The following is a 72,089-nucleotide window of genomic DNA, read 5'->3' on the forward strand; positions in this document are numbered from 1 at the left end:
AAATGTTTACTGAGTGCCTATTATATGCACAAGAGAAGACCATATTGGATTCTCCATGAATTTACACTCTGAATTATTCTGGGGAAGCCAATGGCAAGACAGGATTAGACTTGTGAGACAACTTAGGGCAAGGAGCATGAAAGGTAAGAAGGACCTTCAGAAAATGATATGGACTTGATACCCATTGAAGGATAAGGGAAAGGAAGGGAAATTGAATAGGAAGAGTTTCAGACTACATCATATTTCTAGGAAAGGTTTGGTAGGGCCAATAGGGCATCCTTGAGCCCAAGTCACCTGTTGAAGCAATCTCATATTTCACAGAAATGGTCAACCTCACTGCCCATAAACAAGCTCAGCCCTGTGCTGCGGGTAGCCTGTACAAAGTGTAGCAGTACCTGGAGCCATTGGTCAATAAGATCCAGGAATCATGTTTCCAAGCTACCACAGTCCATACTTTATGCCACACACATCCATCACATCCATTTCCCCATGATGTTTGGAGGAAACATCTCTGTGGTTCCTGTGGGCCTCTTTTCCAGAGAGGAGTCTTAAAAGTAGAAGATCAATGAGATGACTACAGTCCCTCTCTCTGCAAATGGTCTGAAGGCTAAAACCAGTACTCATCCCTGACCTTCTTCAGTATCAACTCTAAAAATCCCTTACCTGAAAATGTTGGCCAGATGTCACCTGAATGTGCAGGGATTGCACCACAGTAGAGAGCCTCTGAAATTATGAGACTTGGAGCTTATATAGGGTGGCTCACATATTTCTTATTCTTCCTCTCTGGAAGGGAGAGAGGGGAGGAGGTAGGAGGAGAAGAAGAACAGGAAAAAAAAGAGACAAAAGAGAGAGAGTTGAACTTCAAGGTATACACATCTTCTCTCTTTTCAGAATTCTACCCTGAATTGCAATCAAATGGCTCTGGGAGAGGTAAGAAAAGAGTCTCCTGGTTTATACATTCTATTAAAATAGAATGCAAGAAAATGGCTCTGTAGCAATTCACAATCTCTAATTTCCAAGGCATGTTTGTCATTCAAATAGGCTTTACCCAGATTTCTAGTAATCTTTGCTCAGAAAGCTCTGACTTTAAGAAATACGAAAGTATTAATGTAAACTTGTTTCCCACTACCACTTCAAAATTTCTTTGTAGTATGACTCAAACTTTCATTTCTGAGATTCTGAGATTTTGTTAATTATACTTTTCTCAGGTCAGAGCTCCTAAACATATCTGTTCACTACTGCAGTGGGGCTAGGGAGTACGAAGAAGTGCTCAAGGTTATTCCACTGGGTTTCCACATGAATTTGTCCTTGACAAAACCTTGTGAAAATAAACCCAATCCCTTCTACTGATGATTGATTACTCCTACCATGATGGTGTCTCCTCATCACACCTGCTGGTCATCTAAATGTCCTGGCAACATTGGGACCATGAAGTCATATAAAACGTATACTCTGATTTAATGCATACACTGCATCCCAAAAAAATAGTATCCTATCCTTTAAGATTTGCCTTCAAGATGATGTTGTATCCATGCCTTTAGAAGGCCATTTAACCATTCTGTGAAGCCAGATACTTCTGGCTGAGGTACCATATGAGGTGACTAGTGGATTCCATAGTCACAGACCCACTCTTGTGCTTCCTTCAATATAAAGTTAGACTTCTGATCAGATGCTATGTTGCATGGAGTTCTATAACTATACAGGCATTATATACTCCCCCAGAGAGTTTCTCTGAGACCCTGAAAACACAAAAGGCAAAGTCACACTCAGAGTAAGTATCTATACCTGTGGGGATAAATAGCTGGCCCATCTTGAAAATAAGACAGGTCCTCCATAGTCAATAGTGCCAAGCTGGTCTTTTAGAGCAATAGAGCCATGTCAAAGGTTCAGCATTGGTCATCATCTTTTGATACTTTTAAAAGCCTCTCTAGCAATGAATTTGACCAATTTCTAGAGTTTCCTGTCAGGGTGTTATACCCCACTCCCAGAGAATGTTTCTAAGTAAATTAATTCTTACTTACCTAGTCTTAAATTTCAACCCTCTTGATCAAGCAAACACCTTCAAAATCCAATCCCAGGGTTGGTTGCTTTCTTGGCCCCTGCGGTCCATACCAGCTAATTTTTGTGTTTTCTCTAGTATATCATCTCTTTTTTGTTTTCAACCCTTGCATGTTCCCAGTCAAGTTATGCTGGAATTTAATCTTAGTTATTAGCATGAGAGTTAGCAAAGATGCTATTGGAAGTTACTGAGAGGTTACATATCTCCTTGTGAAGGAGAAGCTTCTGCAGCATCTTCCAAAACTGGAAAAGTGCTAGTTCAAATGAGGAAAAAAGTGGATAACCTCTAAAAGTATTGACAGTTGGTTCAGGAGTCTGCATAGCCACATTCTTAGGGACATATTTCCAGAAGCTTTCATCCACAGTTTCCAAATGTCTCTGGAGCTCTGCTCTACTCTAATAGATCTATGTATGCTGCTCAGCCTTTACTATGGAGATAAGGGCCCTTTTTGTAAGCTACCGAATAGGCATTTGGCTGTCATACTTAGCTTTTATCTATTTGTTCATTGCCATTGGTTTGTCATTTATCTACAAGGCGTCAATACAGATTAGCAGGAACCAGCAACTCTACTTTCTTCACAAGTATAGTTCCAGGCATGTTTTACAGTATGCCTGAATTAGCTACAACTTCAGGCATTTCTCTCCAGTAGCATAGTTTTCCAGGTCTTAATCAGGGAACTATTTAGCAAGTGGGTGACCATCTCTTGTCGGGGGTAACTATATCCCAGTTACCACTCAGGATGGGGTACTTTTCATCAGCATTGTGAAGAGTGAACCAATTCAAAATCTGCATCTTACCACCTGTTTTTCTGGACCACTCTATTTATCACTTGTATTAGTTTGGATTCTCCAAGAAGCAGATAACAAGATAGAATTAAAGATGCAAGTGAGATGGAGGAGCAACAGAAGAAAGTAAAGAGAACCTTCAGCCTATGATATAAATATGAGTTCTATGTAAAAAAAAAAAAAAATAAGAGTGTTGTAATGAGGATTGTAGTAGAGGAGTCTCACATTGCAGCACAATTCCAGGAATGCACACAAAACCAGTTGGGTGGTTGTGTGCTCTTGGAATATATCTGTGTCTTGGAGGAGCCATACTTTTCACTGGAATGGATTTGTCTTAGTCCCTCTACTGTGTTCAGTCACTGATCAGGAAAAAGCTATGGAAAACATGGCCTTAGTGCTAATGCAATGGTGAATTCATACAGGCAGCAACAGGGCCCACTGGACAATTACATTCCTCAGAAAGTAATGTCTGAGCAGCATATTTTCATAGCCATCATTTACCCTATTTCTACTTTTAGATCTGAGTAAGCTACTCACGTAGGTTCCTGTTAGTAAAACCAATGAAGGAAATTCAGAATGTGCCAAATAGACAGAATATTGATTTACAGAGAAGCAGAAAAGCAACATGGGAAATAAACTTTACTCTTGCATTGAGAAGTATGCATACCATTCCCATACTTTTGGCAAGACTCCCAAGGCCACACCTACTCAGAGATAAAAAGAGAGAGAATTACACTGGATACATATTGGGTTCAAGGTACTGGTAGAAATCTGAAATACACGGTAAATATTCTAATGAGAATTGGAAAAGTGGAAGGCAAGCTGGAGATATAATTCTGGAGAAGCAAATCCATTCCCTATCATCTAGTGTAGATGCTTTGGCAGAATGCCTAGTAGATGTAAGGATTCAAAAGACTGATGTAAATACTGTGGGTGGGGGGCAGGGGGACAAAATTTGACATAACCAATTTAATGTCATAAATTCTAATAAATAAAAAGTTGACATGCAGAGAATAGCTTGCAAATAAAAAAATAACATGATACTTTGAATAAGATTATTTCTAGTCCCCAAAATTGTTTATGTATGGAATTCTAAAATAAACAATGTTTTGAGACACATTAGAAGCTAGGAAACAGGCTACTTCCTTCGATAAACATATTTTCAAAGAAAATAGATATGGAAGCATCCCTTTTAATTTCTGATTTTGACAAAAACATTTTATTTAACCATAGGTAGAACATACTCAATATTTCTGTTTTAGAAAAACAGATAGAAAAACATGTACCATTGAAGAAGCATTTCATCACATGATAGAAAACATGTACCACTGAAGAATCATTTCGTCACTCCTAAAACCACAAACAAATCTAGATCAACACATTGTAATGCAGAATAAATTACTGTGGCCAAGAAACAAGTTTGGAAAAGTCATTGCAGCACTAGTAACATTAGCAAATTCTCTTTACAAAATATGCAGACAAACACAACACAAATACAAACACACACACACACAACCACATATATTCATATGTAAGTATATATATTAATATATATATATATTCATGAGAATTATTAATAAGATTTTTTATTTGAAACCAGGACATAAGTACATGAAAACCCTACAAAATATATGTAATGCAAAGGTTTTATGATAGAAAAGTCTCAAAAATATTTCAGTCCTGGAAATAGAGCAAATAGGACATTTGAAATTTTCAGGTATGTAAATGAAAATAGACAAGCTTAAAGGGTGAAAAAAGAAAGCCAGTTAAAAGCATCTTCTCAAACACTCTAGGGTGCCCTAGGATGAACCATTTAGAAAGCCAAGATCAGAGCAGATCTGTGAATATAGATCAACTTTTATCAAAGGCAACTGCTTGGTCTGCAAGTGGAACAAAAGGCACAGTTTAACAAATGCAGAAATAATGAGGGTTTCAGATTTCTAACCTAGGCACCAAAAGATACTCTAGTCTAAAATTTCAAAGCATGGGAGTTCACAACTGAAACTGCACCATTGCCACATAGAATTTCTGCATACCATTTGGCAGGATTTGTAAAAGCAAAAATTTCAGTCACTGCCTCCCTACATTTCTATAATGAGAAGAAAATGTATGCTAGATCAAACCTACAAGAAATTTGCAAATTCTAGTCTTTATGTTGCTTGACCAAAGAAGGGTGTTTATTCCGTGGAAAATTAAACTCATCACTTATCTTGGGGATTCTCAAGATTAACTAAAGTTTGAAACGCTGGCACAAGTCACCAATGACCATTTCAAAGTTTCAGATTTGAAGCTGTAATTTGGTTGATGCTAATGCATTACAATGGGATGTAAAAGTTAAATAAGTAAATAAAAGTAAAGCTGTCTTTTTTTTCTTTGTATGATCCCCAAGGTAATTTTACCATCTTCCTTGTTCATACTGGTTAGGAGCATGGGAAATAGAATGAAATCAAGATCTTCGTGGATGGGTATGCTTGATCTTCCCCTTGTTATCTAGAAGACTTAATCCATGTAAATCTGTTTCCACTTGTTACAATTGAGAATACTATTTTTTACCCACAGTGTAGGACTACTATGACATTAACATGTGACCTTTCACCTAAACTACTGTGGCTTACTGTATGCTTTTTAAAAATGGAGTCATCGTGATTGCATTAATACAATTACATTAAGTATATAGCAATTTGAAAGTTCAAATAATCATATAATGACTTCTACATTAAATAATTATGCATTTTCTAGAGTATATCCCTTTTGAAGATGTCTCTTGGCTGCTAAAATGGCTGGACCTTTCAAAACATACAAAGCTATACTTACCCAATATTAATATGAATAAAATCTTGTAAAGATGTGAATTTGGGGTCAATGAATCTAAATGTTAAAGAAGCACTGCAGATATTTTGATATAGACTGCTTTGGGATAACAGTTATAAAAGAGTTTACTGAAAAATTTACCTAAAGTACAATAATTGGTGTTCCATCGCAAACAATAATACATTTGACCAAATAAACCCAAAGTGTTTGTTCTACTTAAAACATGGAAATATAGATGGTAGAACAATTTAAATTATATATTCTAATTTCTGAATGTATTGATTTGATTTTTGTCTCCCTTTTCACTTCTATGTCTTCCATCATGTGTTTTTAACCAACATATCTAATTTGTTCTCAAGAATTTTACTTTCTTTTACTTGAGCTTCCCATCATCACACACAGGGAACAATGTGCTTAAGTCTAGATTGTATATTAGAATTTATGATTGTTATTCAATTTTATTTCAGCCTATATATTAGAAACTGTGAACAAATGCCTGCACAGATATTTTAAAAATACATTTTTAAAAAGAAATTTTGGCAGAAAACACTTGAATTCAAATGGCAAATAAATTCACAATAAATTTAATGGTAAATATTATTAAATGCCTCATTTTCTACTACTTTATAGAACAATATTAAATTTTTGAATTATTTTTCCATCTTATATTTTTGTAAATTTAGTTTGATAATGTTGCTTGAGAAGAAGTTGGCTGGAATACAAACACACATGCACACGCACACATATTTGTGTATATATATATGTGTGTATGTTTGTGTGTATGTGTGTATGTACGCATATACAGAGATAATTCCTGACTTACAATGGTTTGTCTTACAATTTTTCAACTTTACAATGGTACCCTTACAACCATTGTTTTTACTGTCAGTACAGTATTCAATAAATTGCATAAGATTCAATAATACATTATAAAATAGGCTTTTTGTTAGGTGATTTTGCCCAACAATAAACTAATACAAATAGTTTGAGCACATTTAAAGTAGGCTGAATTAAGAAGCTATGTTGTTCAGTAGGCTAGATGTATTAAATGCACTTCTGATTTTTTTTTAGTTTTTTTTTATTTTATTATTATTATACTTTAAGTTTTAGGGTACATGTGCACAATGTGCAGGTTAGTTACATATGTATACATGTGCCATGTTGGTGTGCTGCACCCATTAACTCGTCATTTAGCATTAGGTATATCTCCTAATGCTATCCCTCCCCACTCCCCCGACCCTACAACAGTCCCCAGAGTGTGATGTTCCCCTTCCCGTGTCCATGTGTTCTCATTGTTCAATTCCCACCTATGAGTGAGAACATGCGGTGTTTGGTTTTTTGTCCTTGCGCTAGTTTGCTCAGAATGATGGTTTCCAATTTCATCCATGTCCCTACAAAGGACATGAACTCATCATTTTTTACGGCTGCATAGTATTCCATGGTGCCACATTTTCTTAATCCAGCCTATCATTGTTGGACATTTGGGTTGGTTCCAAGTCTTTGCTATTGTGAATAGTGCTGCAGTAAACATACGTGTGCATGTGTCTTTATAGCAGCATGATTTATAATCCTTTGGGTATATACCCAGTAATAGGATGGCTGGGTCAAATGGTATTTCTAGTTCTAGATCCCTGAGGAATCGCCACACTGACTTCCACAATGGTTGAACTAGTTTACAGTCCCACCAACAGTGTAAAAGTGTTCCTATTTCTCCACATCCTCTCCAGCGCCTGTTGTTTCCTGACTTTTTAATGATTGCCATTCTAACTGGTGTGAGATGGTATCTCATTGTGGTTTTGATTTGCATTTCTCTGACGGCCAGTGATGGTGAGCATTTTTTCGTGTGTTTTTGGCTGCATAAATGTCTTCTTTTGAGAAGTGTCTGTTCATGTCCTTCACCCAAATGCACTTCTGATTTAAAATATTTTCAATTTACGATGGGTTTATCAGGACATAATCCTATCATAAGTCAAAAAGCATCTGTATTCCTTCTCTCCATTGCTCAGAATCCTCCTCCTCCTCCTTCCATCTTCTTCCTCTTTCTCCTTCTTTGCAAACAATGTCTAAAGCTTATAACTCTACTTAGTGGAAGATTTAGAGAGAAATGTGTCTACTCCATATCATCTTTGACTAAAGGACTTTGAAATGAGAAAATGTTCTAAATTGCCAATAAAAATACACAGCACAGTTATAAATGAACATACACTTCTGTCTATCCAGTGATATGTTCATTAACATTGAACAATCAGCAGTCTGGGATTTAACAAAAAAGAAAAGAAATACTACCACAATGACCTATTTTAAAATATCAACTTGATACTATCTCAATAAGACTGAGTCCAGCATAGCACTGGTTCTACCTAGATTTAACTTCCAAACATCAGCAATAGAAACAATATCATTCTTCTATCCAATATAATGAGACTATCCCTCACAAAAATTAAGACATGAAACAATCTCGTACAAAGTTAATTCATTTACAACACTCATTTTTGGCCTACTTTTTTGTAATGCTACAGTCTTTTATTTAATTTTTTCCATGTAAGCTGCAAGTACTAAACTGTGCCCCCAGAGAAGATTCTGTCTTTCAGACATACTCTTCTAATTCCCCTTTGTGGCTACAACACTAGGTTTTGTTTGTTTGTTTGTTTGCTTGTTTGCTTGCTTCCTTGTTTTGAGATGGAGTTTCACTCTTGTTGCCCAGGCTGGAATGCGACAGCGTGATCTCGGCTCACCGCAACCTTCACCTCCCGGGTTCAAGCGATTCTCCTGCCTCAGCCCCCCGAGTAGCTGGGATTACAGGCATGCACCACCACGCCCGCTAATTTTTGTATTTTTAGTAGAAACGGGGTTTCTCCATGTTGGTCAGGCTGATCTCCAACTCCCAACCTCAGGTGATCTGCCTGCCTCCGCCTCCCAAAGTGCTGGGATTACAGGTGTGAGCCACTGTGCCCAGCCCACAACACTATTTTTAATTGCTATTCAGGATCAGTCATCTCAGCCATTGTGGTTGCTCCTTCCTTGCCTATTGATTTAGTGGGATGAGGAGTCCAAATGAGCCAGGTGGCAGTCTCAGGATCCAGTGTATTGAACATATTGCTGTATCTTCTTGATAACTGGCATCTGTAACTGTAAGAGTCCCAAATTCTAGGGAGTGGAATTAAACCTATAGATATGTTCCCTAGATCTATATCCATCTATGGCCACTGTCACTGTAGAATCTCTCCTCACCTCCCACCAAGATTACTGAGACAGGCCCTAATATTCATTTCTTTTTCTGTTTTTCTTATCAAATTAATCTTCCGTAGAGCATCTACTATTAAACACACACACACACACACACACACACACACACACACACACACACTACTCCTCTGAACAAAACCCTTCAATAATTTTCCATGATGTCATGGAAAATTTCCACACTTATTAGAAGCTGTGGCACTTTTGATATACTTATCAGACCAGCATCTTGACCTCCTCTTTTGGGGGGTATCAGCCTTTTCATTCTTTAGAGGAAGCTTCTACTCATCTCCATATGATTCTAGTAAACATCATCAATTCCTTTATGCTCAGAGAGGTTTGCTATATAAGAGAAAAACTGAACCAATCATATCGCTCCCCTGTTTGGCCTCAAAGACATATCCAGATGTTGTCAAATGACCCAAGTAGGGCCAATCAGTGATCCTGCATAAAATGTTACTAACTGAACTCTCTGGGGAACACTGTCCTGCCTCTTGTATTATGCAGATGAAAAAAAGTGAATACCTGTAGTCTTGATTTCATTATCTGATGTAACCATTCTGTTTTTTAAAAACAGTAAATCAAAATTCAAGAAATAATAGAGAAGAAAAAGAATTATGCCCTTGGCTCTATATATACTTATGCCATTGTCTTTCTCATGGTTTGGATGAGAGCAAATGACTCATATGAATCGAGTCAATTCAATTCAGTTTAAGTCAGTTCTGTTGAGTTCACATCATTTCAACAACACATATTGAACATTTACTATGAGGCATACAGTTTGTAGGCACAACAGGAGATAACAAATATAATGAATTATCTATAGACAAATACTAACTTTGGTGAAGCATGTAGGAATAGAGTACACACTTTTGCATCTGCATCTCAAAGTTCAGTTTATATACAAACATGCATATACATATATATGTATATATACATTGTTATATGATTTCTATTCTCATTAAAATCTTTGTGAAAATAAAGAAAACAACTTGAAACCGAGAAGTTTCTTTGTACTTAAGATTGTTTGATTTTAAATTCTTATCATAGTATCAAAAAACCAAAACCAAACAATAAAACCACCTGATTAATACCACAATGCAAAAGAAAGTTAGTGATCTAGATATGCAGTTTCATGTTTACCAAGTTTATGTATCTTTTCCTTCTGTGGGATGTTCTTTCTGTTCCCTTTATCCCCTTATCTGGATCCCATGTGCATTTCTTTTAAGAATGTGCTCAAGTGTCACCTTTCCATAATCTTTCCCCCGCTCTCTCTCCAGGCAGATTTCCTGTGCATATTTCCAACACTATCCTTACCATAATATATTATGATTTATTCCCTTTTATGTATGGACCTCTCATACTTACTTACATATCATCCTTTGCAGATCTTGGAAGGAAAGGGCCATCTCATTTGTTTTTCTATCTTCTAGGAAACTATTTTACACAAAGTAATTGTTTAATATCTGTTTGTTGAATAAATTAATAAATGAAGGAAAGTGAGGTACACCGTGTTTGTAGAAAAATATACTTTTTCATATTTTTCTAAGGCAGTATTTAATTTTTCCATTTATTAGTGGATTTTTAATAAGTAAAATTTTTAGTGTAATTTGTTCACACATTAAATATTAACTTAAAAAAGAAATTAACCATCATGAATATCTGTGGTAGTGTATTAATCCAGGTACCTGACCCACATTTTTTTCACTTTTATTTCTTTCTGCATATTAATATTTGTAAAAAATTATAAATGACTAACAATAAAATATGTTTGCCAATGTGAGGGTCATAGCATAATCAAAGACAAAAAGCTAACTCACAGGGCCAATTGCTTAGAAGCAATTCAATTCTATTCAGTTGTAATCAATTTCATTCTATTTCATGTCATCTCAACAGCATGTTTTGAACATTTACTACAAGGAATATAGTTAGTTAAGCACAATAGGAGATATAATGAATTATCTGTAGACAAATACTAACTTTGGTGAAAAGTAGGGATAGAGATCACACTTTTGGATCTGTGTCTCAAAGTTCAATTTTGAAATACTTGACCTTCCTAGATCAACATATTTCAAATAGATCATTAGTAAGCTCAACCAATAACTGGGTAAGGTTTATAAGATTTGAAATCGTGCAATGCAGTACATTGATGATTTTAATATATGTAAACAAACTATTACAATTGTGACAAAGCAAAATGAGCAATGACTTTTACACTAATATGTACTCATTTGTAGCTGCCTCCAACTGTTTTGGCAAGACTTTCAAATGTTTTCTTGCTCCATCATATTCCAGCAAGAAAGCCAATAACTGTGGCCAAGGCAATATTTTTGGCAGTGGTAGTGCCCAGATGACAACCTCTGGAGTACATCTCCTCGGCAGTAGCAGTGACATCTGGATTACTTTATCCACTTGAGACTATCTTGGCTCACTTCCACATGTACAGCTGTGGAGCCATCTCCAGTGCTGTCTTCAAGTTGGAAAGCAGTATTGTGAGACAAAGATATTTCTTTGATGTCCTCTGATTATGAGACTATTCCCAGTGTGTGTAGGTATATGAATGCATAATTGTGTGTTTGTCCTTTATAGGTAGAGTTTAGACCATAGTTTGTTCAAGGAAATAAAAATATAAATACTTTCAAAATTTTTAATGCATTTATATTATGCCCCTATATACAGATATATGTGTATGTGTTTGTATATATGCATGCATAACTTTTGAGTCAATGATTTAGATAATCATTATTTGAGAGCTTTTGTCTACTATAGGATATAATTATTGTCTTTATGAATTCATTTGGTACATAGGTACAATGTATTCACTGGCAAACTCTAGATACTTTGAGGAACAAATAAACGAAGATGCAGATTACTTAGACATAGTATAACTACTATTGAGATGACAGTCTTGCCACTGGAAAAAGGCATAAGAAATTCAAAAGAACTGGGAAACAAAACCGCACTTCAAAACATCCATTATGTGAAAGCCTTGAGCTACAGCATCTATTTTTAATTACAATTACAGTTCCCATTTATCTATCAAGAATTGTGCTAGTCATTATACATAATTTATCTTATTTAATTCTCACAACAACCCTGTAGAGTAGATATTATTTCCTTTTGTGGATGAGAAAAATGAAGCTCGGAGGTATCAACACAACTCATAATTGGTGAAGTTGAATTCCAAACTCACATCTGTCTGCTTCCCAAGGTCACAACTGTGTTTCCTTACCTACTAATACAGGAGCTTGCCAGTCAATACATTTTCTGAAATATATCCTATTTTAAACATTCAAACCTGTGGAAATACTAAAGCAAGAATTATGGAAGGATTTCCAATCAAAGTAAACTCTTAAAGTGTAATAGAGAAAAATAGGGACAAGAGTTTCCAAGTAAAAACATTTCCCACTAACAAGCAAACACGAAGTTAACAAGGCAGGTTAGAAAGGTGATTGGCTAGTCAGAAACCACAAGGCCCAAACACACATTTTGATACCTGTATTCATTGAATGACACCCTCTGGACTATCCCTTTCTTGTAGTAGTATTCTATTATAAAGTTTTTAATTTCTGGCAACTATTGTTATCAGATCTAGTGTTCCTTTTTTTCCCTCATTTTTGCAACTATTCCCAGTGAAAATGTGAGTACCCTGCTTCACAAGCTCCAATAGAGTCATGTGTGAAGTTGTTTCACTCTCCCTTTTATGCAAGTCACTTTTCATTTGTCCTCAGTTTCTATAATTTATTTCTGATAGAGTTCACTTATAACACTGAGGAAAAATTGGTGATATACATAATTGGATAGTTTTTACTAGCCCAACTAACAAATAATAATCCCTAAAATTACACAAAAACAGTTTTCTGTTTTAAATAAAAATATTAAAAGACCTAGATTTTTAAGATGATATACAATGATATAGCTTTGAGTCAATTTGTGTCAAAATGGAAAGTAATACATAAAATCAATACAAATTAGACTAACAGACCATCTCAGCATTGAATTCAATATTACAGGAAGTTTACAAGCATATGCCTTTATTTTACTGTCTGTGTTCCCAAGGCCTCACATTTAACCATCTATAATTTGCTCATTAAGGCCCTGTCCAGTCTCTCCTGAGTGTCTGTGTAGCCTCGTCTATGCTGTAACCTTCCAGTTTAGGATTCCATCAAGGCTGGCTTTAACTGTCTTATTCTCCAGGTTTCCCTGTTAAATTTCTAGCTGATCTGCTAATCTATTGCTTACCCCAATCATTTGCCTCTGAGATCTCTATTGGTTTTGGCAATACCCCAGGTCATGTCATTTTTAGCATCCTTCTCCGAATAAAGTGAGTCTACTTCTGCTTTCTTGGTACCACTTGTGTCATGGATCTGGATCTGGGGGTTGGGGGTGGTTGAGAGTAGACTCTGACTAAAATGTCACAGACTCCCACTGTTCTTATTGAGGCTCAGTTTTCTTGAAGAAATGCTTCACATTTTGCTATACAACTTTGATCAATTTCAGATTCTTTAAATGGCTATTTTTGATAATTTTAGATGATTTAAATTTCATTTTGAAGAAAGTGAGAGGTGAAGCCAGCTGGACTTCTTGGCCGAGTGGGGACTTGGAGAACTTTTCTGTCTTATAAGAGGATTGTAAAATGTACCAATCAGCACTCTGTAGCTAGTGAGAGGTTTGTAAAATGTGCCAATCATCACTCTGTAAAAATGCAACAATCAGCGCTCTGTGGCTAGCTAGAGGTTTGTAAAATGGATCAATCAGCACCCAGTAAACTGGGCCAATAAGTGCTCTGTAAAATAGACCAATCAGCACTTGGTAAAATGGACCAATCAGCAGGATGTGAGTGGGGACAAATAAGGGAATAAAAGCTGGCCACCCCAGCCAGCAGCGGCAACCCGCTTGGGTCCCCTTCAATGCTGTGGAAGCTTTGTTCTTTTGCTCTTCACAATAAATCTTGCTGCTGCTCACTCTTCAGGTCCATGCCATCTTTAAGAGCTGTAACACTCACCGCGAAGGTCTGGGGCTCCATTCTTGAAGTCAGCAAGACCATGAACCCACCAGAAGGAACCAACTCTGGACATATCTTGGCGACCCAGATGGGACTATCTCCAAGCAGTGAGTACCGCTGGACCCCTTTCACTTGCTATTCTGTCCTATTTTTCCTTAGAATTCGGGGGCTAAACACTGGGAACCCATCGGCCAGTTAAAAGTGACTAGCGCAACCGCCAGACTAAAGACACGGGTGTCAGGCTTTCTAGGAAAGGGCTGTCTAACAACCCCTGACTCTTCAAAGTTGGGAGCATTGGTTTGTCTGGAACCAGCTTCTGCTTTTTCTGTACTTCTGGGCTAAGCCAAGGATTGACAGAGAGGAAAGCCATTCAGCTCCGGGGTCCCAACAAAGAGTCGGTTGACCCTGCAGCCATGAGCGGAACTGTCAAAGTCATGTCACCCAAGTGAGACTTGCCCATCTATCCTATCTATCCTGACCCTTGCCTCCTGGGTCCTAATGTGTGTCAGACAAGCTTCCTCCCACCTCTCTTCTCCGAGGCTAGTCCCGCTTCTAAAAACCACTCCCTGTTTCTGGTGCTTTTCTAGTTTCTCCTATAAGAATGATTTCTAGTATAAATTTCAGGACCCTGTTCATTTCTTTAGGGAGCCAGGCTCACCAATCAGAAAGACATAATTTTTGCCCAAAACCCCAGTTTGGAGGGGACTATCTGGAATTTTAGGATCCCTCCTCAGACTAGCAGGCCTAACAAAGGCTATTTCCAAAGCTAGGATATGGGGAGCCCCAGAAATGATATCCTTCCTATTTGTATGATGAGAAGTGAGGACAAAAGGTATCACTCTTGCAACCCTGGAGATCCCTTCCCTCCCTCAGGGTATGGCCCTCCACTCCATTTTTGAGGCATATCATCTTTATAGGACTGGGTAAAGTCCCAATACTAACAGGAGAAAATGCTTAGGACTCTAACAGGTTTTTGAGAATGTGTCAGTGAGGGCCACTAAATCCGACCTTTCTTGGTCCTCCTTGTTGTCTAGGAGGAAAACTAGTGTTTCTGCTGCTGTGTCAGTGAGTGCAACTATTCCAATCAGCAGGGTCCAGGGACCATTGCGGGTTCTTGGGCAAGGGGGGAACAACAAACAAACCAAAACCATGGGCAGTTTTTTTTCTTTCACATGGGAAACACTCAGGCATCAACAGGCTCACCCTTGAAATGCATCCTAAGCAATTGGGACCAATTTGACCAGCAAACCCTGAAAAATAGGCAGCTCACTTTTTTCTGCACTACAGCCTGGCCCCAATATTCTCTCTGATGGGGAAAAATGGCCACCTGAGGGAAGTATAAATTATAATACTATCCTGCATCTTGACCTTTTCTGTAAGAGGGAAGGCAAATGGAGTGAAATACCCTACGTCGAAGCTTTCTTTTCATTGAAAGAGAATCCACAACTATGCAAAGCTTGCAATTTACATCCCACAAGAGGACCTCTCAGCTCACCTCCATATCCTAGCCTCCCTATAGCTCCCCTTCCTATTAATGATAAGCCTCCTCTAATCTCCCTCACCCAGAAGGAAACAAGCAAAGAAATCTCCAAAGGACCACAAAAACTCCTGGGCTGTCAGTTATGTCCCCTTCAAGCTGTAGGGGGAGGGGAATTTGGCCCAACCCGGCTACATGTCCCCTTCTCCCTCTCTGATTTAAAACAGATCAAGGTAGATCTGGGAAAGTTTTCAGATGATCCTGATAGGTATATAGATGCTCTACAGGGTCTAGGGCAAACCTTCGACCTCACTTGGAGAGATGTCATGCTATTGTTAGATCAAACCCTGGCCTTTAATGAAAAGAATGCAGCTTTAGTTGCAGCCCAAGAGTTTGGAGATACCTGGAAAGGGACAAATTTCCTACCAGTCAGCAAGCCATCCCCATTATGGATCCCCACTGGGACCGCAACACAGATGATGGGAACTGGAGTTGCAAACATCTGTTGACCTGTGTTCTAGAAGGACTAAGGAGAATTAAGAAAAAGCCCATGAATTAGTCAATGATGTCCACCATAATTCAGGGAAAGGAAGAAAATCCTTCTGCCTTCCTCAAGCAGCTATGGGAGGCCTTAAGAAAATATACTCCCATGTAACCCGACTCCCTCAAGGGTCAATTGATCCTCAAAGATAAGTTTATTACCCAATAAGCTGCAGATATCAGGAGAAAGATCCAAAAGTGGTCCTTGGGCACTGAACAAAATCTGGAGGCATTATTAAACCTGGAAACCTCAGTGCTCTATAATAGGGACCAAGCGGAACAGGCCAAAAAGGAAAAGTGAGATCAGAGAAAGGCCACAGCCTTAGTCATGGCCCTCTGACAAACAAACTTTGGTGGTTCAGAGAAGACAGAAAATGGAACAGGCCAATCACCCAGTGGGGCTGGTTATCAATGTGGTTTGCAAGGACACTTTAAAAAAGTTTGTCCAACAAGACATAAGCTGCCCCCTCGCCCATGTCCATTATGCTGAGGCAATTATTGGAAGGCCCACTGCCCCACAGGACAAAGGTTCTCTTGGCCAGAAGCCCCCAACCAGATGATCCAAAAACAGGACTGAGGGTGCCCGGGGCAAGCGCCAGCTCATGTCATCAACCTCACTGAGCCCTGGGTATGTTTAACCATTGAGGGCAAGGAAATTGACTTCCTCCTGGACAGTGGTGCAGCTTTCTCAGTGTTAATCTCCTGCCCTGATGGCTGTCCTCAAAGTACGTTACCATCTGAGGAATCCTGGGACAGCCTGTAACCAGGTATGTCTCCCACCTCCTCAGTTGTAATTGGGAGACTTTGCTCTTTTCACATGCCTTTCCTGTTACGCCTAAAAATCCCACACCCTTATTAGGGAGGGACATATTAGCCAGAGCTGATCTACATGAATATGAGGAAAAAGTTACCCATTTGTTGTCCCCTACTTGAGGAGGGTATCAACCCTGAAGTCTGGGCATTGAAAGGACAACTCAGAAGGGCAAAAAAATGCCTGCCCAGTCCAAATCAGGCTAAAAGATCCCACCACTTTTCCTTATCAAAGGCAATATCCCTTAAGGCCTGAAGATCATAAAGGATTACAGGACATTGTTAGACATTTAAAAGCTCAAGGCTTAGTAAGAAAATGCAGCAGTCCCTGCAACACCCCAATTCTAGGAGTATAAAAACTAAATGGTCAGTGGAGACTAGTGCAAGATCTTAGACCCATCAATGAGGCAGTAATTCCTCTATATCCAGTTGCACCCAACCCCTATACCCTGCTCTGTGAAATACCAGAGAAAGCAGAATGGTTCACTGGTCTGGACCTCAAGAATGCCTTCTTTTGCATTCCCCTGCACTCTGACTCCCAGTTTCTCTTTGCCTTTGAGGAAAATCTCTTTCCCAGTGGAAAATCTGTGATCTGAGCAGTAGTCTTTATTTAAGTTCTGTTCTCAAAGTCTAACCTAGGCTGCATAGGGTCAGCTCAATGGATACACGAATAAAGGGTAAGTAAAGAATTTCAAAAGGGGGTCACTTTTCCAAACTTCTTTCTCTCCACAACCTCTCTGGTATTTTCTGGCACACTGGGATCATCTTTTTGGTTCTCTGGCCAGAAAGGTGGGACTTTACCCTGATCTTCTGCGTACTTTCCTACAACTCTAGGACAAACAATAAGAGGTCAGAAAGAAAGAAAAACAACATGGATATGCACAACACTCTTGGAACCACAGCTCTTCCAATTAGAAAGAAGGCTTCCCTCCTTTAGCGTTACAGGCTCTTGAAAGTCAAAATGATGCCTGTGCCATAATAGTGCTTGGTGGCTATGAAGAAGAGAATAAAGGAAAGACAAACAACAATGGGGAATGTACTTCAGAAGGTTGTCACCATTGATGTTCAAATTCTACTTACTCAACTCTGCCTATGCACATGCACACACACACACACACACACACTCAAAACATACCTAGAAACACATCAACATTGTTTGACAAGGTTTTATATAAGGTCTTCTTTATCCTTTTCCACTAGAGTTTAATCTGAGGACAGCATTGTCAATCCATAGGAAAAAAAAATTGTGAATGTAAGTGATCTCTTTTGGTTATGAGATTGGCAGATAGAAAACTTTCACTCCTTTTTACAGCATGCATGCCTAATTTTTCATGGAATTGGTGCCAATTTACTCATGAAAAGATAACTATACGAATCCTTCCTCCCCATCCCCTGTAGTGGAATGTATTCGCTCTAAATCATGATGTTCCTGCCAAAAAATATATTTTTCTGAGGTACGATTATTTACAAAATGTGTGATTGTAGCCTATAGCTTGAAAACCGTCATGTCACTTTCTTCTGTCTAGGTATTTCACAAATTAATCACTGTGAATAGTTTAACTCAGTGAATAGCCAGAATGCTGAATCTTTTGGGGGTTAGGCAACTCAGAAGGACTTGACATATTTTTTAGGCATGATGATTTCTGTAATAACTGATCCTATTATTTATAAGCTTTACAAGGCAGTGACATATCAATAAACAAATGCCTTAAAAATCAGTTTCCTTTGGATCCAGAATGTTTTTAACAATTTTCTATTAAAGAACATGGCATATACAAAATCTGTTTTATTGGTATTTTCAAATATGACTCCCAAGTTTCAGTATTTGCAGGACATTTGGAAATGTTTATAAGCAAAATTTTTGTGTCTCTAAATGAGCATAATAAAATCTAAAATAAAAACACACTTGTTGGCACAAAAGCTGTCATGTTTCATGTAGCTTTTCCTTTCCTAATTGGAAGAGAAAAATATAGAAATTGCAGGGTAGTTTGCATCCATCTTCATAAAAGGTGTTGAAGGAATAATTTTGGAAAATCAAGTTTATATACAGTTCTCTTTGTATTTAGCCTTTCTTGCACACATACACATGTTCATGATTATGGACTACTATTTGCCAATAGTAGAAAATATTGATTTGATTTACCTCATCTAAGAAAAAGAGAAAGAACTCTGACTGTGAATTATGATTAAAGTTGTGACTTGTTTTATATCCAATATAAAATTTACCTAAAATGTATTTCTTACTTCTTGATATAAAACTTTATGTTGTAAGCTTTATGGTAAATCTTATCAGAGAAACTGGGACACTTGGCAGAGATGGCTAGTGGCTTGTCCACTATCCATTCTTATGTTATTTCTTTTATTATGGATTCCCTATGTTCTTAGAAGATCACAACGAACCTAGCTAAAAATTTTCCATCATTAGGTAAGTCTTTTGTGAAAGCTCCTAAATATGTGTCTGGTAACAAATTCCTTCTTTTTCTCTTGCTAATTTCTCCCTTCATTCAGCATGAATTACACGCATAAATACTGGACCTCCAGCAATCATCTTGAGGGTGTGAAAAGAGCTTGCAGGTGCAAACTACATAATAAGAAAACACAACAGAAAGATGTAAGGAGCCATGGTCAATTAGGTCATCGTGAAACCACATTACAATGCTGGGCTGCCTATCACTGCAATTTTATTATGAAAAGGAGAAAACAATAAATTTTATTGAAGTTGTTTCTTTGTATCTCTGTTACTGTATCAGCCAAATTGATTTTCTAGCAGATACAAGATATGTAGTGTATATCAGTTGTTGTCTTTCTATAACAGTAATTTTCCTTTGGTGGAAAAGTTTGCTTCCACTATGCATGATTTTAATAAATATAATCTTTCTTTGGAGTCTGCCTTTCTTTCCATTATTGGTCAGCTCATAGTGTACATTTGAATTAAGCTCTGTAAAACAGCACAAGTCATCCTTACCCCCAGCCTAAATATTCATCTTGCAGTGAGCATGTGTATAAATTGTACCTGTTGAAAGATTGATCCTGTTGAAGGATCTGTGCACTTAGCATGAGAGAGAAAGAGAGAAAAAAAGTTATACTCTCTCCCATAGGTGGTGTTATGAAGAAAGATGGGGTCTACTAGGGGCCCTATTTCCTATCCAACATAGAGCAGATCTGAGAAAATGAAGTATACTCAGAAAGAAATCAGGTTTAAGATACTGGAAGAAAAAGGAGAGTTCTGGTATTTTTCAAGTCCTTAGTGCCAGTTGTCCCTGAAGCTGAATTACACTTCTTTACAATAGATCCCATCTTGTATTTCTTTTATCTAAGCTTCTTGGGATGCAGGTACTTATCATTCACTTTCAAAACATAATAACCTAGTAGACTAATTTGAATCATTGTCATTGTTCACATAGAATACAAATGCATGTTCATTTCGGTTTAGAGATTCCTTGATTTATAACTTAACTTGGACAATAAGTGATTGACTCTTAAATTAGCTCTTGCCAGGGGCCCTCATTGTTGAAAAAGTTTAAGATGTTGTTCATTCTTATTCACATTCTGAAGTCAGTATTTTAGCCCAAGTCTTATACTTTGTCTTGAATTTTGTATTCTTTCTCAATATCTGAATTTTGTTTGTTTGTGTGTTTACATTTTCTTCTTCACTGTGTGTTTGCTTCCTGGCAGTCTATCTACTTGACTCAATATGAAGGGGGAAGACACGTTCTCTCATTATTCTATATTTATTTACCTAACTAAAAATTCTTAGGTGTCAATGAAGGGACCAAATGAGGCAGGTGATTACAAATATGACCAAGACACAGTGATAGAGTGATTACTTTTAATGTGCTTAAAGACAAGTGCATACAGTTATGTAAAGATAAATGCCAATAAATACTGATGCTAGAAATAATTACAAGGAGCCATGAGGTATGAAAAAGGAAGTGGTCAATTTATCTTAGAATGGAGGAGTGTTCAGTAAAGACTTCAAACAAAATTCAAACTGGAACAAAATCTTCAAAGATCAGTGGAGATAAGTGGTTAAGGCAAATTGTTTTCTTCATAGAATTTTCAATAGTTTACCCAGTCTGAAGATTAGGGTAAATTTTGGGGATGGATGACAAATCAAGAAATAGCATTGGGTAACTAAGCAGCAGCAAGATCATAGACGCAGTGGTATACTTTGCCAAGAATGGATATTTCCCTATTAGGAACTATTGAATGGTTTCAACAAGTTGACCCTGATTACAATGTAGCTTAATTAAGTTACGTTTTATGAAAGCCAGAGTAAGAATGCACCAGTGGGGATGAGCAGAGTGGATAAATTTAAGAAACCATAAGGATACCAGAAAACCAGAAACTATAATACTTAGTAGACACATGTGGTTGATTAAACATGGCCACAGATTCTTTGCATCTGCTGAGAGTTGGAGTTTCCTGTCTTTCAATATGGGTTTATCTGTATGGCTGATTTGACTAAAAGAGTGCAGGGGACATGATACAATGTTATTTTCATACATAGGCCTCGGGGAAAATAATATGTTACTCCCTGATCCTTGGAACACCCTCTATGAAAGCACTGAGCTACCATGTAGGCAGTCCAACCACTCTAAAATCACAAAACATAGATGTTCTGATAGAAAATTCCATCAAGCCCAGTTTTGTAGCTGTGATAGTTAATACTGAGTGTCAACCTGAATGGATTGAAGGATGCAAAGCATTGATCCCGGATGTGTCAATGAGGATGTTGCCAAAGGAGATTAACATTTGAGTCAGTGGGCTGGGAAAGGCAGACCCACCCTTTATCTGGGTAGGCACCAACTGATAAGCTGCCAGCATGGCTAGATATAAGAAGCAGGTGGAAAACTGTGAAAAGACAAGACTAGCCTAGCCTCCTAGCCTACATATTTTTCCTATGCTGGATGCTTCCTGCCCTGGTGTATTGAACTCAAGTTCTTCAGTTTTGGGACTTGGACTGGCTCTCCTTACTCCTCAGTTTGGAGACAGCCTATTGTGGGACCTCATGATCCTGTGAGTTAATACTTAATAAATATATATATATGGAGAGAGAGAGAGGAGTTTTTGGTACGGGAGTGGTTCTAGAGGAACAGAATATTAAGAATGGAGTTCTTTCATTGGTTCTGGCGTTTTAGGAGTTGGCTGCTTAGACCCCAAAATGTTAAGGCCTCTACTTCTAATAGTATGGAGAACACTGATAGTCATTGGCATTAACTGTTTAGAGAGTTATGCAAAATAAATGCGTTTGACACTAGTGATTCACTGCTCATGAGTGGCAAGGAGTTTAGTGACTCCATACATAATAACTTTGACTATATTTGAAGAACCAAGGACCATAATGAAGCTGGTTGGTTGCTCCTAAGTTCAGTGGACAAAGTGATGAAAGACAATGATGAACTCAGTATTCCATCTCCTAGCTTCAGAAGCAGATGCTGAGCCTGACATCTGCTAAGATTGACCTGAGTGAGAGTTTTATCTCCTGTAGAGAAAGAGCTGAAATTATGGAAAAACAGACACAAGCGCTTATCATGCGAGTGGCTCACTGCAATGAAAGGTGCATGCACAGCTTCACCAGGTATCTACTGTTACAGTAAGGGCATTGATTGGAAAAGAATGGGACCCAGCAACTTGTAATGGGGATGTGTGGGAGGACCCTGCTGAAGCTGGGGACACTGAGTTTGTAACTCTGATGAACATTTTTTCCAGAAGAAACAGCTTCCCCATCCCCAGTAGTGGCAACATCCCCTCTTTGACCCATGCTGCCATCAACCTTCTCACCTTTGCCTGAGGAAATAAACCCTGTGCTGCCTGAGGCAACAGTGGTGGCCTTCTCTGAGGCAGTTGCCAGGAAAGATAATGTCAATTCTCCTCAAGAACCACCCACAACACCGCTGTTTGCTTCTAGACCTATAACTAAAGTCTCCACAGGCCCCAAGAGGTGAGTTTGAGAGTGTGACCCATGAGGAGGTGTGCTATACTAAAAAAGAACTGCTTGAGTTTTCTAATTTTGGACTGCTTCTGTTTCCCAGAAATCTGTAGAACAGGCATGGGAATGCATATTAAGGGTGTGGGATAATGGAGGAAGAACATAGAATTGGATCAGCCTGAATTTATTGATTTGCATCCACTATGTAGGGACTCTGCATTTAATGTTGCAGCATGGGGGGTTAAAAAGGTTCTAATAGTTTATATGCTTTGTTAGCTGAAATATGGATTAAAAGATGGCCCATTGTGAATGAGCTGGAAATGCCTGATCTCCCTTGGTTTAATGTAGAGGAAGGGATCCAAAGGCTTAGGGAAATTGGGATTTTAGAGTGGATTAGTCACCTTAGACCTACTCTTCCCAACTGGGAGGGTCCTGAAGATATATTCTTGACTAATGTCTTGCAAAATAGATGTATGAGGGTAGCACCTGCATCTTTAAAGAGCCCAGTAATTGCTCTTCTCTGTATGTCAAATCTAACAGTGGGAACTGTGGTCACTCAACCACAAAATTTAAATACAATGGGAATAATTAGATCCTGAGGTGGCAGGGACTAAGTGGCAGCACTCAACCATCAAAGGCATGGTGGGCATAGCTACCGTAATGGACAGCAGAGGCAAAGTGGGAATCAGAATAGTCTGATTTGTGTAGAGCTCTGGCATTAGCTAATTAATCACAGCATTCCTAGAAGTGAAATTGATAGGAAGCTGCATTCCTACTTAATTAATACAAGCAGAAAACTTCTAGGTCGAATGGACAAAAGACTAATTTGAATTATAAAAACAGAAAATCACAGCCCCTCAATCAATTTCCAGACTTGAGCCAGTTTACAGAGCCAGAACCCCTTGAATAAAGTGGAGACCGGGTCTCCTTAAGAAAGGACACCACTACATTACTAAAAATTTATGCTGTAAATCTTTCTCCCATCCTTCCTCAATGAGACCTCTGGCCTTTTACCAAAGAAACTGTCCATTAGAGAAAGGGCAAAGACATTTCAGGGACTACTGGACACTGGCTCTGAGCTGACATTGATTCCAGGGGACCCAAAACATCATTGTGGTCTTCCAGTTAAAGTAGGGGCTTACAGAGGTCCAATAATTCATAGAGTTTTAGCTCAGGTCCAACTTACAGTGTGTCCAGTGTACCCCTGGACTCATCCTGTGATTATTTCTCCAGTGCCAGAATGCATAATTGGCACAGACATACATAGCAGTTATAGAACCCCATATCGGCTCCCTGACTGGTAGGGTGAGGGGTACTATAGTGGGAAAGGCCACTTGGAAGCCATTAGACCTGCTTCTAGCTAGAAAAATAGTCAATCAGAACCAATATCTCATCCCTGGAGGGACTGCAGAGATTAGTGCCACCATCAAGGAATCAAAAGATGCAGGGGTGGTGATTCCCACCACTTCCCCATTCAACTCTCCTATTTTGCCTGTGCAGAAGACAGATGGATCTTGGAGAATAACAGTAGATTATTATTAGCTTAACCAAGTGGTGACTCCAATTGCAGCTGCTGTAGCATATGTGGTTTCATTGCTTGAGCAAATTAACACATCTCCTGGTACCTGGTATGCAGCCACTGACTTGGCAAATGTGTTTTTCACCATTCCTGTCCATGAGGACCACCAGAAGCAATCTGCCTTCAGCTGGCAAGACCAGAAATATACCTCTACTATCCTACCTCAGGAGTATATCAACTCTCTGGCTTTGTGTCATAATCTTATTCAGAGAGACCTCAATCCTTTTTTGCTTCTGCAACATATCACACTGGTCCTTCACATTGATGACATTATGCTGACTGGATCCAGTGAGCGAGAAGTAGCAAACACTGGACTTACTGATGAGACATTTGCATGCCACAGGATGGAAAATAAATCTGAATAAAATTCAGGGATCTTCTACCTCAGTAAAATTTCTGGGGGTACAGTTGTGTGGGGCCTTTTGAGAAACTCCTTCTAAGGTAAAGGATAAGTTGCTGCATTTGGCCCCTCCAACAACCAAGAAACAGGCATAAAGCCCTGTGAACCTGTTTGGATTTTGGAGGCAACACATTCCTCATCTTGTGTTACTCCAGCCTATTTATTGAGTGACCCAAAAGGCTGCCAGTTTTAGTGGAGTCCAGAACAGGAGAAGGCTCTGCAATAGGTCCAGGCTGTTGTGCAAGCTGCTCTGCCACTTGGGCCATACGATCCAGCAGATCTAATGGTGCTTCAGGTGTCAGTGGCAGATAATGAAGCTGTTTGGGGCCTTTGGCAGACCCTCACTGGTGAATCACAGAGAAGGCCTCTAGGATTTTGGAGCAAGGCCCTGCCATATTTTGCAGATAGCTTCTCACCTTTTGAGAGACAGCGCTTGGCCTGTTACTGGGTTTTGGTGGAAACTGAACATTTGACTATGGGTCATCAAGTCACCATGTGACCTGAACTGCCTATCATGAACTGGGAGCTTTCTGACCAATCTCACCATGAAGTGGGTTGTGCACAGCAGCATTCCATCATCAGATGTAAGTGGTATATACGTGATTGGGCTCGAGCAGGTCCTGAAGGTACAAATAAGTTACATGAGGAAGTGGTTCAAATGCCCATGGTCTCCACTCTTGTCATCCTGCCTTCTCTCCCCCAGCCTGCACCGATGGCATCATGGGGAGTTCCCTATGATCAGTTGACAGAGGAAGAGAAGACTAGGGCCTGGTTCACAGATGGTTCTGCATGATCTTCAGGCAACACCCAAAAGTCAACAGCTGTACCACTATAGCCTCTTTCTAGGACATCCTTGAAGGACAGCAGTGAAGGAAAACCTCCCCAGTGGGCAGAACCTCAAGCAGTGCTCCTGGTTGCGCACTTTGCATGGGAGGAGAAATGGCCAGATGTGTGATCATATACTAATTCATGGGCTGCAGCCGGTGGTTTGGCTGGATGGTCAGGGACTCGGAAGAAGCATGATTAGAAAATTGGTGATAAAGAAATTTGGGAAAGACGTATGTGGATGGATCTCACTGAGTGGTCAAAAACTGTGAAGATGTTTGTATTCTATGTGAGTGCTCACCAATGTGTGACCTCAGCAGATAAGGATTTTAATAATCAAGTGGATATGATGACCAGTTCTGTGGACAGCACTCAGCCTCTTTCTCCAGCCACCCCTGTCATTGCCCAATGGGCCCATGAACAGAGTGGCCATAGTGGCAAGGATGGAGGTTACAAATGGCCTCAGGAACATGGACTTCCACTCATCAAGGCTGACCTGGCTACAGCCACTGCTAAGTGCCCAATTTGCAAGCAGCAGAGACCAACATTGAGCTCTCATTATGGCAACAGTCCTTGGGGTGATCAGCCAGCTACCTAGTGGCAGGTTGTTATATTGGACATCTTTTCTTATAAAAAGGGCAGAGGTTTGTCCTCACTGAAATAGACACTTACTCTGGATATGGGTTTGCTTATCCTGCATGCAATGTTTCTGCCAAGACTACCATCCATGGACTCACAGAATGCCTTATCCACCATCATGGTATTCCATACAGCATTGCTTCTAACGAAGGCACTCACTTTACAGCTAAAGAAGTGCAGCAGTGGGCTCATGCTCATGGAATTCAGTGGTCTTACCATGTTCCACATCACCCTGAAGCATCTGGATTGATAGAATGGTGGAATGACCTTTTGAAGTCACAATTATTGTGCCAATTAGGTAAAAATACTTTGCAGGTCTGGGGCAAAATTCTGCAGAAGGCCATATATACTCTGCATCAGCATCCAATATATGGTACTGTTTCTCCCATCATTGGATTCATGGGTCCAGGAATCAAGGGATGGAAGTGGAAGTGGCACCACTCACCATTGCCCCTAGTGATCCACTAGCAAAATTTTTGATTCCGGTTCCCATGGCATTACTTTCTGCTGGCCTAGAGGTGTTAGTTCCAGATGGAGGAATGCTGCCACCAGGAGACACAGTGATTCCATTAAACTGGAAGTTAAGATTGCCACCTGGACACTTTGGGCTCCTCCTATTAAACATAAGGGTATAAGTCAACAGGCTAAGAAGGGAGTTACAGTCCTAGCCGGGGTGATTGACCCAGACTATCAAGATTAAATCAGCCTACTACTCCGCAATGGAGGTTAGGATGAGTATGCATAGAATATAGGCGATCCATTAGGGGTCTCTTAGTATTACCATTCCCCATGATTAAGGTCAATGGGAAACTACAACAGCCCAATTCAGGCAGGACTACAAATGTCCTAGACCTTTCAGGAATGAAGGTTTGGGTACTCCACCAGGAAAAAAAAAAACATGACCTGCTGAGATACTAGCTGAAGGCAAAGGGAGTACAGAATGGGTAGTAGAAGAAGGTAGTCATCATTACCAGCTGCAGAAACGAGGACTGTACACATTAAGAATATTTCCTCCTTCTTTTGTGAAAACATGTTTGTGCATGTTTACACTTGTACTAAGAAAATATCTTCATTTTATTTCCTTTCGCCATTATCATATGACATAAGATTTATTGACTTCTTATCAGCATTTAAGTATTGTTAACTTTATGTAACAAAAAGTTGGGGACTGGTACATTTCTGGTTGTATGAAGGACAGTTTTATTATGTTAGGTGTAATTATGATCTTATTATTCACCGTATTTGAAGATTATTTATGATCCCAGAAGATGTGTATGGGTTTAAGTTGACAAGGGGTGGACTTGTGATGGTTAATACTGAGTGTCAACTTGATTGGATTGAAAGATACAAAATATTGATCCTGGATGCTTCTGTGAGGGTGTTGCCAAAGGAGATTAACATTTGAGTCAGTGATCTAAGAAAGGCAGATCCACCCTTAATCTGGGTGGGCACCATCTGATCAGCTGCCACCATGGCTAGAATATGAAAAGCAGGCAGAAAAATGTGAAAAGATGAGACTGGTCTAGCCTCCCATTCTATCTCTTTCTCCTGTGCTGGATGCTTCCTGCCCTGGAACATCGGACTCCAAGTTCTTCAGTTTTGGGACTCAAACTGGCTCTCCTAACTCCTCAGTTTGCAGACAGCCTATTGTGGAACCTTGTGATCATGTGAGTTAATACTTAATAAACTCCCCTTTATATATATACACATATATATATACACACATATATACACACACATGTATATATACATATATACATATATACACACATATACATATATACATATGTGTATATATACAGACATATATATACATATATACATTATATATACAGATATATACACACGTATATATGTATAAAGCACAGAACTCCCCTTATACATAATTTATATATATATAAAATATATATAAAGGACAGAACTAATAGCAAATACATATATATTTTTTTTCTCTAGAGAGGGACAGAACTAATATATATAAAGCACAGAACTAATATATATAAAGCACAGAACTAATAACTATCATATATATTTATATATTATATATAAATAAATATAAATATAAATATATATATATGTTCTGTGCCTCTAGAGAACTCTAATACACAGACTTTAAAGACTAGAACATTTAAAAGTCACTGCATATATTGGAAAAGCAAGGACATCACATTCAATACGATCACAAGTTATACAATGAAACAGGAAAGTTTCACACACACACACACACACACACACACACAGAAACATTCCCCAAGAAGAAATAGATGGCAGATCTAGCATACAATGACTTTTAAATAGCTGTCTTAAAAGTGTCCAAAGAACTAAAGGAAAATGCAACGGAAGTCAAGACAATAATATATGAACAACATGAAAATATCAATAAAAGAAAAAGAAGAAACCAAAAACAAATAATAGTGTTAAAGAGCATAATTGAAATAATAAATTCACTAGAGGGATTCAAAGGCTGCTGTTAGCATACAGATAAGGAATTAGTGTACTTGATGATAGAACAGTTGAAATTATTGAGTGTAAGGAATATATGGGAAAAAAATTGTAGAAAAGTGAACAGAGTCTAAGAAACTTGTGGAATATCATCAAGCATAATTGATGTGATGCACATTGAGGGAATTCCAGTAGGAAAAGAGAGAGATAAAGAGACATAGAGATTATTAAATAATGGCTCAAAACTTTCCAACTTTGATGATAGACATAAATATCAAAGAAGAACACACACACACCAGAACAAAATTAGACACACCGAAAGGAGGCCCATTCTGAAACATTATAATCAAAAGGGAAAACCTTGAAAACACAGAGAAATAAGTGACTCACCACATACAACTGACATTCAATAAGATTATAACAGATTTTTTTAATACAAACTTGGAAGGCCAGAAAGCAGTGGGCTAATATATTTAAAGTGCTAACAGAAAAAAAAAGTCAACCTAAAATGCTACTTTTGATAAAACCGTATGTTGAAAGTGATGGAAAAATTATGACATTCCCAAACAAATAAAGGCTAATGTAGTTTATTACTACAGGATTTGTCCTGAAAAAAGTGCTAGAGTTCTACAAGTTGAAATAAAAGGATGTTAGACAGCAATTCAAAGAAATATGAAGAATAAAACATAAGTAAAGGTAAATACATGGGTATGTATAAAAACTAGTATTACTTTAGCATAATTTGTAACTTCACCTTTTGTTTTCCACGTGATCTAAGAGATTAACATATTAAGTATAATTATTAGGCTAAAAGCTAGTATTAGTGTAACTTTGGTTTATAACTCTATATTTTGCTTTCTACATAAGTTACTAATGCATTTAAAATAATTAATTTATGTTTCAAAACATGTTTACGTTTTGTGACATGAATAACTGAAATTTTGTGACATCAATAACTGAAAGGGTCAAGGATAGAACTGTTAAGGGCCAGAGATTTTGCATGTTATAGGTAAGCTGGTATAAATCCAAATTAGAGTATTGTAACTTCTGTATTTTAATGTAGTCTTAATGTTAACCACAAAAAATAGTTATATATAGCATATATACAAAAGCAAATGATAAGTGAATTGAAACCTTTCACTACAAAAAAATTAAGCATAAAATAACACATTAATGCAGAAAAGGAGAAATAAAAAAGCTGTAAGACATATAGAAAACAAATACCAAACATGAAATAAGTAAATCTCTTATTATCAATCATTACATTACATGTAAATGGATTAAACCTTCCAACTAAAAGACAGAAATTGGCAGGAAAAAGAATAAAAAAAATACGGCCCAATTCCATGCTATTTACAGGGACTTCCATTAGATCAAAAAACACAGGTTGAAAGTGAAAGAATAGAAAAAATATTCTGTTTTAATAGTAACCAAAATGGAATGAGGGTAACTATGCTAACATCAGATGGAAAAAAAACTTTTAATGAAAAAAGTGTGCAATAGACAAAGAAGTCATTGCATATTAATTAATGGTTTGATAAGATAAGAATAGGTAACAATTATGAACATTCATATACACTCATGTATCTGATAATGTATCATCAAAAAATGTGAAACAAAAATTGACAGAATTACTGTGAGAAAAAGACTGTTGTACAATAATATTTGGAGATGTCAGTACCCCACTTTCAATAATAGGCCAGACAAAAGATAAGAAAATAATAGAGAACTTAAACAACATAGTAAACCAACTAGATCTAGCAGACACATATAGAACACTCTACTCAAGAACAACAGAATATCCATTATTCTCAAGTGCATATAAGTCATTTTCCAGGATAGACTATATGTTAGACCACAAATTAATTCTTAATATATTTAGATATATAGATATATATATAATAAAGTATAATTTCTAATCATAAAGGATAAAGTTAAAAACAACAGAAGAAAAACTGGAAAATTCACAAATTTAATATTAAATATTAAACAATACACCCTTAAACAACCAATGGATAAAAAAATTACAGGACATGTAGACATTACTACAATAGAGATAAATGAGAATGGAAACACAACATATGAGAATTTATGGAATACAACAGAAGCAGTGCTGAGAGAGAAAACCATAATTATAAATGCTTACATTAAATTACATTTTAAAAGAAAGATCTCAAATCAAAAAAGAAACCAGAAGAAAAATTGAAACCCAAAGCTACCAGAAGAAAGTGAATGATAATGAATAAGCAGAGATAAATGAAATAGAAAGTAGAAAACTACAGAGAAATTTTCTTTAAAGCTGCTTCTTCAAAAAGATAAATAGAATTTACAGCCATTTAAGAAGATTTACTAAGAAAAAAGAAAACTTAAAATACTAAAATCAGAAATGACAGTGGGGACATTCCTACTGAATCTACAGAAATTAAATGGATTATATGAACAACTATCTACCAAAAAATCGGATAACCTAGATTAAATGGAAAAAATTACAGAAACACAAAACTTGCCAATACTGAAATAAAAAATGAAAACTCTAAGTAGACTTATAGCTAGTAAGAAGACTGAATCAGTAACCAATAATTTTCTGACCAATAAAAGCCCTGGACCTATTACCTTCACTTGTGGGTTCTACCAAACATTTAAAGAATAACTAACTGCTTTCTCAAACTTTTTCAGGAATTTCAAGATGTGGGAACGTAAACACTTTCTGACTCATTATATGAAGCCAGCACTGTCTTGATACCAAAGCTATAGAAAAATAGTACACAGGGAAAAATAAACTAAGTAAACACCCCCCAAAACTGCAGAACAATATACTTTATACTCATTGATTAAAATATTCTTATCAAAATACTAGCAATCCAAGTTCATCAGTATATTAAAAAGATTACAAATCATGATGAGTGGGATCTATTCGTGTAATGTAAGGATGGTGCAAACTATGAAAATCAATTAACATAACATACCACATTAACAGAATGAAGAACAAAATCCACATAATAATTCCACTGATGCAGAGTAATCATTAGACAAAATTCAACATCCCTTTTCAGGAAAAATAAAATGGTTAATAAACTAGGAACAGCAGTAAGCTAACTCAACATAATAAAAATTATATATAAAAGCCAGTAATCAAGATCACACTCAATGATGAAAGACTAAGAGCTTTTTCTCCAAGATCACAAATGAGACAAGGCTACCTGATTTTACCACTTCTATTTAGCACAGTACTAGAAGCTCTAGCCAGAGCCAATAGTCAAAATAAATAAATAAATAAATAAAATAAAATAAAGAAAGAAAGAAAAAGAAAGAAAGACAGAAAGAAAGAAAGAAAGAAAGAAAAAGAAAGAAAGAAAGAAAAAGAAAAGAAAGAAAGAAAGGAAATACAAACTGGAAAGGAATAAGAATTACCTCTATTCTCAGATAATATAATCTTATATGTAGAAAACCCTAAACATTCCACCAAAAAAAACCCTGTCAGAATAAATAAATTTAACAAAGTAGCAGGTTACACAGTCAAAATGCAAAATTAGTTGCATTTTTATACACTAATATGAACAATTTGACAAAGAAGTAAAGAAAGCAATTCCATTTACAATAGCATCAATAAGAATAAAATACTTAAGAATTAACGAATATAGTGAAAGATCTGTACAATAAAAATTTTAAAACATTGCTAAAAGAAATTAAATAAGACATAAACAAATGGAAAGACATTCCATGTCCATGGATTGGAAAACTTAATATTGTTAAAATTTCAATACTACCCAAAGTTAACCACAGATTAATTGCAATCTCTGTCAAAATTCAAATGGTGTGGAATTTTTTGTGGAAATAGAAAAATCTATCCTAAAATTCATATTTAATCTCAAGAGAACCCAAATAGCCCAAACAATTTTGAAAAAGAACAAAAGTCCAAGATCACACTTCTAGATTTTAAAATTTTTTTCAAAGTTACAATAATAAAAACAGCATTGTACTGGAATAAAGACAGATATATAGATAAATAGAATAGATGGAGAGCAAGAAATAAACAATCACATATATGGTCAAATGACTTTTATTAATTTTTTAATTTAACTCTTTTTTTTTTGAGACAGTTCTCACTCTGTTGCCTAGGCTGGAGTGCAGTGACGCAATCTTGGCTAACTGCAACCTCCACCTCCTGGGCTTAGGGAATCCACTCATCTCAGCCTCCTCAGTTTCTGGCCACCACAATGGTGGGAATGTTGGTGAAAATGTAAAATGGTACAGCCCCTGTAGAAAACAGCATGGCGGCTCTTCATAAAGCAAAAATATAATTACCATATGATCCAGTTCTTCCACTTCTGGATATATACCCACAATAATTTGAAGCAGAATCTTGAAGAGTTATTAGTACAATCATGTTCATAGTAGCACTATTCACAATAACTAAAGGATGGAAACAACCCAAGTGTCCGTGGACAGATGGATGGATAAGCAAAATGTTGTATACACACACAGTGGAATATTTATTCCTCCTCAAAGGTAAGGATTATTTGACATATGTTACTACATGAACGAACTTTGAGGATATTATTCTAAGTGAAATAAGCCAGTCATGAAAGTTCACATACTGTATGTTTTCACTTTATGAGGGCACCTAGAGTAGTCAAAAGTTATAGAAACAAATAGTAGAGTGGTCATTGCCAGTGGCTGTTGGGAGAGGAATGGGAGTTATTGTCTAATAGGTATAGAGTTTCAGTTTTATGAGATGAAGAGTACTGGAGAAGGATGGTGGCAATGATGTACAACAATGTGATTGTACTAAATTCCAATGAACTACACTATTAAAATGATTAGGATAGTAAATTTTATTTTATGTATATTTTATCACATAAAAATTTGAAAATATTTTCCATAAAAATGCAAATTGTCAAGCATAGCCAAGAAAATCTGAAAAAAAGAAGCTAGAGACACCACCAGATGAATTTAAAGCTGTAATCATTAAAGAATGAGATACCTGTGCAAACAAAGAAATAGATCAATGGAAGGAAATACAGAGTTCAGAAGCAGACTTTATATATACATTGATATGTTTTATGAGAAAAGTGATGCTGCAATACATTAGAAAGAAGGTAATTATTTCAATAATAACCTGTGCTGATTGTTTTCTATATGGGGACAAAACATATCAAACCCCTATCTCACACCATACACAAAAATAAATCCAAATAGATTGTGTATTAAGTGTAAACCTTACATAATAAAGTCTAGTAAACAACTGGAAACATATCTTCCTAAGTCCTTGAGAAGACAGATATCTTAAAATTGACAAGATGTTGTAAATATACAATCTTAAAAAATGGATAAATCGATCTATTTTATAATTTACAACTTACACTTATCAAATGTCAAAGAAGAATTTATTATAATTTACAACTTTTACTTACCAAATGTCAATGAAGAGAGAATTGGGGATAGTTTCTTCTCCAATCACATTTACCTGAGAAAGGAACAAATAAAGGACTCCTGCAAATTTGTAAGAGAAACATAGATAACCCAACAGAAAAATAAAGATTTTAACAGACACTTCCTGAAATGATATTCAAATCCCCATATTAACATATAAAATAGATGCCCAACTTCATTAACCATTTTAGAAATGAAAGTTAAAGTTAAACTGAAATACTAATGTAAACCAACTAGAATCACTAGACTGCAAAATGTGGAACAGTTCAAGTATTGTTGAAAACATATAGCAGCTGGTACACATTTTTAAAAACTCTTAGGATCTGCTAAAATTGAACATATACTGAGTCCATGATTCAAAATTTCCCCTATAAGGTATAGTACCAACAGAATATATTCATATTTTCAGTAAAAAACATGTATCAAAATGTGCATAGAAGCCAATTCACAGAGCTGTATACCTTTCTGTGTTTATATTATTATTCAATAATAAATAAAATTCTCTGGTGAAACTCCAGAATGTCCTAACTTGTGAATACATCTTGCATGAGCCTTACTTTTCTGACCATCTCTTAATCCTATAGACACATTTCCTGTCTCTTCCTTTCCCCATCTTATTATTCTGTATTCGTGGAATTCTATACTCTAGCAATAGTGAATTTCTTATATTTCCCCAAATGAATTATGCTATAGTATTTGCTAAATTATATTTACACGCTCAACTTTTCCTATTACTCTTCACACTTTCATTCCACCTCATCTTTCTAACTGCTGTCTTCCAAATTCGTTATTTGCTTTAATATTTTAACCTGCACTCTTCTGATAAATTTTCCTTCACATCTTTTCACACGGTCTCACTCAAATATAAGCATGTACTGTTCCTATGCCTATCTCTGTCACCTTTTGTACATAAATACCACAACACTCATCATGGCTTAGTGTCTCATTTATGTGTACAAATGTTTTCTATCAGAACATAAATCAATTGAGGGAATGTTGGGGGAAGAGTTCATGGACACATGTATGTATTTTTGGACCACCAGTCCATTGTCCTATATCTGTTAAAAATAGTTATTAAATAGATATTTGCTCAATGAGCAAGTGAATTATTAAAAGATGCATTTCCTTAACTAAGGAATAGAATTGGTTATTTCAATATAATTTTTACTCTGTCTAGGAAATGTATGAATCTTTTTTTTTTTTTTCGAGATGGAGTCTCGCTCTGTTGCCCAGGCTGGAGTGCAATGGCATGATCTTGGTCCCCTGAAACCTTCGCCTTCTGGGTCAAGCGATTCTCCTGCCTCAGCCTCCCAAATAGCTGGGGTTACAAGCCCGTGCCACCACACCCAGCTAATTTTTGTATTTTTTTTTTTTTTAGTAGAGATGGGGTTTCACCATGTTGGCCAGGCTGATCTTGAATTCCTGGCCTCAGGTGATCCACCCCCCTCTGCCTCCCAAAGTGCTGGGATTACAGGTGTGAGCCGCCATGCCCGGTGGGAAATGCATGAATCTTATCCTTCGATTCAAAACAATACATGATCCAGAATTAAATTAGAACAACAATTTCAATATGCTGCTCAGAGACTCCTGGGGGTCTGTAAGACTAAAACAATTCTCATAATAATACTAAGACATCATTGCCTTTTTTATTCTTATTATTTCACAAGTAGAGTTTTCCAGATTGTATACTCCTGAGATTTGTAAAAATGTGAAATAATGCCAATTTTATCCTTGATATTTTTGTTCTTGAAAATATGGTCATTTTTATGAAACTACATTATTTAGACTTATATGTAATAGACTTCTTATTTTTAATTGAATTAACTTTTAAAAATTGATCTATTTTATAATTTACTAAAGCCGTTTTAATTTCAATGGAGAAAATATTGATAAAACCCACAAAAACTAAAGTAGGATCTTCAACAAAAGTGTAATCAAGTTCTTAGACTGCTAATCTAGAAAATTCAATTAACACTCAGGGCTCTGATTTGATGTACTTACTTCAGTAATATGAAGTTTAGTGATAACTTTCTGTAAATATGTCCATTGTGTTACTTGGAAGGGAAAAGGTAGACATTTTCCTGAGGAGATATTTACTTTACAATAATAACTTTTAAAAAATACTACTGAACAAAATAATATTTTCAAACACAAAGAAACATGGAAATAAGTTTACATGATCCTCTAGAAAGTGCATTTACAGCTATATAACACAAAATGATTTTGTCCTCTGTTTTTCCCTAATTTTGTTGATAATTTGAATATGCATAAGAACAATATTGGTTATGTTATTTTACACGAGTTGCTCTGAAGTGTGTTGAAGATATGTTTTATGTGCTACATGCATGGAAATTGTCATTTTTTGTGTTTCAGGTTAACTCTGCTATATCTGTAAAGCCCTTTGAACTTTCATGTGAAGGTATTCTTCTATTCTGTTAAATATAGAAAAAGAATTTCTTTCACAGTTCTGTTTACACACAATAATACAAATTGACCATTATTTTCTGAGTATTTTGAGAATTACCCAATTTAATGTTAGTTATTGCTGTTTCAATGACTACTAGCTCTTTGATTCTATAATCATAAAATATAGTACACTTTAATATTGATTTCTTGCCAAGGTGAATAATAAAATCTTATTTTTAGAGTTATGTTTTAAGTAATTATATTATTGTGAACCACAACTTGTGTTTATACATGAAGGCTGAACATTCTAGTAATTTCATGACCTATTTTTCCACTTTATCATAAATTTTGGGAAAATTATCTTTATTAAATTTTCTACCTTCCAGTACACTCTTTAGTTTAAGTAGCATAACAGCTTATTTCCTTTTAATATATAGTAGATTTGAATTTTAAAATTATTCAGGTTTGTGGGAATTGAACAATGAGAACACATGGACACAGAAAGGTGAACATCACACATCGGGGCCTGTTGTGGGGTGGGGGAAGGGGGGAGGGATAGCATTAGGAGATATACCTAACGTTAAATGACGAGTTAATGGGTGCAGCACACCAACATGGCACATGTATACACATGTAACAAACCTGCATGTTGTGCACATGTACCCTAAAACTTAAAGTATAATAAAAATGAATAAATAAATAAATAAAATTATTCAGGTTTCAGAGATAGAGCAAAAATAAATGCAGAAGAAATTATACAAATTTGTCTGTTGAACTTTGAATCTTGTGTTGTCTTTTTCAAATATTATTTTTAGAGTTAATAATAAAAATTTCTAAAGCACATCACAGTAGGAATAATGATACAATGAGTTTTACATGTCTTTTCCCCGATTTAACATTTACAACAATTCTGCCACATTGTCTTCCATAATTTTCTTTGTCTTTTCTTCTTTGTTGGAGTTTGTACAATCAGAACTTAAAAAAAGTTAATGCCCATAAAAATTACTTGAGGATTCTCTTAGAATGAAAATTATGATTCAATATATCTGTGGTGGATATCGAGATTCTGCATTTCTAATAAGTCTACAAGTAGGGCTGATACTACTCGTCTAAAAACCATATTTTAGCATATTTATAAAACATACATCAGATAATATGCTTTGTCACCTCTACCTAGTTCACTATGCATCTCTAAAAATGTGAACATTTTCTTACACAACCATGTGCTATTCACACACTAGTAAATTAACACAAGAACAGAAAACCAAATACTGCATGTTCTCACTTATACGTGGGAGCTAAGTGATGGGAACACATGGACACACAGAAGGAAAAAGCACACACTGAGGCCTTTCAGAGGGTGGAGGTTGGGAGGAGAGAGACGATCAGGAAAAATAACTAATGGGTACCTGAGTAATGAAATAATCTGTACAACAAACCCCAATGACACAAACTTACCTATGTAAGAAACCTGCACTTGTACCCCAAACTTAAAACAAAAGCTTAAAAAACCCTAAAAATAATTCCTTAGTATCATCTAATTTCAAGCCCATAATCATATTCACCCAATTATCTTAATAATTTAGTTTTCTCAATTTGTTCAAACTAAACTTAGGACAACACAACACATAATTTGTTTTACTTCTCGAGTTTTTCTTGATATAGGGCAGTCTCTCCATTCATTTTACCTAATTCTGAAATCCACCGACTGGTGGCGGTCATCCTATGGAATAGAACACCGTATGAGTTTCTCTATTAGCTTTATTTTGGTGTCCACTAGCTTGTCCTTCTATACCCACTCAGACTTACGAGAAAACAGAGGAATTTCATTTCCCTGCTTCTTCCTTGTCCTGGTAGGTGTGCTTTCTCCAGTCCATTTTTTTCAGTGCGATAAGCTTTTTTTTTGTGGGGTTCTCATTTCCAAATACTTGCACATGTAACCCTAGGCCATATCTCCTGTCCCTGCCTGAGGCTTCAGAATCTTGAGGTCCGCAAGTGTTCACAGGTCAGAATTGGCTTCATTTACCACAGACTGAATTGTTCTTGGATCGCTCTTTATCTGAGGATAGAAGTATTCTCTATATTTCTTAAATTCATATTGCAGATAATTTAAAACCTGTATTAAAGAGAGAAAATATATAATATAATGAACTTCCAAATACCCATCACTGAGCTACAAAAACAATTAATTTCCTAACCAATCTCATTTTTATCTATAGCCACAACCACCCATCCAAAATAATGTTGCATCAAATCCCATATATCATATCATTTCCTCTCTATTTTATTATGTAAATAAAAGGTAAGGCACTTTTCATTTATAAAATATTCAAAGCATTATTTATATCTAAAATTCTTAATAATCCCTTAATGGTATCAAAAATTTATTCACATTTTATCAATTATCATAATTCTCAAATAAGATTTTATTCAGAATACAAATAAGTTCTATATTTTGTAATTGGTTGATATGCTGGCATTTCCCTTTAAATCTCAGTCATGTCTTCCTCTCCTCCCTTTGATGTTATGTCATTTTTGTGCCTAAAAAAACCAATATGTTTCTTCTGTAGATTTTCCCACGCTATAGTTTTTTCCAATGGCATCCCCACAGTGTTATTTAACATGTTTTCTGCCCCTGTATTTCCTGTAAATTGGTAGTTTAGAAGATGGATATAGACGTCTGATCATATTAATATTTGGTACATTTAGTGATCGAAAAAATAAACTCATAGTGGTGGTATTTTCATGACTTCCTTTATCAACTTTCTGTTTTCGAAAGTTCAGTTCTTGGCCGGGCGCGGTGGTTCACGCTTGTAAGCTCAGCACTTTGGGAGGCCGAGGCGGGCGGATCATGAGGTCAGGAGATCAAGATCAGTCGGACCAAAATATGAATCCCCATCTCTACTAAAAATACAAAAATTAGCCAGGCGTGGTGGCACATGCCTGTAATCCCAGCTACTCAGGAGGCTGAGGCAGGAGAATTGCTTAAATCCAGGAGGCGGAGGTTGCAGTGAGCCAAGATCTCGCCACTGCACTCCAGCCTGGGCGACAGAGCTAGATTCCATCTCAAAACAAATAAACAAACAAACAAGCAAACAACAACAAAAAAAAGTACAGTTCTTGTACAAAAATATGAAAAAATGCTTGCCTACTCTTACGTCTTCCTCCTCTCCCTCTTTTTTCCTCCTTTTACCCATTTTCAAAGTAATAAGTTGATTCCCTGTTTTCTTCTAAAGGTGACCAACCAGGATTTTGTTGCTATTGTTGTTTCTTAATAGCAATAATAAACTCCATGAATTTAAACAAGTTTGATATGCTTCAATTTAATGCATTTATTTATTTTTTTAGAATTATTATTCCATATTGATGCATTTATTTTTAATGATACTTAAATTGTGCTTTATCCATTGTCAATTTATAGAAATTAGCTTTTTGAATCTTTTTGACAAGACAATAGTAATTTTAGATGGATTCCTTACTTTGTTGTAATAATGAGTAAAGAAAGCTGGATCTCTGGGGAAAAACATTGTATAAAATATATATTTTTAATTTCTATATTTTTGCATGCCATGGGGTGATGTGGAAAGCATGTTTAAGTAATTGTATTCAATAGAAGAAACAAAAGGAAAAATGGTGCACTATCTTTAATTTATCAATTTACATGAGATTCTTTCTGGCAATTGCCTTTGGATAACAGCTTGCAGTTTTTCTACCCAATAACATTCTCATGTTTCACTTACGAGCTATATACCAAATTCTCACTTCCATATAGGTCAAGTTTCATGGGACATATGCTTCAATGGCTCTATCTGTATTTTTTTTTTTTTTACTAAACTCAATTTGGTAACAAAGCCATTGACTGTATAATAAACTGTTTTCACTCAATAGTATACCAGAGAAGCTGATTTTTCTAATAATTAAACCCAGCTACTTAGGTACAATGGCTTCCAATGAGCTGAAAGCAACTTCATAAAATATTCTAACACACCTTACCTTGTGATATCCATAAAGTCCCTATTTTATTAAAACAAATATGTTTATCTTTTCCTCATTTTCTCTTCAGGCAGGGAAAGTTTTTCTCCTGAAGGAAATTTTGACTAGTTTTAACAGTTGTACATATTTAGTAAAATATATACAATTCAGTGCCTTAGAAATCATTTGTCAAATGGAAGTTCAAACCTAAGGAGACTTTTAAAATGGAAAACATTGTTAATACAATACACTGTGTCTATGTTATAGGTATCAATTATATCATAATGGGAATCATTAAAATAATGTGGAAATATTGCATCTGCTATAAAATAATCAATTCTAGTTTGTTTTTCTTATATTTCCACTGGAAAGACTTCATTTTAAGAAATATTTCTCAAAAAAGCAAAATAGCTTAAAGATGTACTGAGAGGTTATTATTCAAGTTAATCCACTAAAGTGCTGAAATAAGAAATAAGAAAAGCAACACAACATAATAGTAAGTATGTATCTAAGTCGATCATTTAGCTGAACACCCACGACATATGCCTCTGCACTGTTTTAAGTGCATTTGATAAAATAAACGATTAGAACTCAGTTCTTCCCTTATATATCTTACTATTAATACATTAGTCTGCTGTTTTCATCCTTTCAACCTATTTTCAGTGCAAATAAAGTCTGAGATTTTATCTCCAGTTGAGTGATGCTTGGTTTCTTCTAGGGGAAGAAACAGCCTGAAACCTCTTTACTTTTACAGTTGTTATCCAAGAAATGATTTTTCAAAAGAGAAAATGTGGTTGATTATTTTAGGAGAATTGCCATTGACATGACTAGTAATTAGTCTCAAATTATCTCCAGCTTAGCTAACAGCCACACCTCATGAAATCGAAAATGGGAGTCTTAGACAACAATCCAGGTAGAAGATTATTAAGATTCCCACTGTGACATGCTACGTGAAACCTTGTAGATTCACATTAGTCATCTTTTTTTTTTTTCTAGATTTTACACTATGGAAGGTACCAACTCATTTTGCAAAGTCACAGCTGTTACACACTTATGACTTGAGTAGTTGCTGCATATTTCCATTAAAGAACTGCACTGCAAGTTTTCTAATATGCTTCATTAATAAGGTCAAACAACCTTCTGGGGTTTAAGGACCCTTTAGAGTATTCCTATTGGTTATAACCTATGTTAATTGAAGACTTGGCCCACGACAAATCAGAGGCTGAAGTGAAGTTACACACTGTTCATATAAAGACTTGTCCCATGACCAGTTGGAGGCTGAAGTGAAGGCTCCTTGTCTCCAGATCTTATTCTCCTGCATCATTTCCTCCTGAGAGATGTGATCCCCATAAATCTTTATGGGAGGCAGAGGGACTAACTGTTTTTCTTTTGTAACTGCTTCATGCTAATTGGGGAGCAGTTCCTACCTACAGGGGACAATGGTACTCTCACCCTGCTCTTTCTACTGGGGACAAGGTGACTTCTTGAGGGCCAGGGCTGGCATCATCACCTGGAACTGGCTGAAAGATCTACTGCATGATCATTTAAAGCCTAACGGTTTTTAGGTGAGAAGAAATAAATCTGGTTAAAAGATTTAACAAACATGATCCAAAAATTAATTCAAGTATAATTATTAAAAATGGGCCTGCTAGGGGAAGAAACCATGAAGCTCAACTAAGTGCCCTTTACCAGGAGCCCCATAACTCAGACAGCTGTTTTTATATTTTAGAGGCCTGGTGAGTGATTTTCATGTGACAGTTTTTACTAATCCTGATTGGTTGACATAAAAACAACACTCTTCTTCTAGGGAAAGATATAAGCCACTTTTTTTTCAGCAGTTATGAGATCCAGTTCCCTTCTATTTTGTAAAGCAACTACTGCCAAAGAGTCTATCTGATTTTGTAAGGTGACAATATTTTGGGCAATGTCTTCCAAGCTGTCTGAGATATCCTTGGACAAGTGTTGGTAACAGGATAGGGAAACTGCAAGCTCACTAACTCCTGATCCTACTCATGCAGTTATTCCTAGTCCTACCAAAATGGGTATGAGTTAGATGGCTCTTTTGTGCCTGGTGTTTGCAGTAGAGACTGGCTATTGTGGAAGTTATATTGATTTGGCGGGCTAAATAAACACTTGTACAGGTTCCAGTTCAATTGGCTGATAAACATAAGCAGGAACTGGATGCATACAGGAAAAAGCCTCATTGTTTTTCAAAACAAGAAATTTTTCTCTATGGTGAGCATATGAGTTAGCTTGTTGTTTTCGCTTTCCCAAGTAGTTAAGGTCCCTGCTAAGGTGGCCCCTGCTAAGGTGGCCCCAGCTAAAGGCTGGAGAGGGCCTTAGGAAGTATCTGGAGTTGCCCCAGCAGTTCTGTTTTCCCAGTGGAGGTAGTTACTCTTAGTGTCCACCAGCAACTACCAAGAGGTATTTTCGTACTGGGGCACCAAAAGGCAACTAGATGTCTCAAGGTTACTACAGTCTTCCTAAGGGAATATGTGAACACAGCTAGTGAGTCTATCTTGAAAGTACTTAGACTGTGTATCCTCTGAAGTGCCCTTAACTAGAGATGGTTTCCATGAAAACTGTAAAAGTTTTCTAAATGATGCAGCCTGGGTAATTGCATGGCTTACATGATCATGTGAGAGATTAATCTCTAGGGTGTAGCTTTTAAGCCAATTAATTAGAGTTCCTTTATATAAATATCACACACACAGCACTTGTATACAAGGGAAAACCCAGCAGTTATTAACTTTTTCTTTCCCATTTTATAAATCTTATCACAACTTCCACAGGCCATCTATGACATGCTTGGACTTTCTGACTTATCCTATATTTCCCTCTTTCCTAAATAATTAGTTATTCTACTTTAGGACAATAATTTGCCATACAAGATCCTTTTTCATATAAAATTTCTTTTCTTCATAAGCTTCCTTACCATAAACACATATTCATATTCATAACTTTCTTTATATCTTTTTCCCCTGCTAAAGTAATTTCTGATGCTCTCAAAAGTCAAAAAGGTCAGGTAACATGATGCAAAACAGAGCAGAGCCTTAGATTTTGAGAGGGACCTGTCAGTTTATAGTTCTTGGGGTTCCATGAGGAAAACAGAGTTTTCTCCTAAAATAATTTCTGTGGTGCCTTCTGTTTTTCCCAAGGAGTCTCCTGCTGTTAGAAATTACCTTAGTTCTTCTCATGTGGGCATCGAGAGTGGCAAGAAGACAGACTGAGGAAATAACCCAGTCAACTGAGAAGAAAAGCAAACAAAAACTTAGTACTATCCCCATTGTAAAGATGGATAAATGGTGGCACTATATAGTTTAAATATTCATGTTCACATAGAGTTAGGCTCCACAGCTCACTCCCTTAACCATCCTGTAATTCTCCCTACTCTCTGCCCAGTCACTGATGCACATGGTTGGTAGTTCATGGTGCACTTAACAGTTTTCCTGCCCCCTTAGAACATGGTTTTTATTTTCTGCTCTACAGCTGTATAATTTAACAATTTTTATCTTAATATGTTGGATTTTAACCCTATATATCTCAAATTTTATGAATATTAGTGAATCTTAAAAGGGGCTGTAATGTTTTTAATCCTTACAAATATTAGCCTACAAAGAAATACATATGGTTAAACAGTATTCAAATTTTTATATGCTTTAAAACATTGAGGCAAGGTATTGAGAACCACACCAAAGAAATGGCAATCAATCTACTCTGGACAAAAATTCAGAGACTCTCTCTTCAAAATAAGCTAGCTAGTAGTATTTATATGTATTCTCACATATCAACAGTATTTTACATGCTTATAACCTTAAAATAATTGAAAAATATCAAAATTATAGGACTTATACATTTCTCTGGGCTTGAAAATGCTACAATATAGATTATTAGTTTATTTAAAGCATCAATAAAATATATAAACTTCTGGATAGAGTAATCACTTAAAAAAAAGAGTTCATACTGGAGGTAGTAATACTAGGAATAAAAGAGGGCTCAACACTGCCTTCTGAAAAGGAAGGGTCCAGGTTGGTATATTTTCTAAAGGCTTTCCTAGCCTGCAATAAAATATGTCTGGATTTTCCTCCTTGCCTGTGTAACCTCCTTTGGATTTTCCTCCTTGCCTGTGTAACCTCCTTTACTTTATTATAATCTACCACCTTATTCTTTTTTTCATTCCTCCAATAAGAGCCTCAATAAATTTGGTCTGGTTGTCCATTCCCATGGAAGTGTTACTGTCCCAGTTAGGATCAGTAGTGGTGACTGTGTCTGAGCCTGGGTAATTGCCCTGAGGGTTTTGGGTGAATAAATTGTTGCTTACCAGTGGGCAGCCTCAAAGATTCATTCCTGAGGCTGAAGCAGGTGAATCACTTAAGACCAGGAGTTCAAGACCAGCCTGGCCAACATGGCAAAACCCCATCTCTACTAAAAATACAAAAATTAGCCAGATGTGGTGGCGTGTGCCTGTAGTACCAGCTACTCAAGAGGCTGAGGCAAAAGAATCACTTGAACCCAGGAGGTGGAGTTTGCAATGAGCAGAGATTGCACCACTGCACTCCAGCCTGGGCAACAGAGTAAGACTCTGCTTTTTTTAAACAAATGTTCCCTTTTCAAGGAGGTGCAACAGGTTGCTAGAATGAATTGGACATCTTTCCATGAGAGAACAAAGACTAAGGTCAAAGTTTGGAACCATCTGCAGATTTTCTGCAGTTCTGTGAATAGCTTCCTAGCTTTTCTTTGCATTGTTGTATGTCAGTTAGGGAGAATGAGCATGCACTTAGACTGATCCCTCAGCTTCTGCTACTTCCCTAAGGTGTAATAGGGCTGGAGTGGGAGTTGAATAGTTTTTTTTCCCTCTGAGTGGGATGAGAACTTAGTATTATTACGCTAATCCCTTATAATGGGAAAGGGACTCCCATTATTCCTGGCTGTCCAGCTGATATTGGAGCCATATAGTATTATAGTAAAAAATCAGACGTTTTCTCCTTAGATTATCAGGGTTAAATTGATTCCAATTGTTGAGGATGCAGCCAAGCGAAGAATTAGGTGGAATGTATGGAAAGTTGCCCATAGTGGTCTGGAAGATAAAAGTGTGTCTAGCTTATTTGGTGACCCAAATTCTACCTGGGGTGTTCCCCTGGAAAAATTCTGGGCCCGGAGGTTCCCAAGGGTATCCTTATTTAGGCCTTCATCTTAGTCTGTCAGACATCCCTGACCTTAGATGGGAGCCAGTACCAATTTGGGAAGGTTCTCTCCACCACTGATGGCCCAGTATGAGCTTTCCTTTTGTCCATAGATGAAGGCCTTGACTTCTAATGTCCCTATAATTTTATAAGACTATGCTTTCCCATGCTCCCCATTCCACTAGAGTGTTACCTATAAATTTAATGACAGGACCTGGAGGCTGGTTGAGTTTCTTTTCTCCTGGACATTATGACTAATTTCTCAGGTGGATTTTGGTCATGAACATTGAAAGAGTAGGGTTGACTATTCCACTCAGGCCCTGGACAAGAGAAGGAACCTTTAAAAATCCACCATCATGACAGTGGGTCTTGTGCAAGGGCAGGCCAATCTATACAAATAATATGATGATGCCAAAAGAGACAACATCCCTTCAGTGGAGGTCCAAGATGTAGAACATATTCTAAAGCTTGTGGGCCCCAAAGATCCTCAGCCAAGCGAATACATTGAGTAGGAGAAGGGTGGTCAAAACACCTAAGAGACATTATATTTTGACATTACAGGCTAACCCTATAGGAGAATTTAGCATGAGAAAAGAGGGTTTAAGTCACCCTAAACATGTGTGAGTTCACACTAGGTGAGCTACCTCTGTCAACTGCATCACATGTAGGGATCATGGACTATAACCAGGAAAGAAAAGAGTCTTTCCCCCTTCAGGGAATGGCAGCTATCCCCATTAACTCATTGGGCTTCAGGTAACAGCAGAGAATGGACCCAGCCAGTTGCCCTCAATTACCAAGGAGCTACTGGGAAACAGATGCTGAAAGACTGAAAAAAAGTAAAGGACAGAAACAAAAAGGCGGGGGGGAGAGAAAAAATAAAGAAAAAAAAATCCCAGAATTTTGGCTTGCCTCCTGGCTGGCTCACCAAAATATATTGCTGGTGAGAGAGGGTCTTGACAAGAGTTGTCCAGGTTCTTGGTGAGTTAAACACAGAATTGAACAAAAGACACAAACAAAACAATGAAAGAAACAACAAAAACACACATTTATTGCAGCAAAGCTACACTCCACAGAGCAGGAGCAGGCTGAAGCAAGTGGCTCAAGAGTCCCAGTTGCAAATCCTCTGGGATTTAAGTACCTAGAGGTTTCCTATTGGTTACACCCTATGTAAATGAAGACTTGGCCCGCAACCAATTGGGGGCTGAAGTGAAGGCTTGGCCCATGACCAATCAGAGGCTGAAGTGGTTACACCCTATGCAAATAAAGACTTGTCCTGTGACCAATAGGAGGCTAAAGTGAAGGCTCCCTGTCTCCAGACCCTATTCTCCTCCTTCACAACCATAAACATATAAATGAATTCTTCTAAGTACTTGATACTTGTTTGCACTTAAATCACATAAACAAGTTCTTTCCTCAAGCCTAGAATTGAATATAGGTTTCCCTAAGTAAGTTATATAGCTCCAAATTATCTAACGATCACTTTTTTAAGGCAATGAGATTTAGAAGTGTAGATCAGCCATGTAAATTTTTTTTAAATCCCCTAGTAACAATCCCAGTTCATATTGTTAAATGTCAAGTGACGTGTTGCTGAAGAGGGAAAAGCAATTCTAACATGCTATTTCTCATATTTATAGCCCAGCATCCTAGCTTAAAATCCTTTCTGGAGGTTATATGGGAAGAGTTTGAAGGAGATCTGGAGACTACCAGATTACAGCACACAGGGAATCTTTAACATAGGTAACCTCTTGAATCCCTCAAAAGAGACAGGTCATGTGTTCTTGAGGCCAACAGAATGAAAAATTTGATTAGATAGGGTTTTTTTTTAATGAGATCCTCCTTTTCCCACTATTGTTTACAAAGTATAGCCCAGTCCATAATTAAATGCATTCATTAGAAACTACATAGAACCTACATATACTGAAAATCAAAAGGAGAAAGTTAAGCAAAAAACAGATGAAAAGCATATATAAAAAAGGAATAGCCCCCAGAAAACAAACATTTATCAACAATATATGCTTTCTAATAAGATAATAATAGTATACAAATGTAGAACTAATATAGGCTCTTATAAGAGCAGATAACGTTGTTAGAAGACATCGGTAAAAAATTAGAAAAAATATATAATATGATTCCAATAATATAAAACATTAGAGAGTGAAAATAGTATGGATATGACTTAAATGACATGGAATATAAAATGTATTTAGCCTACGCCCAATTGAACGAATATAGATCTTAAAAAAAATAGAGATAGAGCTAGGGAGGAGGGAGAAGGAAGAGAAGAAATAAAGTGCATGGGGTAAATGTTTAACAACGAATGGGTGTAAGTAAGATCTGTGTGAGGGAATAAATATGCTCAATATACTGTTTTTATAATTACAAATATTCTGTAAAATTTTATTTATTTCTAAATAAATAACTTTCCAGGCAGAGTTTCTGATTTTTTAATTGCAATTAAAAAATAGTTTAAAAAATTATCTTTCACCCTGCTTTAGGAATGATCAAACATTGCCAATTGTGGTTTATTTATATCTTTACACACTTAAATTCCTCTTAAATAATGGCTGTGAAGCAATCCTAGACACAGAGATTCTGATGTAAATTTAGGGAATTGGGTCCAAGCATAAAACTTTTAAAGAAGTTTTTCCAATTGATTTGAAGCCAGGTTTGGAAAACGATGCCCTATATCCTTTTAAATGTATCTATTAGTCCATTTGATCTGAAAAATATACCACTATGAATGCAGTATTTTTAATCAACTTTCTATGTCTAATAATTTTTATTCTACATATTTTTGGATATATACAAAGACAGTCCTTGGATAAAGATTAAGTTACATTTCATTTTTGGTGAACTATAACTTTCATTAATTTTCCTCCAAAATAAAGCAAACCATATATCATTGTTATATTAAGTTGTATTCTTTAATCATTAATACAGTTGAGTGACTTTGTTTTTTTTTTTCTTTGTGAATCGACTATTTATTTTTGCCTATTTTCCTACTGGTTTGTTCTTTCTTAAGTAGGAGCAGAAATACTTTATATATTATGAACACTAAACTTAGTCTTTATAGAAGTTGCAAACATGGTCCCCAAACTTAAACATTTTCATATTGTACTTTCCACCAAAGATTTTAATTAGTACAAAAACAATATTGCAATTATTAGTTAGAAATAGGGTACCAAATCTACTTGGACAATTTTAAATGGAGACTCATAATTCACTTACAACTTACTTTTATAATCTTTAAAATTGACATATATTCAATTTCCTTTTGTACTATTTTTTTCTTGTTGGCTTATGGCTGTGTATTTTAAAGTTTTCAATCTTATCCATGAGGCCAGAATACTTGAGACTAGAGAGGGGAGGAAGTAGGGAGAACCAGGGAAAGAAGTATATGAGCAGGAATGACACTGAAGCCAGGGCAGTCGAGAAGAGATGAGACCCAAGGAAACTACACACACTTGAATGCCCTGATGGGGAAGTAAAGATGGCATACATTTGATTTGTCATGTACTGGTTGTGATTAAATCTGGGGAGTACCTGAGATGCAACTTTGGTATCCTAGTGGTGTTGCTCTGAGATTCCCCCTTTAATCTAGAATATGTTTCTCAATTCTGGGCGGCCAGAAGTTCAGAAGTACCTTCACAGGGTATTTCAGTTTCCTTTTCGCAATTGGCATATTGCATCATTGATACATGAAAAAAAAATTGAATTCAAGTAGGATTGAACAGTGAAAAGAAATAAAACAGATTGGGTTGCCATAGGGAGAAATACACCAGATAGACAATGAATTTGGTCATCAACATCATTCCAAATGTGACATATGTATATATTTGTATTATTTGTATATTTGTATTTGTAGTTCACATCTCAATTGATTTAGGTTTAGCAATTTTTGTTATTGATTACTCCCTTCTTTGGGAAATCTGCTCTATGTTAAAATATTATTCCCTAATGTTTTGTCTTAATACCTCCTCCATATTATGTGCTTTTTCTGATAATTCCAATCATTTTATAACTAAAAATAAGATAGAGAAATTTGCTCACTCGACTGAGTCAGAAATGTGGAAATTTTCTTAGACTTTTCTATTTTATCTCATATATTGTCATGGTTACCCATTACTATACAACATACTACCCCAAAATTAAGTAGTTTAAAACCACCAGGTGTACTGCTGGAACTTCTGCCCACTGGGAAGATTTTCCTTCACTGCTGTCCTTCAGGGATGTTCTAGAAGGGGGCTGTAGTGCTGCAGCTGTCCACTTTCAGGTGGTGCCTGCAGATCGTGCATAACCATCTGTGAACCAGGCTGTAGTCTTCTCTTCCTCTGTCAACTGATCATAGGGCACTCCCCATGAGGCCATTGGAGCAGACTGGGGGAGAGAAGGCATGGTGGAAGGAGTGGAAACCAAGGGCATTTGAGCCACTTCTCCATGTACTTACTTGTGCTTTCAGGACCTGTTAGAGCCCGATCACATACATACCACTTACATTTGATGATGGAATGCCACAGTGCACAACCCACTTTATGGTGAGGTTGGTCCAAAAGCACCTAGTTCATAATAGGCAGTTCAGGTCACATGGTGACTTGATGACCCATAGTCAAACGTTCAGTTTCCACCAAAGCCCAGTACCAGGTCAAGAGCACTCTCTCAGAAGTAGAGAAGCTATCTGCAGAAGATGGCAGGGCCTTGCTCCAAAATCCTAGAGGCCTCTATTGTGATTTACCTATGGGGGCCATCCAAAGTCTCCAAACAGCATCCCTATATGCCACTGACCCTTAAGTACCATTGGATCTGCTGGGTCATATGCCCAAGTGGCAGAGAAGTTTACACAATAGCCTGAACCTATTGCAGAGCCTTCTCCTGTTCTGGACCCCACTCAAAACTGGCAGCCTTTTGGGTCACTCAATAAATAGGCTGGAGTAACACACCAGATGAGGAATGTGTTGCCTCCAAAATCAAAAGAGCCCCACTGGCCATTGTGCCTCTTTCTTGGTTTAGGAGGGGCCAAATGCAGCAACTTATCCTCCATCTTAGAAGGAATATCTAGACAGGCCCCACATGACTGGACCCCTAGAAATTTTACTGAGATTTATTTCCCATCCTCTGGCATGGAAGAGTCTCACCAATAAGCCGAGTAAGTTTGCTTCCTCTGGCTCACTGGATCCAATCAGCATAATGTCATTAATGTAATGGACCAGTGTGACATCTTGCAGAAGAGAAAAGCAATCAAGGTCTCTCCATATAAGATTACTACACAAAGCTGGAGAGTTGATATACCCCTAAGGTAGGACAGGAAAGGTATATTGCTGGCCTTGCCAGCAGAAGGCAAATTGCTTCTAGTGGTCCTTATGGACAGGAATGGAGAAAAAAGCATTTGCCAAGTCAATGGCTGCATACTAGGTACCAGGTGGTGTGTTAATTTGCTCAAGCAATGAAACCACATCTGGTACAGCAGCTGCAATTGGAATCACCACTTGGTTAAGTTTATGATAATCCACTGTCATTCTCCAAGATCCATCTGTCTTCTGCACAGGCCAAATGGGAGAGTTGACTAAGGATTTGTTTGGAATCACTACCCCTGTGTCTTTCAAGTCCTTGATGGTGGCACTAATCTCCACAATCCCTCCAGAGATGCAATATTGTTTTTGATTTACTATTTTTCTAGGTAGAGGCAGCTCTAATGACTTCCATTTGGCCTTTCCCATCAAATAGTCCTCACCCTACCAGTCAAGGAGCCAGTATGGGGGTTCTGCCAGCTGCTATGTATGTCCATGCCAATTATGCATTCTGGCACTGGGGAAATGGCCACAGGATGAGTCAGGGGACCCAATGGACCCACTCTAAGTTGGACTTGAGCTAAAACTCCATTAATTACTGGACGTCCATAAGCCCCTACTTTAACTGGAGGACCACAGTGACGTTTTGAGTCCTCTGGAATCAACCTCAGCTCAGAGCCAGTGTCCAGTATTCCCTGAAATTTCTGCCATTTCCTTTTCCCCAATGCACAATTTCCCTGGTAAAACGCCAGAGGTCTCATTCAGGAAGGATGGAAGAAAGATTCACTGCATAAATTGTTGGAAATGTAGTGGGGTCCTTCCTCAAGGGGACCCAGCCTCCCTTTCATTCAAGGTTTTCTGGGTATGTGAACTAGTTCAAGTCTGGAAATTGATTGAGAGGTCATGATTCTTTGTTTTTATAATTCAAATTAATCTTTTGTCCATTTAATCTAGAAGTTTTCTGCTTGTATAAAAAAAGTAGGAATGCAGTAGGCTTCCTGTCAATTTCACTTCTAGGAGCACCACGATTAGCCAATGCCAGAGGTCTACATAAGTCAGGCTATTCTGACTGCCACTTTGTCTTTTCTGTCCATTACAGTGCCTTTGACGGTTGAGTGCTGCCACTTGGCCCCTGCCACCTCAGGGTCCAATTATTCTCATTGTATTTAAATGTTGTAGTTGAATGACTGTGGTTCCCGCTGTTAGATCTGACATACAGAGAAGAGCAATTACTGGGCTCTTCAAAGATGCAGATGCTGCCTTCACAAATCTATTTCATAAGGCATTGGTCAAGAGTATATCTTCTGGACCTCCCAGCTGGATGTGTAGATCTAAAGTGACTAATACACTCCAACATCCCAATCTCTCTAAGCCTTTGGATCTCTATTCCTACATTAAAACAGGAGAGATCAGGTCTTTCCAGCTCACTCAAAGTGGGCTATCTTTTAATTCATATTTCAGCTAACCAAGCACATAAACCATTAGAACATTTTTTAACTCCCTGAACTGCAACATTAAATGCAGAGTCCCTACTTAATGAGCCCAAATCAATAAATTAAGCCTGATCCAATTATATGTTCCTTCCACCATTATCCCACACCCTTAATATGCATTCCCATGCCTGTTCTACAGATCTCTGTTCATATAAATTAGAAAACTGAAGCAGTTATTTTCAAGTGTAGCACACCTCCTTATGGGTCACACTCTCAACCTCACCTCTAGGGGCCCATTGGGACTTTAGTCTAGTTATAGGTCTAGAAGTAAACAGGGGTGTTTGGTGTGGCTCCTGAGGAGAATTGACATTATCTTTCCTGGCAACTACCTCAGGGGAGGTCATCACTGTTGCCTCAAGCAGTGCAGGGTTTATCTCCGCAAAAAAAGATGGAAAGGCTGATGGCAGCAGGGGTCAAGGAGTGGATGTTGCCACACTTGAGATAGGGAAGCTGTTTCTTCTGGCAAAAATGTTCATCAGAGTTACAAACTCAGTGTCCCCAGCTTCATCAGGGTCCTCCCACACATCCGCATTCCAAGTTGCCGGGTCCCACTCTTTTCCAATCAATGCCCTCACTTTAATAGTAGACACCTGGTAAGGCTGTACATGCACCTTTCATTGCAGGTCAGCCACTCGTATGATAAGAACTTGTGTCTGTTTTTCCACAATTTCAGCTCTTTCTCTACAGGAGATAAGACTCTCACTCAGGGCAATCTTAGCAGATTTGAGGCTCAGTATCTGCTTCTGAAGCTGGGAGATAGAATCCCTGAGTTCATCGTTGTGTTTCATCACTTTGTCCACTGAACTTAGGAGCAACCAACCAGCTTCATTATGTTCCTTGGTTCTTCATATATGGTCAAAGGTATTATGTATAGAGCCTAAAAACTCCTTACCTCTCATGAGGGATGAATCCTGAGTGTCAAACGCATTTATTTTGCACAACTCTCTAAACAGTTAACACCAGGGACTATCAGTGTTCTCCATACTATTAGAAATAGAGTCCTTAGCATTTTGGGGTCTAATCATATTAAGCAGTCAACTCCAGAAACCCCAAAACCAACAAAAGAACTCTATCTTTAATATTCTATTTCTCTAGAATCACTCCTGGTACCAAAACCTGTATTAGTCCAGGTACTCTAGAGGGACAGAACTGATGGAATATAAAGGGGAGATTATTAAGTATTAACTCACATGATCACAAGGTCCCACAATAGGCCATCTGCAGGATGAGGAGCAAGGAGAGCCAATCCGAGCTCCCAAAACTGAAGATCTTGGAGTCTAATGTTTGAGGGAAGGAAGCATTCAGCACAGTATAAAGATGTAGGCTGGGAGGCTAGGCTAGTCTCATCTTTTCACATTTTCCTGCCTGCTTATATTCTAGCCATGCTGGCAGCTGATTAGATTATGTCCACCCAGATTAAGGGTGAGTCTACCATTTTAAGCCCATAGACTCAAATGTTAATCACCTTTGGCAACACCCTCACAGACACACCCAGGCTGAATACTTTGTATCCTTTAATCCAACCAAGTTGACACTCAGTATTAACCATCACAGTCTGGTTCCCAAAAAAAGGAAAAAGAAAAATAAATGAGGTGAGGGTGCTTGTCCTTTAAATCCCCTTGAAGTCACTTTAGTCAGAGGGGAGGTACTTGCAAGAATAAAAGTAGGGTATATAAATGGCTGCCCATCTCTGTGTCTACACCTACTTGATAAGAAACACAAGTCAGAACACAGATCTCCAATTTCATGGAGGACAATGTTCCTATGTTCACTCGGATTAGCACAAGCTACATGGAAGTTACTTCAAGATGCATGCGCAGCTGCTTGTCGTGGGACTGGAAAGTGCAGAATAAAGTTGCTGCTACTGAGCTAAGGGCTATAATTGACCTAAATTAACTGCAATTTACTATCCACACTGTTTTCTGGAAGTTGCAAGCTTTAATAGACTCCAGAATTCCAAAATAGTTTCATTAGACAGATTCTGCTTGTGTAGTTGTTGGCTAGGTGGGGAGAAAAATGACTGGTGTTTCCTACTTTACCATCTTCCCAGAATCTGTTTAAATATTGTAATTAGCTTTTGGCATTTACTGTAGGAAGAGAGACAGGAAAGAAGGAAGGGGGAAGAAAGGAAGGAAGGAAGGGAGGAAGGAAGGAAGGAAGGAAAGAAGGAAGGAAGGAAGGAAGGAGGGAGGGAGGGAGGGAGGGAAGGGAGGGAGGGGGAGGGGAGAAGGAGAAGGAGAAGGGAAGGAACAAGGAAGAAATAAAGAAGACAAAAGAAAGGAAATATGCTAAGATTTAAATTGGAATTGCAATACATTTATAAGAGATTCTAAAGATAAACCTTTAAAATATCAAGTCATTAAATTATAAATAAAATATATCTCTTTATTAATTTAGGTCTTTTAAAAATTATCTCAAACATATTTTGTGGATTTTAGAGAAAAGATTATATATGCTTTTTGTTAGAATTATTCGTAGACATTCGATTTTAATTGTATAATGAATTATATATATTCAGTTCTTAAAATATTTCTGGAAAATATATGGAAGTGGAATCAAGGTTTGCATAATGAAGATTCGTTCACTGATGTTGATTGATTCTTATTTTCAACTAAGTTTCTTCCTTTTTCAATTTTCTAGGTGCGCATTATTTTATCTGCAAATAATGACAATAATCTTTTTTCCACTTTAATTTTCATGTCTTCATCATAAATATGTTTTCTCTATTGCATAAGACAGTACCTTCAGTACAATGTTGCAGAGAAGTGGTAGCCATGGACATTATTCTCAGTGGAAATGTTTTCAAATTTCATCTTTGAGTCTGATGTTTTCTATAAGATTTCATGTAGATATCCTCAATCAGAAGAAATAAATTCTAATGTTTTCTTAGTTGATAACAGCTTTTATACATAAGTGGGTGATTTTTTAAAATGCTATTTCTGCTTTTTGTAGATTAATTTATTTAATAATTTTAAAGTTTTATATTTTTGATTTGTCTATAATTTTATTTTCCTATAATAGTCTTGTCACATTTTATCATTAATATTTTCCTAGCTCTACATAAAGAGTTTGAAAATATTTATAATGTTTTATTCTCTGGGACAAATTGTTTCAAAAATGTTATTATTTCTTTCTTAAATATTCAGATTAATTTGCAAGTAAAGCCACCAGTGCTTGAGATATGCTTCATGGGGAAAGTTTCCTTAATAGATTTTGTTACCTTTGTAGACTTATCTGCTTATCAGATTTTGTGTTTCTCTTTCTGTCAGCTTTGCTAAGTTTTGTGTGTATGTGTGTTTTTACTATTTTGTCCCTTTCATTAAAAATGTCAAAATTAGTGCCTCAAGAATTGTTCATAACATCTATGATATTCTGATATTAATAATTTCTGTCTGTATTAATGTCCTCTTTTTTATTCCTGATGTTGATAACTTAGATTTATGTTCCCTCTCTCTGTCCCTGTATTTCTGTATTTCACTCTTCCATTTATTTCAGACTGAAACTGACATACATTTTATCTACAACAGATCTTGAAAAAAATAGCTGATTTCTTCTTACTCACTTGGTTACAACTGGCAAGAAGCCTCTTCATCAAAAGTCACACCAGTCCTGTGTCTCATCTCTCCTTACAGGTGTGCATCTCTTTTTATGTCTATATTACTTGGTTCATGTAAAGTATCAGCATTCTGAAGGGTTCATGAAAAATGACTATTTTGTATTTTGTCTGGATTTTTTTTCTCATTGTGTTAATATTTTCTTTTCCTCTCTTAGTGTTAGTATCTTCCTTTCCCTGAAAGAAAACCACACATCATCAAGAGTCCTGGCAGAAAGCTTGCTGTCAGCTTTCAGGGCCAGATATTCATGGGTTTCTAGGGGCCACTACGAGGGCCACTGGTGTGAGAGAATTCTCCTCCTAGTGCCTACTAAATGCCTGCCTGCAAACTTCTCTTAGTGTTAACATCTCCCTTTCCCTGAAAACAAACAAAAAAACCCAAACAAACAAAAAACACACCAGTCATCAAGAGTCCTGGCACCATGCTTGTTGTCAGCTTTCAGGGCCAGATATTCCTAGGTTTCTACCAGTCCCTAGGAGGGCCACTGGCATGAGGTAATTCTTAGTCTGGGAGAAATATTTTTGAAATTTTTTATATTCTTTGCAGAGGCAAAACTCCAGCAGCATAGAAATTAAAATCCCAATTCTAATCTCAATTTCAATTTTTTTTAAAGCAAAACTGAAGATCTCATTGTGAATTCAGAGTGGCAGAATCATTGATCTAGGAAAATGCAGCCGAAAAAATTCTCACATGCTCATATAACTTATCTCCCTTGCTTCTAAATATTTTCGATTGGAAAGGCATACTAAAAATCTATTGGTAGGCTCTTCTGTGTTTTCAAAGCTGTTATTTTGTTGGCCTTTTATATATTTCTAGTGAATAATCTGTATGTGATGTAGAAGCAGGTGCTTGTAAATGAAAAGCTCAGTCCTGTTTCAATAAGGACAAATAATTTATGAGCATGTCTTTTGTGTGCGGCAATATTGTAAGCCCTAGGGATAAACAAGATTCCTACTTTAATAGAGTATACATTCTTGCTGTTAGAGTCAGAGAACAAAATATATACCTACAAGTAGAAGTTTAAAATAATTTTTAGGTATATCTCCTAATGCTATCCCCAATGCAAATGACGAGTTAATGGGTGCAGCACATCAACATGGCACATGTATACATATGTAACAAACCTGCACATTGTGCACATGTACCCTAAAACTTAAAGTATAATAAAAAAAAAATAATTTTTAGCAGAGGTACCTACTATTTAACAACAACAACAACAACAACAATGAAAACAAAAATAAAAACCAAACAAGTGACATCATGGAGAAGGATGGAGTGAGGAAGTTCTAATTGTGTTGTAGTAGTGTCAGAATACCTTATTAAAAATAGTTTTTAAGCAGACACCTGCATAATGTAAAGAAATATTTGTAAAACCGGTGGAAGGGTGACAGAGAAAGCATAGAACAGAAGTCAGGGTGCCTGGATTGTAGTGAGGGAGGTGAGGAGAAATAGGAGATAAAGCGAGATAGGCTTTATAGGTCATATACCGTCATGCAGGTATATATAAAGAGGTTACAGAGTTTAAGAAATTTAGTGACTGCATAAAATCTATAAGGTAGCATAAATGAAAGGACTCACAAGAGTCCACAGAATACCATAAGGATACAACAGAACATTAATTGTGGTTTTTTTGTGGGTGATAAGATTACAAGTTTTCTTTCCCTTTCATAATTTTCTGTATATTACAAATATTCTACCATAAATATTATCTCATTAAAATTAGAAAACAATGTTATAAATAGGAATGTATACATAAAATGATTGTTAGCTATGAGTGCTAAAAACTATTTTGTATACAACTTCTAAACACTGTTTAGAAAGTTAAATTTACCAATGTTTTCTTCAAAATGGAATTAATTCTGCAAATCTGACAGATTTTTAGGCCGTTTAATTGCCTCATTCACAGTAAGATTTATGTATCCCTGTATGACCATTTTATGATGAAATTAATTTATCTGAAATTAATTATATTTAGCTAATCAAGAAGGATAAACAAGATACAATACAGAAAAATATTACTAGTTCAATTATTTTAATGGAAACCAGAGTAATCAATTTTTTTTCTTTTTTTTTAAATTATACTTTAAGTTTTAGGGTACGTGTACACAATGTGCACGTTACATATGTATACATGTGCCATGTTGGTGTGCTGCACCCATTAACTCATCATTTAACATTAGGTATATCTCCTAATGCTATCCCTCCCCCATCCTCCCACCCACAACAGGCCTCAGAGTGTGATGTTCCCCTTCCTGTGTCCATGTGTTCTCATTGTTCAATTCCCACCTATGAGTGAGAACATGCGGTGTTTGGTTTTTTGTCCTTGCGATAGTTTGCTCAGAATGATGGTTTCCAGTTTCATCCATGTCCCTACAAAGGACATGAACTCATCATTTTTTATGGCTGCATAGTATTCCATGGTGTATATGTGCCACATTTTCTTAATCCAGTCTATCATTGTTAGACATTTGGGTTGGTTCCAAGTCTTTGTTATTGTGAATAGTGCCGCAATAAACATACATGTGCATGTGTCTTTATAGCAGCATGATTTATAATCCTTTGGGTATATACCCAGTAATGGGATGGCTGGGTCAAACGGCATTTCTAGTTCTAGATCCCTGAGGAATCGCCACACTGACTTCCACAAGGGTTGAACTAGTTTACAGTCCCACCAACAGTGTAAAAGTGTTCCTATTTCTCCGCATCCTCTCCAGCACCTGTTGTTTCCTGACTTTTTAATGATCACCATTCTAACTGGTGTGAGATAGTATCTCATTGTGGTTTTGATTTGCATTTCTCTGAAGGCCAGTGATGATGAGCATTTTTTCGTGTGTCTTTTGGCTGCATAAATGTCTTCTTTTGAGAAGTGTCTGTTCATGTCCTTTGCCCACTTTTTGATGGGGTTTTTTGTTTTTTTTCTTGTAAATTTGTTGGAGTTCATTGTAGATTCTGGATATTAGCCCTTTGTCAGATGAGTAGATTGCAAAAATTTTCTCCCATTCTCTAGGTTGCCTGTTCACTCTGATGGTAGTTTCTTTTGCTGTGCAGAAGCTCTTTAGTTTAATTAGATCCCATTTGTCAATTTTGGCTTTTGTTGCCATTGCTTTTGGTGTTTTAGACATGAAGTCCTTGCCCATGCCTATGTCCTGAATGGTATTGCCTAGGTTTTCTTCTAGGGTTTTTATGGTTTTAGGTCTAACATTTAAGTCTTTAATCCATCTTGAATTAATTTTTGTATAAGATGTAAGGAACGGATCCAGTTTCAGCTTTCTACATATGGCTAGCCAGTTTTCCCAGCACCATTTATTAAATAGGGAATCCTTTTCCCATTTCTTGTTTTTGTCAGGTTTGTCAAAGATCAGATAGTTGTAGATATGTGGCATTATTTCTGAGGGCTCTGTTCTGTTCCATTGATCTATATCTCTGTTTTGGTACCAGTACCATGCTGTCTTGGTTACTGTAGCCTTGTAGTATAGCTCGAAGTCAGGTAGTGTGATGCCTCCAGCTTTGTTATTTTGGCTTAGGATTGACTTGGTGATGCGGGCTCTTTTTTGGTTCCATATGAACTTTACAGTAGTTTTTCACAATTCTGTGAAGAAAGTCATTGGTAGCTTGATGGGGATGGCATTGAATCTATAAATTACCTTGGGCAGTATGGCCATTTTCAGGATATTGATTCTTCCTACCCATGAGCATGGAATGTTCTTCCATTTGTTTGTATCCTCTTTTATTTCATTGAGCAGTGGTTTGTAGTTGTCCTTGAAGAGGTCCTTCATGTCCCTTGTAAGTTGGATTCCTAGGTATCAGAGTAATCAAATTTTAAATATGAATAGAAGAAAAAGCAAAAAGCATGCAAATAAATTACAAACCGAGAACTTATCATTTCTTATAGTCTTAAAAAAGGTGCTGTCATTATGCTGAAGCTCACCTGTAGCTATTAAACATCCATCAGTCCCCTTCTGTCATTAAGATACGACCTTCGTAAGCACTGTAGTGTTGTGAAACTATTACTATTACTGTAGCCTAGGACATAATGTGATGATTTTGATACCATTCTTGGTCCATATTAGAAACTGTTGTTGTTCAAAGGACTATTTGTAGTGGATTTCCTTTTGATGCTAAAATTTTATCAAGTGGCAACATCATGTGAATGAAAAGAAAGGATTATATAGGGAAAAGGAAACCTGAGCTCAGCAATGGTACAGCTGAAACTATTCAAATCAGTTGGAATATCTTGATCTCATCACTGTTATTAGGATGCAATTTTCTGTATTAAAATAGTGGTGACAGTGTAATCAAAGAATGAGCAATGTCTGGGCTCACACTTGCCTGATCATATGCCCAGTAGTCTTAATTTTTGCAATCTTAATTTGATGATGGTTGTCAGGTGATCACAATGTTAGACAGAACATGCACAATTTACACCCTCTTCAAGAGTTTAATGAAAACCAGTGTAATTCTTGCCAGAATCTTCTTAGAAGAACGCCAAACCATTTCCCTTTAACAGCCTATTTAGAGATTTATACCAGATGGAATTCACCTTTATATTTTCTTTCCCAGAATATAGACAGTGATAATGGGAATGCCATTTTCTTTCACTTGGAGAGAAAAACTGATAAATAATATGTATTTATACTTTTATATTGCAATAACATTTGGAACCAATTATACAATTAATTATGAAATATTCCTATTTTTGTTTATTTAACAAAAAATAACCAACCTATAATAATAATGTATATATTTTTCTAATTGTTTGCCAGTGATACACTTCTTCGCATAAGGTGAGAACCACTGATGTTATCGTCTGGGACAAGCCTTTCAGATTGATTCATTTTGATTCTAATAAATGAAAAATATAGTAGTTTATAATAAATCAATCATCTTTTCTAAAATTACTGAAAACACAACTACAGTCACAAGATGGTTTAAATCTTCAGCTTGTTTCTCTCATCTTGCACATTTTTAGATAAAGGGGACTATAATGAACAGTAATTCTTACTTTGTCAGGAACTACCACCATAGCTGTGTCACAAATATGACTTTATTATATATAACACAGATCTTTAGGAGATATACATGTAGATATTAATATAGATAAATAGCATATATACACACACATATATATACACACACACATATATACACACACACACTATATATATATATATACACACACATATATGTAGGATAACACCAGACTATTATACTCTATTGTTTTTGAACTGCTCTGAAATACAGTTACCTATAATAAGATCACCTTGGCAAAAAGGGCATGATTTTCAAGTTCAAGTATTCAAGCTCAAAGAAACAATTTACTGACTTTCATTTCTACAGCCATTAAAAATATTGGCAACTTACCCTCCAACTAATATCCTGAAAATCTTATAATTTTTGCAGGGAGTGTTGTCAGTGAAAAGACAAATTGAGTTTGATAATATATTAAAATTAATTGTTTTTAAAGATTATCTGCCCATTTAGCTTTTATATTGATGCCTGTTTTTCACAAAAAGAAATATATTAATTTTATATCACTTTTTCCATGGGACAGCTTAACTTTTATTTAAAGTTAAATCAACTTATTTAAAGTTTATTTAATTTTATTTAAAAATTAAATAAAATAATTTTGGGGTCATTTTGTAGCTTTTATTTCTCTCTTTATGGTGTTGACACTTTCCTCTAAACTTATGAACCAATAAAAATTAGTCACAATTACTGTTTGAATGTCTGTTTACATATACATACATATATATATATATATGCGGATCATTTTTTTCTTTCTATGATTTTTCTCCTTCTTATGGGTTATATTTTCCTTCTTTTTATATTTGGTAATTTTAGGTTGTATATAATTCGTGTTATTAATAAATGTAAAAAGGGAATCTAGTTTTATTTTTTTACAGATGACCAGGGACTTGTCTTAACATTTTACTGTCTTTAGACAGACATCATCCCACTGGCTTATCAACGGTTATCATAATTTCATAATTAACAATCTAATAAAATCCATTGTCTGTGCTGCTTGTTGTCCAATATCTATAAACCATTGCTATACATTTTTTTCTTAGTTCTGTTAGGCAGGGAGGCAAATCCAGTTCCTATTGCTCAATCTTGGCCAGGAGCAGAAGTCTAGGTGAGATTTAATACCAAGGAACAATTCCAAATTTTACCAACCAATCCATTACACCTAGTTAGCCACTGAGTTAGCATACTTTCCCACACTCGTGTCACCTAGATAACTCTTACTCATTATTAAAGCTTTAAGAAAGCAAAACTTTCACAATAGTGTTTTCTAGCATGTGAGCACATTTCTAATTTACTGGTTATTAACATGTGCTAATTATCAGAGTTTTTCCCCTTCTCTTTGATTAGATACTGATTTTCAGATATTTTCCAATAGTTCCCAAAAATTTGGATCAGTAACAACAACAATGGAAATGACCATGAAATCACCTTGGGGGACAAAATTTATGTCACATTACCAACTTTTTATTTTGCTCCATGAAAACTTTACAATCATCATTCATCATCAACATTATTAAAATTAAAACAAGGCTTTCAATCTCAAAAATATTTATGTAATTTATTAAATTTAACATTATGAAATAATTTTTTACAGAATTATTTTTAGGTTCTTTAGCATAGATTAATATTTGATCATTATGTCTTTCAGTGATTTGAGACCACAGACTATGTTATTTATCTCTGTAGCCCAGTACATGCCCAATGCATAGTAAAAGGTAGATTTTCCAAAAGTTTGTTGAATACATGAAAATATGCATGTGATTAACAGAATTGAAAATTTTAAGTTACTTCTTAATTCTAAGGGAAAATTGGATACTTTTAAGAAGAATTTCCAAAACTCGCTAAGGTGTCAGCTTTCATTTTCTTATTGAGAGAAATAGGGGTCTCCAAAATTCTTCCAAGCTCTTCAAGCTTCTATGTTTGTGATATGTCAATCATTTTAATCCTTCTCATTTTCAAGTTTTGCTCAACTATTTGAGGTGATGAGTCCATTTTTTTAAGATTACAGATTTTATATAATATACTGTGTATTTTAAGAAATAACATTGATAAATGATAGTCATATCAATTTAATTTGATTTTCATTAAATAAACCTGAGTCACAACTTCAAATGTATTAATTCATCAAATAAGTGTTAAGATATTTTTATAATATTGCCTAAAATTTTTTCTTATGCTTTAAAACAGTTTTCCAAAATGATGCCAAGGGAAGACAATAGAAAAGAAAAAGAGAATCTTAATGTAATTCCAAAGTAAAAGGAGGCTCCACGTACAAGATATTTGGGAAAACTAATTTACCATTATAGATTCAAATATATGGCTGTATATATGAGATACCTGGAATGTAACCAAATCATAAGAAGTGGTTTTCTGGAACAGAAGAATCTGTTGTACATTCTACTTATGGAAAAATATAAAATCTTAGTTCACTGAAAATTTGCTTCATTGCCCTCTGATGGTTTGTGCCTGCCCAATCCATAGGTCCCCAGTTAAGAATGATTCTATCATCTATACATCAGAGGAGAAAGTGCCTGTGTGCTATGTTGATAGTCGTTCTAAACAAACATTTATACAGTTGAGATCAGAGATAGAAAATGTCAGTTCCAAATCCACCCATGATGGCACATATTCCAGACAGATGACAAAGTCTGGCTGAGGTTATAAAGGCTTGTGAAATACTTGAATCATATTTTGCAACCCTTGAAAGAATTCAAGTTGGAGATTAGCAGAAACCAGGCCCAGTTCTGTCCGTAATCCCCTTTATCTGTCTTCTAGCCAACAAAATGAAAACCTTAAAGCCAAACTGACAAATAGAGTGTGAAGGGCCTTCTCCTGCATTAAAGACTGAGACTGCTATATGTGGAAAATAGTTTTTTATATTACCATTATTTTTGTTGTTGATCTTAATTGTAGAAATAACGAAAAAACCCTAAATGACAATATTCTGCTGAATATTTATTAGATGTAACAGTTAGCAAACTAACTCCCTTAATGTTACATTAGACATATAACATGAAAATATGCACAAAGAATGTAAATCAGTATAAAGACAAATGACTCTGTGACACAGAAATTTATTTAAGTCCTGACTATCGGATCCATTAAGATATAAAAGTTTTAGAGACAGTCCTTCTGCTGAAAGTAAAACTGAGAAGTCAAGGAAAACAAAGGAGAGAGGATGCCAGTTAATTTGATATAAAGTAGGAGATCGTTCTATGCATATGGGAACTCTGTGAAGTTGCATGTAGAAAAAAGCAGTGCTAGTGATGGTTTAAACTATGTTCTAATCAAAAATAGATATTTCAAGAGAGACGGAGGGTATAGTGAATGCAAGATTCGTATTATTTAAGTTAGTGATATACCAAAAACAAATAAACAAACAAACAAACAAAAAGGCCAAGCACTCAGTCAATAAAACAGGCTGAGCTGATGCTGGAAATTCCTTCTCCCATCTAAACACATAAAGTGACCAAAACATGGCAACATAAAAAAACATAACAAACAGTAAGTGAACAAGCTCAGGAAGAGAAATGGAGAAATTTGTGATGCAAGAATTTAAGGGGAAAAGCAAATTCAACATTGAAGTAATACTTAATAATTCAAGGGGGAACTGGAAATAAGAGGACTGGAGTTTTTTTCTCTCTTTTTTAAGACAGGGTCTGGTCTGTTACACAGGCTGGAGTAGAGTGGTGCAATCTCAAGCGATCTTCCCACCTCAGCCCCCCAAGTAGTTGGGACCATAGGTATATGCAACCACGCCCAATTAACAAGACTGGATTTAAAAAAAAAATGTTGTTGTTTTCTCAAAAACAAAATAGATGCTGAAAAACAATACAATATCTTCAAAGTACTGAAGATACATAGCTGTCCATATTAAAATCCTATATCCACTTAAAAACTCATTCAGGAACAAAAAGTAAATAAAGACATTTTTATTAATGGAGCAACAAAGAGGATTACCACCAACAAACTCTAACTGAAAAAATGACTAAGCAGTGGTGTTAACCATCCATTGGAGTTGTGTGGGGAGCATTAAAAATATTCTGATGCCTGAAACAGTACCCTGATAATTTTTTATTTAATCGATCTGTGCTGGTAGCTGAATGTTGGAAGTTTTTAAAACTTCCCACATAATTCTCATGTGTTTTAGCTAAGATTAGGAATCATTGCACAAAGAATAGTCTTCAGTAAGAAAGAAAAACAACAACAAAAAAGAAGTAAGGTGATATGATCAATGGCAAGCTAAGACATTAGCAATTTGGGGTGAATTTAAATAAGAGATAAGTATAAAAAATAGTAAATAGGACATAGGTAAACAAAGTAGAACTAGAATATCAGAAGATTAGAATGCAGACTTAAAATTTCTGGGTCCTATGTACTGTTTAGGAGGAAGATGAGATAATAATTAGCTTTAGACTTTATAAAGTTAGAAAGGCGTGTTGAAATTTTCTGAAAATACTAGAAGTGGATATTGCATATAGGATTCAAAAAAATTACGGATCACAAAAATAAAGAATAATTTTGGTGTTTAAAAAGAGAATAAAAACATAATTAAACAAGAAGAATGCAGGAAAGAAAAAAACATGCCAAAATAAATAAGGAATTAAGTCAACATATATCAATAATCAATACATGTGATTTTAGACAATAAAAATAGATTTAAGAATTCCAGTTACAGCCTGCTTACTGGAGACACATATGAAACATTTATAAGATGCAGTTCCATACTCAAAATAATTAATTATACATATTATAAATGTTTTTCAGAATTATGTATTTGGTATAATAACATATGCAAATTTTAAAGACTAAGAACAATTGAAGACTCAAAGCAATCACACAGTGTTCATAAATTCATTTGAATACAGTAAAAATATAAAAGTATTATTTGGAAGCATTCATATCAAATTAATGATACTAGTTGCTTAAGAAAATGAAAAATGAGAGTGATATTAGAGTGGAAAGAGAAAAAAGGTGACAAGTTCACCTATAATGCCTTATTTAATGTGCGTGTTTGTGTGTATGTTCTCACACACACAACATTCAAATAATAAACGTTAACTTTAAAAATTAGTTTGGAAAAGTGGTTTTGGTGATAAGGCTATTGTAAATATGACCTCATTATTTTTTGTTTTTTATTCCAAAGTAGAGAATAAAATTATTGTTTCAAGTACTGAATTCTGTACCATAAATTTGAGATGACCATACCTACATGACTTGACAATATTATTTTCATATTACCCAATTTCTGTAGTGTTCCTCATTTCTTCTTTCACAGCATGAGTCATTGTACAAACAGTATTAGTAAAATTTTAAACAATATGGGCAGGTGTGTAGAAATTATAATTGTTGCATGAATACCTATATTATGCAATGAGTTGATCTTACTATTTCTATACATTCTGTATTAGAATTTAGAAATGAGAATGAGCTGTTATAGCTTAGTTGAGCCAATTATTTTTATAAACTATGCTAGTTATGCACAGCTTTTCTTTTGTTTAATTATGTTTAAAAATATCAGAATTCAGTTTACATCTTTAATTCATGGTCACCACAAACACAATTAGTTTTAAATTCTTTAGAAATATTGTTAAAATATGCTTTAAAATATTTGTTGTATCACTGGTATGAACTTTTTTTTAACTCTCCTTGAAGTAGAATATATGTATAACTTCCTACTAAAAATGGCATTTGTGTGTTTAGCCTTCTTAAAAACAACAGCACATTTACAAAAACAAAGTAATTATCTCAGGATTATTCCTAATATTAAGTTAATTAAATACTTGTTGGAGTAAATTTTCTCATCAAAATTTAGTTGCCTGATAGAAAAAAGTAGACTTTTACTTAAAGCAAACTTGCAGATTAGAAACCAAAATCCAAATTCTATAGTGAAAGAAAAGAGGTTACTTATTATGGAAGAAAAGGCCAATAAAGTACTAAAATTATTAAAACATATCTTGCTCAGGTATAAATAATATAGGATAAGTTGCAGCATCCACTGCTGCAACTCTAATTAGACATTACTGAAAATATTTAAAGTAGTCATCTGTTGTTCATGGAAAGCACCTAAAGTGGTAAAACTAATGAATTTTTATCTTTATATTTTAACCTGCAGCCCATGTTTCTGCTATGATGCATTTTAGATAATATATTTAAATGGCACTAAAAGACTTAGAAATACCTAAGCTTAGTTTGTTATTGAAAGTTTGCAAATCAGTAATGGAAATATTTATTAACTTCATTTTTATTTTCAAAATGAATAAATTTTAATTTTAATTGAATTTTTAATGAATGCTAATTTTATATACATATATGCATCTTATTATATTGATTAGTTTTTTTCTTCTGTAAGCCAGGTAAAATCCCATGAAATCTAGATCTGTTGAAAAATGTAAATAAGCATGTTTTTCACGTATTTTTCCATGTAGTTTAGAAAATGAAAAAAAAATTCTACTGTTATTTTCCTTTAAAATGTCTTGGCTTCCTGAAAATGATGACATTAAGATATTAGAGAAATATTCTGAGGAAGCAATGGAGGCCATGAGAATGGAAACCTACACAGTTACCTAGTGAGCATCAAAGAGAAAAAAAAAGGCACAAATTTTCTGATCTATTTCAAGATGCATCCAGGAATATTCATAATATAACACTTTAAAATGGAATAAATACTAGCTGTCAACTAGTCAGCCTGTTTAATTATCCATTCCATTCTAAGTATCTTGTATTTAGACTTCGGAGGGGCCCTTTAGTTTACCTTATGTTGACTATCTAGAACTCCCAAATTTTCCTGCTTGATTTTATAATAGTATTTAATTTATTAAACAAATGTTTATTAGAAGCTACTAAGTGTGCTAGGCTCTAGGAATCAAAGATGAACGAATATTTATTTGTCTTTAAGGAATATACAAACAAGAAGAGAGAGGCAGAACTGTAAAGATACAAATTCAACACAATACCCATCAAAATACCACCATCATTCTTCACAGAGTTAGAAAAAACAATTCTAAAATTCACTTGGAACTAAAAAAGAGCCAGCATAGGCAAAGCAAGGCTAAGAAAAAAGAATAAATCTGGAGACATCACACTACCTGATTTCAAACTATACTATAAGGCCATAGTCACCAAAAGTGTTTGGTACCGGTATAAATAGGCATATAGACCAATGGAACAGAATAGAGAACCCAGAAATAAACCAAAATACTTACAGCCAACTGATCTTTGACAAAGCCAACAAAAATATAAAGTGGGGAAACGTCCCCCTTTCAACAAATTGTGCTGGAATAATTGGCTAGCCACATGTAGGAGAGCAAAACTGAATCCTCATCTCTCACCTTATACAAAAATCAACTCAAGATGGATAAAAGACTTAAACCTAAGACCTGAAACTATAAAAATTCTGGAAGATAATATTGGAAAGACCCTTCTAGACATTGGCTTAGGTAAAGATTTCATGACCAAAAACCCAAAAGCAATTGCAATAAAAACAAAAATAAATAACTAATCTAAAGAGCTTTTGCACAGCAAAAGGAATATAGTCAGCAGAGTAAACAGAGAACCCACAGAATGGGAGAAAACCTTCACAATCTGTATATCTGACAAAGGACTAATATCCAGAATCTACAAAGAATTCAATCAAATCAGTAAGAGAAAAGCAATCAATCCCATCAAAAAGTGGGCTAAGGACATCAATAGACAATTCTCAAAAGAAGATATACAAATGACCAACAAACGTATGGAAAAATGCTCAACATCACTAATGATCAGGGAAATGCAAATCAAAACCATGATGTAATAGCACCTTACTCCTGCAAGAATGGCCATAATCAAAAAATTTTAAAAAGTAGATGTTGGTATGGATGCGCCAATCAGGGAACACTTCTACACTGCTGGTGGGAATGTAAACTACTACAGCCATGATGGAAAACAGTGTGGAGATTCCTGAAAGAACTAAAAGTAGAACTACCATTTGATGAAGCAATTCCAATACTGGGAATATATATATTGTATATAATAATATATAATAAATATAATATTATATATATTCCCAGTATTGGGATTATATATATTATATATATATAATATTTTCATATATATAATATATTATATTATAAATATATTATATATTATATTATTATATATGATATATATTATATTATTATATATGATATATATTATATAATCATATAATATATATTATATAATTATATAATATATATTATATGATTATATAATATATATTATATAATTATATATTATATATTATATGATTATATAATATATTATATATTATATTATTATGTAATATATAATATATTATATGATTATATAATATATTATATATTATATTATTATGTAATATATTATATATTATATTATTATGTAATATATTATATATTATATTATTATGTAATATATTATATATTATATTATTAATTATATATTATATAATTATATAATATATAATATATTATAGAATATATAATATATTATATTATTATATATATAATTATATAATATATTATATATTCTATAATATATTATATATTATATAATTATATAATATATAATATATTATAGAATATATAATACATTATATATTATATTATTATATATAATATATTATATATTATATTATTATATATAATATATTATATATTATATTATTATATAATATATTAATGTTATAATATTAATATATTATATAATGAATATATATAAATGGAATACTACTCAGGCATAAAAATAAATGAATTAACAGCATTTGCAATGACCTGGTTGAGATTAGAGACCATTATTCCAAGTGAAGTAACTCAGGAATGGAAAACTAAACATCATATATTCTCACTGATATGTGGCAGCTAAGCTATGAGGACGCAAAGGCATAAGAATGATACAATGGACTTTGAGGGCTTGGAGAAAAGAGTGGGAGTGGGGTGAGGAATAAAATAAAACAAATGTGATGCCGTGTATACTGCTCGGATGATGGGTGCTCCAGGTTCTCACAAGTCTCCGCTAAAGAACTCACTCGTGTAATCAAATACCACCTGTACCTCAATAACTTATGGAAAAATAATTTTAAAAAAAGAACTGTTAAAGAGATGACTGCATAAACGAACAAAATACATTTTTGTTTATTCAGAGAAAGAAGTCCTCATAAGCAAGCAACAAGTGAAATAATTTCATTCTCCAAGAGACAGATTTGTGATTAAGAATGCACACACATATTTATCTTATTTTCCAGCAAAGATTATAGCCTATTATAATCTCAAAGACTTCTTTGTGGCATGGCAGCTGGGAAAGGAAGTATTGCATGAAGCTGTCATATTCAGAGTAAGAAAATGAGACAATGGGAACAAAGCAAGAAAGAAAATCAACATGACAACAGGCAGAGATTTACTTTATTCTACTATGATAAATCTATGGTGTTAAGTAGTAGGCATTAATGTTAATATGTTTTCATTCACAATTTGAAATAAGAAATTAAATATTAAAATTATAAAATTATTAATAATTGAATTCATTCACAAATTGATCCAAATAGATCAGCACCATAGATCTATTTGTTGGAAACAAAATAGGTAGAACAATCAAAGTCATTAATTATTCTTTGTCAACCAAGGTGGACAGAAGTTTTATTATGCAGAGGTCAGTTGTGGGCCAAGGGCCATTTATTATTTTCTTCAATGACTTGGATGATAGAAAAGTGTGTGAACTTGGTAATTTACAGTTCTCTTTAGTTGGAAAGACTGATTAACACTTTGAATGTCAAGATCAAAATTCAACATGACCATAATATGACCTCAACAAATTGGAGTAGTTTAAAACAATGCAATTCAATAGGATCACATGTCAAATATAGACTTTAAGGGAATTGGGAAGGAAATGGAAATTATAATAATGTAAATGATACCAAGCTAGTGAGAATGTATGAATGTTTGTGTATGTGTATGTATGTAATAAAAGATATAATAAATAACATTGAATATGACCTGAGTCAAGAATATAGCACTAGCTTTTAATATATTTTCTCTTTCTTTGGCATAGCTCTTACCCATTTATAAATGTTTCTATACATATTATCACAGTGTACTCAAGAAGTTATATCCTATATCCCTGCTGATAAAATTAAGTGTAATTCTAAGATATATAAATAATGAGAAGGATATAAGTATAAATGTGTTTATGAAATGCTTGGAATATTATGACTTTGTAAGTGTATCACAACTTCTAAATATTATTCATCAATTTATCTTATTACTAACACATTTATTCGTTTATTTATTCATTTCATCAATGACTTGGATGATAGAAAAGTGTGTGAATTTGGTAATCTACAGTTCTCTTTATTTGGAAAGACTGATTAACACTTTGAATGTCAAGATCAAAATTCAACATAGCAACAATATGACCTCAACAATTTGAAGAAATAGTTTAAAGCAGTGCAATTCAATAGGATCACACGCCAAATACAGACTTTAAGGGAATTGGGAAGGAACTGGAAATATACTATTATTTTTAATATTTAATGTTTGATTCCGAATTGTGGATAAAAACATGTTAACATTAATGCATACTACTTACCAAAATAGATTTATCATAGTAGAATAAAGGAAATCTTCTGTCTGCTGTCATGTTGATTTTCCTTCCTGCTTAGTTTCCTTTGTCTCACTTTCTAACTCTGAATATGACACACATATTCATTTGATTATCATTAACCATTAGGTATTTATAAAACATCTACTATGTCCCAGGCACTGTATTACATGCTAGTAATACAAAGTTGGGGAATGCAAGCATTGTCCATACTTTCCTAGCACCTACAGACTAATAAATAATTATAATTTCTAGTAAACATAGATGGGTACTATGAGGTCATAAGACAGGGATACTTGTCATCATCTGTCAGAGGAGAAAAGGCATCCCTGGGCAAATGCTTTCTTACCTGATATATGAGGTAGACAGACTAAGGGAATAAAGTAGCAAAGAAGTGAGTATTTTCTGCAAAGGGCAACGGCAAGTATTAAGGATTTGAGCTTTGAAAATGAATGCTTTTTGTTGGTATTATATATTCAATTAATACAATTAAATACTGCTTCTTAATACATTTCACAAAAATAGAGAAATAGATGTC

At 35.7% G+C, this 72,089-nt stretch overlaps 1 pseudogene; it reads left to right on the plus strand.

Moving 5' to 3' along the window:
- Nucleotides 1–22,492: 22,492 nt before the first annotated feature.
- LOC134739969 (uncharacterized) lies at nucleotides 22,493–31,287 on the plus strand (annotated as a pseudogene).
- Nucleotides 31,288–72,089: the final 40,802 nt, after the last annotated feature.

Source organism: Pongo pygmaeus, chromosome 7 (assembly GCF_028885625.2).
Source record: "Pongo pygmaeus isolate AG05252 chromosome 7, NHGRI_mPonPyg2-v2.0_pri, whole genome shotgun sequence".
Classification (NCBI taxonomy): domain Eukaryota; kingdom Metazoa; phylum Chordata; class Mammalia; order Primates; family Hominidae; genus Pongo; species Pongo pygmaeus.